Genomic DNA, 56,790 nt, shown 5'->3' with positions numbered 1-56,790 from the left:
CTGCTCCTGCACACAGGAAACACCAGGAGCGCACACAAAGATGATTAAAAATCATTTAGGATTGATTTTACTGAGCCTACCAGTGAGTTTTCTCCTTGCTTGGAGCCGTGCCTGTGCTGCGGGCTCCAGCCAGATGTATGAGCAGAGAACATGGGGAGCTCCCAGCCACCCTCAGCCCTGCGCTCACCTTGTGCTGCCCACTATGTTCGCTAGGAAATAACCCCCAAAGTGAAACTCCTGCAGCTCTCAGAGCCTCTCAGCAGAGAGCAAAAGACCCACCCCAGCCTTGGGCTTGTATGAGCCTGGCCATAAAGACTGTGAGATCTGGGGAACAGCAGATGGGCCAGGGCCAAACCCAGCCCCAAAGCTGGGAAATGCTACAGCTCTGCTGGCACCCAACGGCTTGGCAAAAGGGAGGTGTTTGCATTTCAGCTCCAGCCAAACCCAAAAATAGCTGGGCACTAAGTGGCTGGGGGTTGGGTTTGTCATTGTGCAGAATGGGGTTATTTGTCTTCGCTGCAGCAGCTGTGTCGGAGCACAAGGAGCCCAGCAGGGATGGATGACCCTAAAAGCCCCTTTGCAGCTCCCGTGTCCTCCCTCCCCATGCATTTCAAGTGCACTTAGATGCACAAAGTGCTTCTGGGGCTGTTGTATATGAGTATCCATCCCATGGTAGGCAATGCACAGCCCCAATTAGGAGCAAAGGGGTGGAGGAACATCCCCCCCCACCCCCCCATTGCTCAGTGCAGGGATGGCTCCATTCTGCTCTATGGGCCCCTCGGGACCTCCCAACGCTAGGGGGCGCTCTGCTTCCCGCGACACAACATGAGCGGAAGTGCCGCTCTGCCCGCTGGTTAACCACCCTCACTTCCTCCATCACTTCCGCCGTCTTCTCCTCCGCCGTCTCCGTCCGTACCGAGCAGCCGTCGCCATGAACAAGAAGAAGAAGCCGTTCCTGGGCATGCCGGCTCCCCTGGGCTACGTACCGGGGTTGGGCCGCGGGTGAGTCCACCGTCAGGCCCCCAGTGTCCCCTCGGGCCGCGGCCTGGGCATCCCCGGTCCCAGGCTCGGTCCCAGGCCCAGTCCCAGGGCCCCATCTGTTGTACCGTGTCCAGGTGTGGAGCCCTCAGTACAAAAAAGACATGGAGATTTTGTTAAGGGTCCAGAGGAGGGACAGGAAGATGATCAGGGGGCTGGAGCACCTCCCCTATGAGGACAGGCTGAGGGAGTTGGGTTTGTTCAGCCTGGAGAAGAGAAGGTTGCGGGGTGACCTCATTGCAGCCTTTCAGTACCTGAAGGGAACTTACTGCCAGGAGGGGAGGAAACTCTTGGAAAGGGCTGATAATAGCAGGACACGGGGAAATGGGTTTAAGTTAAAAGAGGGAAGATTTAGGTTGGATGTTAGGGGGAAGTTCTTCACTAGGAGAGTGGTTAGGGCCTGGAACAGGCTGCACAGGGAGGTTGTGGATGCCCCGTCCTTGGAGGTGTTCAAGGCCAGGTTGGACGGGGTCATGGGCAACCTGATGTAGTAAAGGTGTATGTTTGGTGGCCCTGCCAAGCAGGGGGGTTGGAACTACGTGATCCTTGAGGTCCCTTCCAACCCAGGTCATCCTGTGATGTTCTTATGTTCTTATTGCCTGGCTTTAAGCGATGGCTCTTGTTAGCTGCCCCTGGTTTCACTGTGCTAAAGAGCTGTCCCTGCTTTATTAACACAGCGCCACAGGATTCACCACCCGCTCTGATATCGGCCCCGCACGCGATGCCAACGACCCCGTGGATGATCGCCATGCTCCACCGGGGAAAAGGACGGTGGGGGATCAGATGAAGAAGAATCAAACGGCTGATGATGATGATGAGGATCTGAACGACACCAATTACGATGAGGTGATGTGATAACACACCTAGAGATGCTTATCCCTAAGCAGAAGTGAAATCCCTTTGCTCCCAGTTCTCCTGCAGTTCTCTCACTCATCTCTCTGTATGAGCTGGGGATTCAAGGCCAGGATTTCCTCTGCTTCAATTGCAAGTCCATTATACTTAATGCCATATATTTACCCTTTCTTATTCTCCTTTGGACTCCATATAGTTGTTCCATTATCTATATGGAGCACTAGGAATCTATATGGAGCACTGAGAGTCTCAGGAAGAGGTCCATAAATAAAACGTTATTTTATGGGATTTTGTTGTATGGGATGTGCTTTTTTGTTCTCTTTCACAAATGAAATCTAAGCTCTTGTGCTTTGATTCATATTTGATATGTATTTGATACATATTCATGTGGCCTGTGCAGTCTCCTGTGTCCCGCTTTGGTTATTTAAATGTTGTGTTGTTATTATTATTGTTTGCTTTCAGTAGTTCTTAGAGGGGAAATAAAGTTATTGATGGAAGAAAACGTGCAAGGATTTTGCTTATTGCTTAATAGATGCAATATGGAAATAGAAACACTTTTACTTTAGAAATGTTGAGGGACAGTAAACAAGTAGGGATGGTAGAAGAAAGCTGCTTTCATTTAAGGGGTTTGTTAATGTGATGCAGTGTTGTTTTGCATGCTCACCCATGTTCATTCTCCTGGCTGATAGCTGGCTGCTCTCAGTACATAACAGGAGCTTTAAACTGAGGATGCTGCTTTTCCTTTCCCTTTTCTCCAATTCTTAGTTCAATGGATATGCTGGCAGCCTGTTCTCGAGTGGTCCCTATGAAAAAGATGATGAGGAAGCAGATGCTATTTATGCTGCTCTGGATAAAAGGATGGATGAACGGAGGAAAGAAAGAAGGTAGGATGAATTAGAGCACTAGTATGGAACGCTTCCTAGTTCATCTGTGTTTCAAAGCTTTCTTCTGCCTCCTCCATTTTCCATTGTAAATGTTATCTGTGTCTACTAGCTGAAGTGTTGAGAGGTTTCATTTGTTTCAGTGCTGCCTTTTAGACACCAGGGCAATAAATCTTAAGGTTGGCGGGTACTTAGCCCAACTTACTGCGAGAATTGATTTGGTTGAATTGCTTCACTGATATTTATTAAGTTGGTTTTGGAAGATGCTGAGGGGATGGTTTTGATACCTCACGTATTGCACAACACACTGGAAATCATTAGAAAAGTTGTGTGATGTGGGTGTCTTGTAAACCAGTGTTAGTTAATTTAATTAAAATTAATTATACTCCTGGCCTGCAGCTAAGAGTAAATCCTGAAGTTTCCTTGGTTAGGAATGTTTGTTTTTATGCTACACTGTTGTCTTATGTGATGAGAGGCCTCCATCACAGTTTGTAACCTGTGCTTGGTCTAAGATCTAAGCTTATGCTTTACTTCTGATGGAATACATCTTTCTGTGATGCTTAATGGCTCGTTACTCTGAGCATAACTTCAGTTCTCCTTTTTCTAAGGGAACAACGAGAAAAAGAGGAGATAGAAAAATACCGTATGGAACGACCCAAAATCCAGCAACAGTTTTCAGACTTGAAAGTAAGGAAAAATATTGCCTTCAGTGTATCTGTGTGAGTTATGGGAGGTGACTGTTCAGCATTAATTTGCTCGCATTCTGTTCAAGTACTTTGTTATTCTCTAGATTAGAATTACTTTCCTGAGAAAGCAGAAGGATCTTTATTGAGAGCTGCATTCAAAGTTACTCACTGTTGTGTGTGTGTGGGGGGGATTGTGAGATACTTTTTGGGGTGAGTGGGAATATGTTCTGTGGGAATACAGCTCTTCCTCCTGTTGAGCATTTTCCAGTGCTTACACAGCTTAGTGAAATTTATGTAGATAGATGCTCTTGTTTTGTGGATAACTGTGACTTTTGGTCTTTGGAAGAGGAATAATTTGTTGCCCTTGGAATAGGAGTTGAGAGGGATCTACTGACTCTAAATCTTCTGTTTAATAAAATATGCCACTTAAGCTATTGTTTAATGATTAGTAATAAAACATGCTGCTGCAGGCACTGAGGTTAATTTGTGTATCTGCAGCGCTGTGCTTAAGAACAAATTGATTTGGAATCTCAGACTGGACTAAAACCAAGTCATAATTAAGTGCATATAATTCTTTTTTTACATTTAATTAGGAAAACATCTGATATTTGACCTGTAAGTCTTTAATTCATCTTGAATTCTTTAAAGAAAAAATAAATAATAATCCATTAAGGGCGATGAGCAGCTTGAAGAAATAAATTTCTCAAAGCAATAATGATGATAACTCATGTTTGAACAGCGGAAGCTAGCAGAGGTCACAGAAGAGGAGTGGCTGAGTATCCCAGAGGTTGGTGATGCCAGGAACAAGCGCCAGAGGAATCCTCGCTATGAGAAGCTGACTCCTGTTCCCGACAGCTTCTTTGCAAAGCATCTGCAGTCGGGGGAGAATCACACTTCTGTGGACCCACGGCAGACGGTGAGTACGGAAACAAAGCTGATGGTCTGAGCTGTGCTTTGTAAATAGAGACAAGGGTTAGCAAAAGCCCTATTCTTTTTTGACATCTCAGAAGATATTTTTAGGAATTTGTTTCTTTTGTTTCTAGCAATTTGGTGGATTGAATACTCCCTATCCAGGGGGCTTGAATACTCCATACCCAGGAGGAATGACTCCAGGCTTAATGACACCTGGAACAGGTGAATTGGATATGAGGAAGATTGGTCAAGCCAGGAACACCTTGATGGATATGAGGCTCAGCCAGGTGAGCTTGCTAGAAGGTGGAATCTGCTGCAGGTGTAACAGGAGTGGGTGGGGTGCTCCTATTGAAGACCTGGCTTTAGGGTAGTCTTTCTTTCTCTTGTGTGTTAGGTAGGAGAAATAGCTCAGCTATGACCTCTTGGTCTTATGTATGGATTTATTCAGGACAGGATGCTGAAAACATTGTTCTTGTGTTGTTGTCTTCCATTCTATCATTGATTTTTCCTGTTTAAATCTGATTTGCACTAAAAGGATGGGCTTTAACTGCTAAGGCTAGAAGTCCTTTTAGTGACTAAAAACTAAGCTGATTGTTTTCTGTATTTTCAGTGGTATTATATATTTAACTGCTTAGTTGAAAGTAAGTCCATGTGTTCTAGAAGTGGGGAGGAAAAGCTAATAAGTAAGCACTTGTTTTGCTGCCATGACCGTCTGTTACCATATTGGTCATGGTAACAGATAAATGTCTGCAGATTTTTTTGTATAGCAGCAGTGTCTTTTCCAGTCTTGAATGTGTGCAGCAGGGCTGTGAATGATCACTTCAGTGATGCTGACTTGACTTTCCCAGGTGTCGGATTCTGTGAGTGGGCAGACTGTGGTGGACCCAAAAGGATATCTGACAGATTTGAATTCAATGATTCCCACACATGGAGGAGATATCAAGTAAGTTTAAGTAGGATTAGCCGATTAAGCCTCTTAATAATGGCTGTGATCCTGCATATAAATGGGAATCTGTCTGAGTGTGTGGCTTTAGGCTGACATCTAATTTGTAAAGGATGACAGGTGAGTTTTTGGTATGTGCAAATTTTGATGATAAAACTTGAATTAAATTGGTGCTGTTGCTTATTAGCTTCCAGCTGCGAGTCCCTGGCTGTAGTTCCTGAATAATCATACCTAAATACTAAACCATTTCTCTCTGCAATCTTGTTGTGTTAGTGAATATTAGCATGCTGTAGCATGTGACTTGTCACCAGTATGGAAAAGTTTGAGGTCACAGGTACTGTGCATCTGTGTGGGGATGTGGGAAACTAATGAAAGTACTTAGTGACTCAGGAGAATTGTTTGCTAGTGTGCTGAAAACATTCCTGCCTGTCTTTGTTCCTTCGTTAGTGATATCAAAAAAGCTCGTTTGCTCCTGAAATCTGTACGAGAAACCAACCCTCATCATCCACCAGCCTGGATAGCGTCAGCCCGACTGGAAGAAGTCACTGGCAAACTGCAGGTGGCTCGGAATCTCATCATGAAAGGAACTGAGATGTGCCCCAAGGTCAGAATTGCTTTGCTTCCCTGCTAATCCTTGCAGGACAGTAGAAGGTTGTAGTTACAAGCAGCAGCATCTCTCTGTTAAGCTGCTATTAGCTATAGACTGATACTACTTCACTATGTGCAATATTAAAAGAGCCCCTAGTTAGCTAAAAGCTAAGTTCTATGCTCTTGCTCACAGTAATCCTTTTGATGTGAAAGAAGGCTGCTTCTTTTTCCTGACAGAGTGAAGATGTTTGGCTGGAAGCTGCTCGGCTTCAGCCTGGGGATACAGCCAAGGCTGTTGTGGCCCAGGCTGTCCGTCACCTCCCTCAGTCAGTCCGAATCTACATAAGAGCAGCAGAACTGGAGACAGATATCCGTGCAAAGAAGCGTGTCCTGAGGAAAGGTGAGAGCTGCTGCAGGGCTGGGGAACAAAGTATTTGAGTCTCCCTCTGTACTGTGTTGTAAATTGTTCTATTTTAAATGCTTTTTCTTTTTTTGCTTTCTTAGTGGAAATAGTTGTTAATAATGTATGCTTTAATGATGGAAGCGACTGCTGTTGAGCTAGAGTAGGGTGGCTATCATACTTGAAAAGCATCTCCCAGCAGAAAGCAAATTGCAAAACTGTTTTATTTACTGAAAGCAACTTGGTGAAGGTTAGAGAAGTAGATGAAAGCAGTTCAGAAACTATGCTATGAGGGGGAAAAGGGTGTTTTGACCATCATCTCTTATGCGTCAGGCTGTGTGTGTGACTTCTGGATTGTCTGTAGTTTGTTGGAGACCGCAGTGATTTCTGGTGGAAGAGCTTTAGAGGCTCTGGAGTTCTCATATCATTGATCTCTGTGTGCCTTGAGGTTTGTTTCAGTGTAGCAATCTCTGTGTTCTTGACAAATGGCTTTTAGGTGTGGTGCTTATCTTAAAACCTTACATCTTTATTGTATTGAACTTAGAGGTTTTTCTCTTTTGTGGAATAGCCATCTTTTCCTAAACCTGTTCTCTTTTAACAGCAGTTTGTTGTGTTGTCCTGAACCCAGGATGTCCTTACAGCTTCACAGTGTTCTTTGATTACGTTAAATTAATGTGTCTTTACCAGATTGCATTGATTATGTCTTGGGACTTTAATCTAGCCAGGGAAAGGGATCTGTATTTAATATGCTTAATACATCCCTGTGATGCAGTCTACTGTATTAGATTGACTTGGCTTCAAAGGATGTAGGTTGCCTCCTGCTTCTTACTGCTGTGTCTAAGTTGCATATTGGTGTGAAATGTTAGAGCATGGGAAACACTATTTGGTAACTTGTTTTAATTTCACTGGCTAAACAGTGTGTTGTTCTATGGAGCATTGCTCCTGTGACACCCTAATCTGCAAGAATAATAATGGATGTTGAATGGGAGAATGCTTTTACATGAGCAGAAGTGGATTTGTAGGTCCAGCTTTGGAAGGAAGGCATCTTGTGTGAAAGCAATTACTTGTGCATTAAGCTCAGAATCTGTCCTTTCACTTTAAGCATCACATCATGTTCCAGTTTATGGAGCCACCTGCTTAAACTCTGACACAAAGCTGTTGGTGGTGTGGGATACAGTTTATTCTGCTGCTTGCAGTCTCTGCTAGGAAACAACTTCACAGTGCCCCTGTACTACCTAGAGAACATCAGCAGTGCAGCACTTGGAACAGTTTGGATGTACAGCCTTAAGATAAGAGACAGTTTAACCCAGTGTTTGTTCAAAAATAAGGCTTGTGACCAGGTAATGTCACTGAGGGTGTGGTCTCTCATTGTGTATTTTTCTCTTCTGTCTCCTGGCTGTGTGCATTCATACCATCCAGCTGAACCTCTGGAGCTTTTAAAGCCTCTCTCTGACTAGAGAGTGTTCAAAATACATCTCAAGGTGTAAAAATCGAATGCTCTATCTACAGAAACATGCTCTGTCCTGCTGAGCGGTGCTTTCAGCTCTTGCAAGCTGATATTATTCACTTAAAATGCTTCATAAAATCTCCTGCTGCTGTAGACTTGAGGTGGAATGGTTAATGCCCAAAGCCTCAGTGCACACTACTTGTAAATGTTCTGTGTGTTTCTGTAGAGCTTAGATGTGCTCTGAAGTTCGTGCTCAGCAGTGTGCCTCAGCCTTCCCAGGAGTGCTTAAAGGAACAGCAATACATGGAAGCCTGGCTAATTCCAAAGCAGTCTTAGGTGCAACTTGTTCTGCAGTTACACTTTTCCCATTGATAGAGGATGTGTTCAGTGCTGTGTTGCTGTAGCACATTTACATATGGCATGGAAATCCTTGTGTGGCTAAATTCGTTATTAGAGTAATATAGATTTAAACCTTAGATATTTGGAATTATTTTTTTATCAGTGCTTTGTGTATTAAAACATCATCTCAGGTATCTCAGGTATTCATCAGAGTACAGCAACCCCTTTTACTGCGCTGAGATTTGAGGCTTTGCTCAGCTGGGTGTTCTACTGCTGGATGTAATTACAGCTTGCGATTAGAAAAGCCCTTGTCTTGGCCAAACCTGTTTCCAATTAAAATTAAGATTTTATTATTTTCTTTATTTTCGTTTTAAGTTCCCATGGTTGAAACAAGAGTAAATATAATTACATTCCTCTCCCTTTTCTCTCGCAGGGAAATTTATCTGTAATGGGCCGAAGTCTTTAATGTGTTATCTTAAAAAACTGCATTTCTCATTGCTAAACTTCTTTCTCCTGTTTTTGCCTCTCCAGCCCTTGAGCATGTTCCAAATTCAGTGCGTTTGTGGAAGGCAGCTGTGGAGCTGGAAGAACCTGAGGATGCCAGAATCATGCTGAGCCGTGCTGTGGAGTGCTGCCCTACTAGTGTTGAAGTAAGCTTGAGAAAAGTCAAATACAGCCACTCCCTGCATTCTGCTATAGGTTGTTAATAGAGCTTTGAAAACAGAAGGCAGGTGAACGCCATAGTTTTCTGCAAGGCAAAATGATGTGATGAGAAGTGGACTGTGTTTTTGTTTTCTTTTCCCTTGACTTAATTGTCTAGTAGTCATATACTTCGTTTTCCTGGGTAAATTTTTCCTGCTTGTTTCTGAAATGCTGAACCAAAGCATCTTCTATTCAGCTGTTTAAAAAGTGATACGGGCAGTAAATATTAATGCATAAGCCTGCCAAATGAAGGCAATACCTTGAGATGATTAGGATTTAACTCTGAGGACCGTAGTAGACTCTGGTTCTGCTATTTCTACATTGGTGTTGTGCAGCCTGCCTGTACAGCGTGAGGACAGTTGCCAACTGGTAGCAAACACAATAAAGCTGCTCAGTTCTTCAGGCTGACTCTGCCATACGGAGGCGTTGTCGTCTCCTTGTTCTAATCTAAAGTACATATTTTGTTGCTTTGCAGCTGTGGCTTGCTCTGGCAAGGCTGGAGACATATGAGAATGCTCGTAAAGTCCTTAACAAAGCCCGTGAGAATATTCCAACAGATCGTCACATCTGGATTACTGCTGCCAAGCTGGAGGAAGCCAATGGAAACACCCAGATGGTGGAGAAAATCATCGACAGAGCCATCACATCTCTTAGGGCCAACGGTGTGGAAATCAACAGAGAGCAATGGATACAGGTATCAGCCTGGTCTTGGTTAGTGACCCGGATGAACCCTTCAGGTTCTGTTTTGGAGCTTCATGTTTCTTGATGCCGGGTTAGAGCAATTTTGCACTGGGCTTATGAGTGGAGATCCCTGTGGAAAAAAAACTAGGTGAGACTAAAACACCAAGGAGTGCCAAGGGCTGAGATAAGGGATCCACTGGGATGGCAGTTTGCTTGTTGAGCTGTGGAACGTCAGATGTACTTCTTGGAAAATAACCAGCTTTGAGTCGAAGCAGCTGCTGCCTCAAGTGGGAGGGAAGCTTTAAGCCTCCAGTTAAGGATTTATATATGTCTTGCATATGTCTTCTGGCTTAAAAGACACCTGTTTGCCAGAGGGAGGGTGTTGTAGAAAGTCAATACAAATATTGCACATGCAGCAGACAGGAAATATTCTGTTAGTCCTTTATTGGCTCACAGTGCCTCCTGAGGCTGTGTGAAGCAGGCACAGCTAACACATGGAGCCAGGTTTTCTGATGGTGTTTACAGAACGCAGCCTCTGTGCAGGTTCATCACACTGTTACACATCATCCTATTTTGGAACTTTAGTGTTAGAAAAGTAGCAAAAAGTTCTGTGGAGTTTCAGTGATTCGGTCACCTTTGAAAACTGCGAGTTTCCCAAGTTGGTGGGAAATGATAAATAAGTGGTTTGATGTTCAGGTTTCCTCCAGAATATTTACAGATGCTGTGTTTAAACATAAATCCTATAAGCCACTTTACTACTGATATCGCTTACAGTGGGTCCAGGCAGCAGTTGCTGTTGCAGAATCTAACTTACGGTGCTGGTGTCTCAAAATGAGCAGCTTTTGTTCTTGTCCCCAGGATGCTGAGGAGTGTGATAAAGCTGGAAGCGTGGCCACGTGCCAGGCAATCATGCGAGCTGTGATCGGAATTGGTATTGAAGAAGAAGATCGGAAACATACCTGGATGGAAGATGCAGACAGTGTATGTCCAGCTGTGATGCTGTGTTTTGTTTCCAAACTGGGGGAAGGGGAACTGGAGCCAGGAAAGTAAGACTTGTTTTAATCACTGAAAGTGGATGCGATGTGCGCAGCATCTGCCTGCATTTGGCCGGCCCTCTTCTCGGGGTTATGGTATTGGAGAGCTTTTTTCATACTTGAATTTTCATTAAGCAGGAAGTTGGTGACTCTTAATAGATGGTTTGCTGATTTCTTTATTTATGGGCTGTCAACAAAGATTAAGGTCTTGTTCAGCAAATTAAGAGTTGAGTTTCAAGGTGTAAACGTTGAAGAGGTGATGTAGGATTGAGCAGGGAGTGTGTGAAAGTTTTACCACGTTTTCTTTGTATGTGGGGAGTAGTTTAAATATGTGCCACAAACTAAGTTATATTTTGGCATGATACTTGAGCACTGAAAGAGACAACTGGAGTGTTTCTCTGTGCTTCCTTTTAAAAAGCTGATATCAAAGTATGTAATGTCCCAATTCGTGTAGTAAGCTTCTGAGTTCTGTGTTGAATTACACACGTGTTGTCCTGTCTTGCCCTTGATTTCACTGCAAATTTAATCTGACTTCTTCTCTGCTTTTCCTTAGTGTGTTGCTCACAATGCTCTGGAGTGTGCCCGAGCAATTTATGCCTATGCCTTGCAAGTCTTCCCAAGCAAGAAGAGTGTGTGGCTGAGAGCAGCGTACTTTGAAAAGAACCATGGAACAAGGTACGTGCACTGCATCATCCTCAGCTGAAGGTGCTGTTCCTTCTCAGTGCAGTGTGATAGATTGGGAAGGCAGAAGAGCTACAAGGTCAGCAATAAAGTGTGTTGTTCCACAGGCAGAATTAGTTGGTGAAAGCTCAGTGGCATTGTTTGCAGGGTCTGACCTTTGCTGCGATCAGATTATTTTCTTTGTGAGGTCCTAAAGAGTGCTTTAGGAAAAGGGATTAAGTAATAAGTAATGGAAGTAGCTTGAATAACTGAGGTAAGGATGGTCATCTTTGAGAAAGCATTCCTAGAAAAAAATAGGGAATACAGAATGACATCACCAAGAAATGCAGCAAGTGTTTTGTTTAACTTGTGTAGATAAACTACTTCAGTACTGAGTTTGAACAGCTCTGGCATTTTCTCATAATGTCAAATTATGAATGAATATTACACTGTCACAGCTTGAGCCTCTTATTTTGGTGTTTATTCATGAAGCTCCACGCATCAGAACCTTCCTCTACAAAGTTTATAATAAAGCAAGCAGTCTGTATAGTAAACTTCATATGCAGAGGGAGTTAGTCTTGCTAAAGCTAAATGTGGCTGTTGTGTGGAAGTGAATGTGGAGACAGAATTCTGTGTTATGCTTTTGGAACAAGTGTGTCTTTGCCTTTGGTGTTGTTCTCCTGTGTTCCCCAGTGGTGGCTGCTGGCCTTTAAGCCCCTTGTTCTACATTTAAGTGCATTTTCCAGAGGAGGAAGAAAATGTCAATAAGATCAAGCCAGCTTCACCTAATAATTCTGAAAAACTTCCTGTCTTGGATTCTGCTGAGGTTTGTTTAGAAGACTGGCTCTCTCCAAGACAAATGAGCTGTTTATACGCATGGTGTCTCAGCAGCCATCAAACAAAGGTGTCTGAACAATGAGCCGTTTGTGGAGCACTGATTTCAGAACCCTTGTGGAAAAAAGACCCCACCCTTTCCTTGTTATGAAACAACTTATCAAGGTTTACAGCGTTGGACTTTGCAACAATATTTATAGCATTTAGTGATAGTGGAAGTTGAATGTGAGAGCTCGCCTTTGGCAGCGCTTCGGGTGATTGTAACTTGCTCTTTCTTGTCTCAGAGAATCCTTGGAGGCTCTTTTGCAGAGAGCTGTTGCTCACTGTCCCAAAGCAGAAGTGCTGTGGCTCATGGGAGCCAAATCGAAGTGGCTTGCGGGAGATGTGCCAGCAGCCAGAAGCATCTTGGCCCTGGCTTTCCAGGTGGGTATGTTAGGTTTGTGTAGTGGTGGTAAATGTGAATTAAAGAGTATGGTGAAGCTTTTTTCTGTCAGCGCTCACCTGATTTCTGCCACCTTTTGATATGAGGAGATTTCCTCTGTTCTTTGATAGTTTTATTTGTCAAAAATGTTCTCCTGTAACATATTAGCAAGCTGGAAGCAAGAATGCATTACTGCTCTTTTAGTGTTATCACGCGGAGCTGTGAGTTCACAGATCATTACTTTTAGTACCATTGCTTCTACCACACCCAGCCACAGATCTGCATTGCCCTGTGCTTGCTCTGAGCAGTTGACAGGGTAGTGATCTGCCCTAATTAGTGAGGCTGCTGTTTTACCTTTGGTTTGGACCAAATACCCTGATCTAAAACAAAGTGAATGGAACTGTCCACTGGATACTGGAAGATGGGCAGAGTGGTACAGCTCTAACATGGAATGAGACCTCAGGAGCTAAGGAGCAAAAATAAATGGCAGCAGCTCCTCAGCGAGGAGGTGAAAGAGGTTTATCTCCTGAATTTGGCCTTGGTTCTTTCTGTGAATATTCTGAAGATTTCTTGACATGATTGTTACTGAAAAACGACTTGTATTGGAGGAGTGCTGTTCACAGCCCTCAGCTGGGAATCTGAGCTTCAGCTTTTTTGTTCATGGATAATGAAGTGAGGGTCTCACTGTGACAGACTCTCTGATTTTTGCAGTAGTTAAACTGCGAGTTCAGGAGATCAAGCATTAACGCTTTTCAACAGTTGAGAGACGTCCAACTTTTCAACTGAAACACATCTTTGTGTTGCGCATCTGTTTCGTAGAATTTCTATGAACTTCAAAGGTCAAAGAAGTTTGGGAGGAGCTTGAATGGGAAAAGAAGTCCTAATGTGGATTGACAGAGCTCTGACTTCAATTTTAATCTGGATCAAACGAAGGATTAAATCTGCTGTTGATTCACTGTATGCATTTGTCTGTCATTTTGTGTTCTTGCAGGCCAACCCCAACAGCGAGGAGATCTGGCTGGCTGCCGTCAAGCTCGAGTCGGAAAACAATGAATATGAAAGAGCGAGGAGGCTGCTGGCAAAAGCTCGCAGCAGTGCCCCCACTGCAAGGGTAGGGATGTGTGAAGGGTGGAGAGGCCAAGGCTTCTCATAGCAATGGGGGAGCTGAGTCGTAAGCAGGAGCTCCTTCAGTTCTGTGGCCTCAAGTGATTGACCAGATGGCTCCCTGCCATTGCCTTTTGCAGGCACCGTAGCACTTCTCCAGCAAATTGCAACACTCGGTTGCAGCATGATGGGAACAGAGGCTGGGATCAAGTGAAGGGTTTCACATTTTTTCACACAAATGGCAAAAGTCAGGAAATTCCCAGTTTACAGCTGTTTGTATAATGTTCCTGTTGCATAAAAGCGTGTCTTGGAGAAGAGAGAGTGAAAATACTTTTTGCAGAAGACTCAATTATGCTGTGCTAAAGACGGTGCTCATCGGATTTATTTAAAGTTACAGTCCTGTGTTTATCTCTACAGTCACTTCTGCTGTGATAAATGTTGTCAGTATTTAGCTGTGCATACAGAATCGTTTCGATTTGACCAAGTAAGAGGAAAAAAACTGGTTTGCTGTGTGGAGATTTGGACCTTTTAGATTGTCCTCCTCTCCTGTCAGTCATGGAGCCTTCTGCTCCAAACTGAGGCTCATGAATAACTTTCCACTGAATGCAAAGACATGGGAACCCACTGCATTGGCAGAGTTCTTGTTTTTGTTGCTTTTGTTTCTTCCCCAGTGATAAACAGCTTCGTCTCTTTGTCAGGTCTTCATGAAGTCTGTGAAGTTGGAATGGGTGCTGGGAAACATTGCTGCGGCACAGGAGCTTTGTGAGGAAGCCCTGAAACACTATGAGGACTTTCCCAAACTGTGGATGATGAAAGGACAAATTGAGGAACAAAAGGAGCTGGTAGAGAAAGCAAGGGAGGCTTACAATCAAGGGGTAAGATGCATGTTATTGCAAGCTTGCTTTGTGCTTGTGATATGGACAGATGTCTGTCTTCAAATCAGGATGGAGAGGGCTCTGTCCCATATTAACAGTGGAGGTGATTTCTGTCCCTGTCATTGGTTAAAACAGTAAGAGAAAAGTATTAGGGTGTTGAAATAAGCAGTGAGAATTTATCTCTTAGCTGGTGTGTGTGTGCAGAATTCGCTTTCTTGCTTGAGAGAGTTTGCTGTATGCTTGACTACTCACTAGCAGGAATGAAGTCATTACACAATAATTCTCTAAGACCTGCAACGACTAAACAGCAGAACTTCTTAACAGAAGACCCTGCTAATAAGGTTAGGTAAACACTGTAAAAGGAGATTGTCTGCTGAGTACTCATGTGTCTTCTAAATGGTAATTGGCGTCATGTAGGAATGCTCCTGAAACTCATCTGCCCTGAAAGTAATAGGGAAGCAGGTTTCTGCCGGTGTCTGTATCCTAATGACTTTGTGAGCTTCAAGGGCAATGCGTTTCCTGCGTACTCTGCAGGTGTGATTTTGTTATTTATTAGAGCTCTCCATCTCTAGATGGAGCACAGGTCATAGATGTACTGTTAAGGGAGGTGTATTCTTTCTTTTTGCTTGGCATTGAGGAAGTTTAGTCATAGTGGTGTTCTTGCTGTTTTGGTTATAGGAGAAACTAGATTTCTACTGTTTTAGTGCTATATGATTAACTAGGAGAAATCTGAGAGATGTGGTCACTTATCTCACTTCTGAACTCCTCAGAAAGATTCAAGGAAGGGATTCCTTTTCTATGGGGGTTATAATGTTTTCAGATCTGCGTAGTAACCGTACCTTTTGTTATCATATTAAACAGCTGAAAAAGTGTCCCCATTCCATCCCTCTGTGGCTTTTGCTGTCCAGACTGGAAGAGAAGGTGGGACAGTTGACCAGAGCAAGGGCTATCTTGGAAAAGTCTCGCCTAAAGAATCCAAAGAATGCAGATCTCTGGTGAGTTGTGTAGACGTGAACTTAGTTTGAGCTGCAAGATCGATGCATGCATCAGGTATCTCACACCTCAATTATTTGATCACAGAACTTATGAGCACACCTGTCCTAGCACTTCTTCTGAAGAAGGGCTCTGGAGATTCTGGCTGCTGTGTGGCTACTCTGAGGAGCTGGGGACCTGTTGTTTCTTTACAGATAGTTGCAGTGTAGAGAACATGAAAATCAAGGGGTCTTTTGTTTCTATCATAGGTTAAAAATGATATGAGAAATGGACTAGGCCATTGCAAAATGTGTTTTTTAATGGGGAGGAATGGGAAGAAGTCAGTAAGGTGCATGTGTTCATATGGGCATGTTGTAATTTCCAGTGACTTTCATGTGACTCAGAGTTGATTTGTGTTACAGAGTGAATGTGTTACAATAAATATCATCACTGGGTTTCTTTATTACCAGGTTAGAGTCTGTGCGACTGGAGTACAGAGCTGGGCTGAAGAACATTGCAAATACTCTGATGGCCAAGGCCTTGCAAGAATGCCCTAATTCAGGTGAGCTGGGTGTCATTTTGATCTTAAACCTGGTTATGTGTTTGCTCAGTTAGTAAAGGATTATCTTTATCCAAGATGGCCTTTCTGGCCATGTCTCAGAATAATGCATTTTAGAGAAGTGTCAGCCATTCTCCTGCAAAGGGAGCATTGGGGGGGTTTTGTGAATGATCCTGGTTACTTTGTAGTGCTTCACACTGAAGGGAACGTGGGTTGGTGTTGGCATCATCGATTCTGTGGTCCACAGTTTGTCAAGAGGTTTCATGCAAAATAATCATGGACATGGGTGGCTTTTCTCTGAGGCTGGTAGAAGTCTGTGCCAAGGTTTAAATCTGAAGAAAGACTCTCAAGCTTTTGTAATTAGGGAGTTTGGTGGAAAAAGGATGTTTTTTCCCCTGTCTCATTGGGGTATAATTGACCATAGGAGACTTCCTGTTGTTGGTTTGCCCACACTGATTGCACTACTAATGGGTTTTGATTATTTTAGCTCATCATATAAGCTCTATTTGCCTTTCCTTAACGAAGTCGGTTGGTTCTAACCAGCAGTGGAAACATTTGCCTCTTGGGATGGGAGGAGAAAATGCATGTTTCCTTTCTTTTTTTTTCCTTTTTGACAGAATTGTGGGAAGGCTTTAATTCTTTGAACGTGTTGACATCTTTGGAGAGATGTCACTTCAGTAGAAAGTGTGGTAACCTACCACAGGGCAAGTCTTTTTAGTTTGCCTTCAGGCTGGTTTTGAAAGGTATTTAGTTGATGACTGCTTAAGTCACCCCAGTGAAGTAATGGGAGTTAAGTGACTTTTATGGCTTGATCAACTCACTGCAAGCTGCTTGCTTTGTGAGTGGGCCAACAAAGTAATACCAGCTTTGTTTTGTGAAGGACCTAACACTTGTTGTGTTTACCACCTCAGGCTCTTCTGCAGATTCTGCCTGTTGCTATAGAAATAGGCAGTAAGATCTCAGATTCTGTTGAAATAAAATAACTCCCAGCTCTTAAAAGTTTACAAACCAGGAAGAAAAACCTGCAGGATTGAGTCTGTTAGACACCTACAATTGTGTAAACCTGACCCGTGTCCATCAGTTGCTGATCTGATTACCATTGCTTGTGGCTGACATAGATGGCACAAAGGGTAAAATCATGAACTGAAATACATCAGTGTTTGTGTCCTCAGCAGGACTGAAAATAGAGGTCTGTGAGAATGGTTTGACTCTGTATGTAAAGAGCAAATCTAGAGTTCTGCTGCAGTCTGTCACTGCTGTCATCTGAGTCTGTGTTAATTCCCATGTGCAGTTTATGGGAAGTGAGAGTGCTTTGATAGAGTCCTGGCAGACCCAAACTTTCAGGCTTTGCCTTGAAGTGATCAACAGGTATGGTTGACTGGCATTAGAAACTGAAGATTTCATGCTCCTCTGAGCATGTTTCCTTTCTTGCTTTTGGCAGTGAAAGGAACTAGGGATTAAACCCAGCTTTCCTGACCCTACCGTGTCCTTCGTCATATGTGTGGAGAGCCAGCATCAATAATACTGTGGTGTTCTTTGGCACCTTTGAAACTGCTCCCAAGTGGTGTACTTTACACCTTGTGGGACTTCACCTGCCACTGTAGCTTTCCATTCAGACCAGCTTGTTGCTGCTTCTGAGTTCCCCTCTGCTGTGTGTGGTGTCTAATGGGAAAGGCTTAATCTCTGTGCTCGTGCACACTGCTGTTGTGGTGCAGAAACATTCAGAACTGAGGGTCCTTTGCTAAATTTCAGAGTATTGAATGAAGCATCTGTGCTGAAAGAGCAATTTGAGACAAGGTGGAGGTGCAGGGATAACTTCTGGGATGGGCGCAGTAGTGCTGCTCACTTCATAGAGCGCTGGCCTGATGATGGGGAGGATTAATCTCTGATTTGTGAATCTTTCTACTTCACTTGATTAAGGAATCCTGTGGTCAGAGGCAATTTTCCTTGAAGCGCGACCACAACGGAAGACCAAGAGTGTGGATGCCCTGAAGAAGTGTGAGCATGACCCACACGTTCTGTTGGCTGTGGCCAAGTAAGTTCCCGTGCCTGATGTAGTAAAGACACTCATTTTGGTGTATGTAGCTGCATCCCTGATGAGACATTGCACTTGAGCACGACCACGTGATGCTGGCTGCAGCAGCTCTAATGAGCCTCAGAGCAAGTAGCAGCTCTCAAGCTGTCTCCTAGTAACTGCAAATCTGCTGCTCTCCCTTGATTCAGAACAAGGGATGTCAGCCTGCCCTCAGGCTCTCCTGGTGGGTTTGGGAGTGCAGCATGGACAGTAATATGTTCACACTGAGTCCTTTTCTACTGCTGGGTTTGAAAACCATCTTGCTGCCCCTCAGATGGAATTTTAGCATGCTTTCAGATAGGCTTACTTTGGTTTTACAGGATATGTTTCAAGTATTTTTGAAAACATGGACCATTTTTGCTGGTTGATGTTTGCTTTTTAAGTGGCTGATGCTGTACTCTTCATCTTTTCTCTCTATTCATCTCTTCATCTATTTCTCTCTATTGTCAGATACTTCTAATCTTAAGCTACTTTGTGCTGTTTGTTTTCTCCCTGCACAAATTTCTGCTATGTCAGTTTTCTTTCAGCGGTGACCCTTCCTGGAATGCAGACTACAAGTCACACTCTAGTTTGCTTCACTAGAACAGGAAGAGAGTCTACTAGGAATTGTCTGCTTCTCTAGATCAAGTTGTGAGGTTTCCAGTGATGAAGAACTATTATTAGAATTGACTCACACCATATCCTTTCTGATCTGATTGCAGACCGCTCCGCAGCAGTTATGACTGGAACAGGCTTCTCTTCCTTTGTGAATACCAGCAGAGGTTAACGCAGAAAACATGTTGCCCAAAGAGTTGCCCAATTCTTTCACAACTCTTTTTTATAGGCCAAAGAAAACTGCAGGATACACTCCAGTGACTGCAATGCTGGGTGTTCTGACAGATCACAGCTGCCTTGTTCTGCCTTAGCGGCAAGTGAGAGAAATGTTAACTTTTGCTTTGTTGAAACAGCTTCCAGGCACTTTCTGGTGCAACCTCAGGCAGTTGAGCAGCTAATCCCAACACAAACAGCTTCTGCCTCCCATCGTGACTTGCTTGTAGGCAGGGTAATACTGTGGTCAGCCACACATCTGTATAAAGCTTGAATATGGCCACTGCTCGCAGGTGTTTAGCCTCTGCTGTCATTGTTGGTGCCCTTTTAAATCACAGTTTATTTAACGTGGAACAATCAAGAGTATTATAGGGCTTAAAAACAATCACATAAGCTGTATAATTTTATGGCTGGCTAAGCTTTTTATGAGGGATGGCTGTTTGATTTGATAAGGACCTCGCTAGCTCGAATGAACTCTTTAATGCAAAGGAATGAAACCAATAGACTATTTACTCAGCTGGTTAATGACTGGGGAGAAAACTCAGGATTCACAAGTGCCTTTTTTGAAATGGCAGCCATTGGGCTGCGTGCCAGGGTTGAATTTGAGCTTGGAGTGTTACATGTGTGTCTTTCCTTGTGAGGTGGGGATGGCAGGAGAGCTCTGCTCCATTGGAGTGTTCCTAGCGTATGTGATTGCATGAAGTCATTGCTCCATTAACAACGTGTACAATTGGCAACTGCTTGAAGTTATTTAATTGTTAAGGTGCTAAAATCAACGTGAAATAATAAGAAACGAAGAGAAGGAACATAGTTGGATGCATATAATCCTGTTCCTTTCCGAAGCAAAATTGAATGAATGAGTTTGAAACTGATTGAAGGAAGGATTGAAAAGGAAGGACCATGATGATCAATTCATTCCAACCCCCTGCTATGTGCAGAGTTGCCAACCAGCAGCCCAGGCTGCCCAGAGCCACATCCAGCCTGGCCTTGAATGCCTGCAGGGATGGGGCATCCACAGCCTCCTTGGGCAACCTGTGAACAGTGCGTCACCACCCTCTGGAGGAAAAACTTCCTCCTAATATCCAACCTAAACATCCCCTGTCTTAGTTTAAAACCTTTCCCCTGTCCTATCACTATCCACCCTCATGAACAGTCAAGTTAGCAAGGACTGAGCTCACAAAGTGATGACTACTGCCCTTCTTTTGGAGTGTCTGTATCTTCCTTTGACAGAGAGCAGAGTGAAGAGGAAGCAGTGGAAGTGCTCAGTCCTCTCATGTCTCTTCCCTTCCCAGGGGTAACACAGTGAGCAGATGATGTGGAATCTGCCATTTCCTTCTTGGGAGAACAAAGAAATGAAATACCTGCACAGGGTTTGCAGATTGCTGCCTTCCCCCTGGAGAGGATGCTTATTTATTTGCTTTTCCCAACAGGTTATTCTGGAGCGAACGAAAAATAACAAAGGCCCGAGAATGGTTCCACCGAACAGTGAAGATTGATTCTGACCTGGGAGATGCCTGGGCTTTCTTTTACAAGTTTGAGCTCCAGCACGGCACAGAGGTGAGCATGGACCTGGAATCCCTGGTTGGTTGTTGGTTACTCAGCACTGGGACTCGCTGCAGTGCTGGGCAGAGCACGCTGCTGCTGCTGCTGGCTTACAGGCTGAGGCTGTCACACCTGGTCATGAGTGAGCACGCACAGGCATGTGTGGTGATTTCTCAAAGGCATTGTCATTAGCAGAGCTGTCTTCCTGGCTGCTTTGCTATCCACAGTCATGCTAGTTCATGCAAAGACCTATGAAATCAATCTTCCTTCTGTAAGATGCAACCTTTCCCATAGGCTTTTCCTGTAGTTGTGATGCTAGATCTGTGCAACTTGTCCTGTGTCTCCCCGAGTGCTGAGCACAGGCTGCATATGGACACAGCTGGAGGAACACTTGTAATCTCTATGGCAGTTTTTACAGCCTGTTATTAGTGAAATGATGGAGGTGTTATCTTGTGACTTCACAGAGTCCTCTCACTTGACCCGTGGGGCGGTAACACAAAGCAAGTTTCTGCTGCAGTTTCTTTGGGGTAGCCCAAACCTGCTTGAATGCAATTAGGTTTGTTCAGCAAGGCAGGAGGGTTGCTGCTGAGTTGGGATTAAAACTTCCTTCCATACTGCCCTTAGTGGGGGGCAAAGGAAGGCTTTGGGTGAGCGTTTGAATTAGGGAGGCCTACAAAATGTTTGACCCTTTGCTGGATCAAATGGGAGCATTCACAGACCTGATATTTGTCATTTCTCTCCTGTGTAGGAACAACAAGAAGAGGTGAGGAAGCGCTGTGAGAACGCTGAGCCCCGCCATGGAGAGCTTTGGTGCGATGTCTCCAAAGACATTGTGAATTGGCAGAAGAAGATCGGAGAGATCCTCGTGCTTGTGGCAGCCAAACTGAAAAACACCTTCTAGAGTTTGCTGCCTTTGGCTGCACTGGACTCCTCTATAGGACTTGTGTGCTTTCCTGCTTTCAGCTCATTTGCCCTTCCAATGGCACAGAGCTCAGAGGACAGGAGATAAACGGCAGCGTGAAAGATCTTTCCTCCAAGAGAAATGCTGATTCCTCCTCCTTTTTTCCAGCAATAGTGCTCTAGGCTCACACAGTGCAGTAATTAGCTCCTGTAGCACAAGTGCATCTAAATCCCATCCGGATGTTGATGCTGGTAAACACAGGGGAGCTGAGTGGTTCTGCATTGGCACTTTGATTCTGACACCTGAATCCCCTGTCTAAATACAAGCCTTAATTACTGCTTGTGTGGTTTCTAGTCTTCAGCAGTGCTCTGGGTTCCTCTGTAGCATGAAGCACCTGTCCTTGTCCCTTACTCTGTGCACTGCTGGTAGCGTGTGGCCCATTGATGCTGGTTCTTTTTAGCAGATGTGTGTTTCTGGTGACCAACTTCAGGGCAGGAGGCAGAAAGTGAATGATTTGGAAGGAGAGCTTTGATGTTCTTGGGACCCTTTACGAGCTGACTTCAATTTTCTACGCTTGGAATCTGTATTATTTTGACCTAATGAACTTTCTTGTGTCCATTCATTGAGCTTAGATACATGGCAAGTATTTGGGTCTGTGTATGCGTGTCATATAATGTGTTTAGCTGGAAGAAAACCTTATCAGAGGTTTAAAATGTATAAAATACAGCTCGTTTTGTTTCCTTATGTTCTCTTTGGATGTGGTCTTGCCCTTGTGGGTGTTGATAGTGGGAGCCTTCCAGCTTACCAGGCTCTCTCTGCTCTGGGAGTGTATCTGCTTGGGTTGGTTGTGGACATGCTGAGAGACTTAGGACAGACACCAACGAGGCATCCTGACTATATGGGCTTATGGGAAGGTGAAGCAGGAGGAGGCTGGGGGGGGGGCAGCGTGGGGATGTGGACTGTGAAAAGGAGAGGATGGGAGTGTGGGAAAGGAACGAGGCTGGGACAGGGCTCTGGAACAACCCTGGTGTCTGCATGGGGTTGGGATGGGGTGGTGGGATGGCTTTGACTGTGAGTGCCCTAGAACAGAACATGATCTGTGCTTCATCCTCCTCCTGGGCACTGCTCTCCCCTTGCCCATCCTGCTCACTGCAGCTGATGTCCAGGGCTTTTACGTTCTCTTTTGTTTCACAGATAAATGGCATCATCCATCTTCGAGCCCTTTAACGTTCATAGATGTCTTAGTGTTTTGAAGCAGATGATGGCACCTAGGAAATTTAGCTATATATAGAGCTCAATAAACAAGTTATACGAGTCCTGTCTGCGATGGTATGTCCTTGTGTATTCCCACTTTGTGTGGTGGAACATTTTCCTGTTCTGATGGCTCCTGAACCACGCACTGAGCTGAGAAATCACACTGTTCATCCCTTTGCTTTATCTCACCCCAGTGCAGTGTTGTCTGTGTTGGTGACTTTCATCGCCTCCTGCATGGAAGCAATTGAGACCTGGAGTTTCCTGAGCTCAGATTCATGTGTTGGTATTGATATCCCTGCTCAGAATGTGGAGTGGGGAGTTTTGCTCACCGTAACACAGCATGAGGGTGTTGCAGCCATGTCATTCAGTGCTCTCAGGGGGCACAGTGCCCTTCTCAGTGCTAAGTAAGGCTTGTAGCGCTGCCGGCTGTGAGTTTGGAATGATTAAAGCAACCAACACTCGTGGTGCTGTGTGTCCCCAGGCTTTGGTGCTATCACAGCATGGAGGAGCAGCTCCCCCCGCTGCATGGGGCCGGGCCCGTCCCCTCCCACCGCAGCCCCGTGCGTGGAGCCAAGTTCAAACCGCCAGCCCTGGAGGAGCAGGACGAGACGTGGGGCCAAACCTGGGGGCCCCCCAACGCCCGCGGGGCTCCATGGTGAGTGCGGTGCCTCCGGTCCATCGCCCCAATTGCTGCTGTTGGGATTTGGGGCAGGAGGTGTTAGGATGGGATGGGACCCAAAGAGATTGGGATGAGGTTTGGGAATTGTTGGGGGGTACGGGTTGGGACGGGGCTTAGAGCAGCTGGGAATAGGGATCGGTGTGATTGGAGGGGGCTTAGGGATGGGGTTGTGCTGGATTAAGGAGGAGGGGGCTTGGACTGGTTGGGATGAGTCGGGATGGGGCTGGGTCCGGTAATGCTGAGAGAGAGGGTCCGCTCGGGATGGAGCTCGGGGCTGGACTGGCCGGGAGGGCGTGGAGCTGGTGGGGAGGGCTGGTCCGGCCGGGGCTGGGCTGCGGCTTGGACATGGCGGGGCTGGACGTGGGGCTGGTCCCCTTCGGAGATGATGGGACGGGGACCCCCGGGGTTGGAAGGGAATTAAATAATTATATAAAATGCCTTCGTGCAGCCCGAGGGTAGAGCGAGTGCAGCCCGGAGCTGCTGTATCACTGATGGTGATTTCCCTTATCTCTGTGTTATTTGTTGGAGGATTAGAGCTCGGGAAGAGATTAGCTCTGTCCTGCAGCCGTACTCCCTGTGTTTCCCTCCTGCAGGAAGGGAGCGAGCCCGAGATCAGCCCGATGTGCGGGCAGTGCTGGCACCAAAAGGAGGAGGGGTAACCCCAGAGCAGCAGCCAGCCGTGTTTTCCCCATGCAGAAGGAAGGGAAGCAGCACTCTGTGCTGTGTGGGCAGTGGGAAGCACCCATAGAGGCCCCTCGGTTCCTGTCCTGCTGCTCGCTGAGCTCTTGGAACCCCCCATGCCAGGCTGGGCTGCCTGGAAATGCTGTAAATGCGGTGCTTTCTCCTGGAATTTGGTCCCAGTTGTTTAATAAGGCGCTTCAGGGAAGTCATTGCTGGCTTAATGGTTTGAGCAAAATTACGTGGCCTTGTCTTCCTGGCGGCAGAGGTTTCCTGAGAGCAGCTTTGGACTTTGGACCTCATGGAAGCAGCATTCCCCTTTGGGGAGTTACACCCTGGGTTCTGTGCATTGCTGTCTGTAGGTTTGCAGCCTTGCACCACGTTGGGTTTGCACATCACATCACGTTGTGCTCCCTTTGCTCCTGCTGATGGATCCCTCCCTACCGCTTGTGCTTTGGCTGCAGCACAGAGGTTGTGCTTTGAAGGGTGTTGAGCTGCTCTCTGCCTGCCCAGACCTGACACCTGGAGCTGGGTTTAAAGCTGAGGCTGGTGGGGGTTTTCACTGCAGACAGGAGGAGGCAGCAATGCCCGCTGCCAGGATGGGCCCCAAGCACTGTGCCACCCCACAGCGCTGCTGCTATTGCTGCATAGGGGAGCTGGGCCACCAACATTCTTTCATGGCAGATGCTGAGCGTGCAAAGTGCTTCCCATCTCATCCTGCTGCTCACATATCCCCGATCCCGGTCATCTGAGGCTGTGTTGGCTTTCCTTCAATTTATCTTCAAAGAACCTGAGCTCATCCCACACAGTGTCCTGGTGTGAGGTTCCCAGTGAGCTCAGGTGTCAGCATTTGGGTTTCCCCGTTCTGCAGGGAAGGCTGTTGGATGGTGAAGCTGCTCTGGGCTTTATGGAAAGGTAGGGAGCATCTTTCCAAGCAGTCTGGAGCTGTTTGCTTTGAGCTACTGAGGTTTGTTGGTGGGGGAGCTGCAGCCCCACTCTGCCTTAGGGCATAACCCCAGTTCCCATTGGCCTTGGGGAGGGCAGGGGGGGATGACTGTGCTGGGGTGGGTCTGCTTGGCATCCCTGAGCTCTCCCATGGCTGACATTGAGCCCTTCCCTGCACAGCTTCTCCCCAGGGCCCTCTCCTGTGCCGTGCTGCTGCTGCTCCTCGCTGCTGTGCTGGGCAGGGGCTGGAGGTGCAGCATTGCCAGGATCCTGAGGCAATACCGAGCTGTCATCTTCCATGAGATCCAGAACCTGGTGAGCAGGGGGGGATCATAGAATAGTTTGGGTTGGAAGGGACCTTAAGCGTAACATGTATGTGAGTGCTGCAGGGTGGTGGGGGAGAGTGCTGTGCTTCAATGCAGGACTCCTGCCCCTTGTGGAATGCAGCAGTGCTTCATGGTTTATTTCTGCAGAAAAACCTGAGCGGGTCGGCAGAGAGGAGCAGTCGGGCTGGGCCAGTGTGTCAATCTGACAAGGTGAGCTCCAGGGCTGGGGCACATCATGGGCTGAGCCATCCAGCCCCATCCCTGCTTTCCTTTCTCCCTCCCAGGATCAGAGGATCCTTCAGTCCATCTATAACATCAGCATGTCGCTGCGGGACATGGCAGGGGGTGCTTTGCGGGGCCCCGAGGAGGCAGCAGTATGGAAGGTGGTCCGGGACACTGAGTTTGTGCTCAGGGAGAACTGCAGGCGGATCGGCAAGGTGAGAGCATTACCCCTTCCCCATCACCCCATGGATCCCATAGCATCAATCTGGGCATCCCCAGGGCTTTGCAGAGGAAACCCCATCAGGGGAGAATCTCCTACCACAAATTGTTCATTAACCAGTGGGGAAGCCCCAGGGTGCTCCCAGCTCTGCCTGGTGAGGTGCTGGGGTCACATCCCTGCTGCAGTCAGCTTGGGTTAATGCTGGGTGCAGGGAAGCCACCTGTTTGCCCTGCATGGGGACGTGCCTTTAGTTGGGTGCTGCAGGGACGCTTTGCTCTGCTGCACCCCTGAGCTCTCCATAGGGCTCATCCCTGCTGTGCCTGTGGGTGATGTGGGCACCCTGTCCTGCATCCCTCAGCCCTTGTGTGTGTGTGGGGCCAACATCCTCCCCTGGCATAGGGTGACATGGTGGTGGCTGCTGTCCCCATACCTGACTCCCTCACCCCCAGCAGAGCCCCCTGCGCCCCCCACTGCAGCCACATCGCAGGAGGCAGCAGCTGAAGGAGATCTCACGCAAGGCACGGAGGCTGGCCACGTGCTGGGAGAAGCTCAACGTGCTTCATGCAGCCCCTCGGGACTCATAGGGGGCTGCCCCGAACACCTCGTCCTGCATTTGGGTTCATGGCTGCTGGCATCCTGCATCGAACCCTGAAGTGAACTGAATTCCACAGCAGATATGGGCAGGTGCCCAGGTTGAGTTCATCCTCCTGGTTCATATGATACACAGGGACAACATGAGGGGACACAACCCGAAACCTGGGGAAGAAGAAGGGGTGTAGTGCAGAAAACTGAGATGCAGTGATTTCTGTGCTGCTCCTTGCCCTGCATCCCCCCCCCTGCTGCCCTATGGGGACACCAGCTGCTTTCCTGAGTGAGGACAATGCGACCCACTGGGCTGAGGGTTCTGCTGGCACTGAGTGCTGTGTATCCATCTGTGGGCAGAGGGATGTTGTGCATCCCCAGTGTGTGTGGCTCTGGGGCTGGGAGAGCTGCCATGCGCCCCTATGATGAGGACCTTGGGGAGCAATGGGGGAACAGAGGGGCCAGTATGAGCGTGGCTGGGAAGGACCCTTATGGGTTAGCCCTTAGGGCTGCACTGTGCCCCCTCCTTTGGTTGGGAGACCAGAAATAAACCCTCTCCTGGCTCTGCAGCCCCGAGCTTTGTATGGGGTGGGGGCTCATTGCGGCGGGGCTGCTCTGATGTTTCAGCTTCTCCAACGCTTTCCCCCTCCCCAACAGCTCAGTCCCTGCGGGGAACGGGACGCGAGGTGGCAGCAGCGGGCTGTGAGTGGGCACGGCCCCCATGTGCGGCTGTGCTGGAGCGGGGGATGCGAAGGTGGGGGTCCAACCTTCGGGATCGGCGTGCACAGCTTGTGCTGCTGGAGGGAGCGGGGTTGGGGGGGTGGGTTCGTGCGGTGCTGTGTTGTTCTCATTGGGGTGATGGAGGGAGGTGATTTGGTTTTGGCACCTTTGGTTTTGCAGCGATCTCTGCCTTCGGGGGGGGACGGGGGGAACCCGGTGAGGAGGCAGGAATGAGTGTATGGAAAGGAAGGAAAGAGTGAAGGAAGAGACTTAAGGGAGGGAGGGGGGGAAAAAAAGCGAGGTCGAAACGCCGGTGGAATCACAGCAAAACAGCCGGAAAAAGGAAACGGGCCTGAAAAGTCACATAAAAATAGCAGCGAGGCGAGCCCAAGTGTGCAGCACATGGGAGTGAGCGCATTTCCTTCGAGGGCAGCACCACACGCTCCCGGCTGCTCTAAGGGGGGGCTGGGGGGGGCTACTGTGATGTGGCTCCAGCAGCCGCTGCCTCCCTGCAGCCCCCCCTGCCCAACCCCCGGCCCCTGCTCGCTGCCAGGCGCTTGGCGTCCTGTCGGCATCGCTCCAGCCTCCGCCTGGCTCAAGGGCGGCTGGTGTGCGGGGTAAGGATGTGACATACATCGTGCGGATCCCGCATTGGGATGAGTTGTTGCACCGGGATGCGTGCAAGGAGCCGGCTGTGCCTGCGCAGCCCCGCTGTCCCACAGGTGTGTGCAATGCCCTGCTGGTGATCGCCTTCCCAGCTGCGTCCCAGCGCTTTGCAAACAGAGCAATCACCGTTTCCTCCCTTCGCCTCTTTGTTTTGCAATCAGAGCCCCAGGGAGTGGGGTCAGAGCGTGGGGCTGTGGGGACGGCCGATCTGTGCCGGGATCAGCGTGTTGCAGCCCCATCCCTGGGACCCGGCTGGTCCATCGATGCAGAGCTGATACCGGGGGCACGTTTCACCCTTTTGCAGCGCTACGTCCCAGCAAAGAGCTGTTCGGATGGAGCGGTGCCATCCCCATCATAGGAACGGAGCGGCCCCGAAGCTCAGTAACCGAGGACCGCACGCCCTGCCCCGCTGCTCAGCTGCAGTGCTCGTGGGGCGGGGGATATGGGGCCGGAGATGGGGCTGTCAGCCCCATATGGGCACGGAGCGAGCGCTGGGGGCACTGGCACACGCAGCCTGTGTCTGACAAAGAAGAAGAGCGTTTTGTTCTCTCCCATCTCCCTGCAGCATCGTAAAGCTGTTGAAAGCCCAGATTTACGGTGTGATAAACGCTAGGGGCTCTGGTTAATATTTTACTGCTTCATCCTTTGGAGAGAGGCGGTGGTGGAGGAGAGCTGGGCTCGGGGCGGCACACCCAGCAGCGGCTCTGCCCGGCTCCGGCTGTGGGACAGCGAGTCCCAGGGGATGGGGACAGCAGGGAATGGGGCTGCACAGAGCCATGCTGCAGCCCAGGTGGGTGCTGGCACCCCTGGCTATGGGGCAGCAGCTCCAAGAGCTCCATATGGACACTGTGGGTGGGCACTGAGCTGGGGGTGTCGTAGCCCCCAAAGGAGCACCATGCTGGGAACATTGAACACAAACCCTGGGGTCCCGCAGTAGGGAAGGGCAGCCCCCCCCCCCCCCCACCTCCCAAAGCTTCCCAGGCTGTTGCTTGCTGCTTTGGAAGGCATCTGCCGACCAGATTGGGCCCGTGCTGGGACGTGCCACCAAGCTGTGGGCATGGCTCTGGGTGCTCACATTGCTCTATCCCCAGCACGCTGTGCAGCCCCATGGGTGCTGGATGCAGCCTGACTGTGCTGGTGAAGCGATGCCTGCAGTGCTGGGTGCTCTGCAGGAGGTTGCAGCCCTGCTGGGATGGGCTGGGGGTGCTGGGAAACAGCTCAGAACTGAGGGGTGTGTTTGCAAAGAGGCTGAGTGGGTAAAGCATGAGAAATCCAAAAGGGAGCACAGAGAGAGGCCTGTGCTGTGCTGCTGGATGTGATGAGCAAAGGGGCTGTAGCTTTGGGGCTGAGAGTGGGTATGTATGTGTGCATGTGGCTGTGCATGCCTGTTCACGTGTGTGCATGTGATTCTAACACAGCAGTTTCCCAAGGCAGTAGCTGCACTTTCTGGAGCTGCCAGCCCCATGCACCCTCCTCTGTGACCTCGTTGGAGCTGCAGCCATGCAGTGGGATACCAGCAAAGTGGGATGCTGGGCTCAGTCAGAGCAACACCAATTCCAGATCCCGATGGCATCACAGCTCCATGGGGCAGCACAGGCTCCAGAGGCCCTTGATGTGCGATGTGGGCTGGATGGCAGGAAGGGACCCAGCTCTGCTTCGTGCCCCCACCATGCACACCTCCACGAGGCCACGTTGTTGCTGCAGGGGCACTGTGGCTGTGCTCAGCCCCCATCCCCACTGCTCGGCCTGTGGCACCCTCCGCCAGGGCCCATTGTTCTGCCGCGTCGGGCTGCGGGGCAGGATTCCTTTGTCAGAACTGAACAATATTTTATTCTAACAATTAACCAAACCCGCCCGGGCTGCTGAGCCTGGTTGTGATTATTGGAGGGCGAATTCCCCAGCTTCGCTCTCGGTGTTGGCTCTGCCTGGGGCCACACGAGGCAGTGGGGATGCAGCCCCAAGCTGCGGGGCTCAGAGTGGGGTCCCTATGTGCCCAGAGCTCCCATCCCTGCAGCAGGCACTGGAGGGGGGCTTTCCACTGCCTTTACCCCCCTTTGGGAGCCTTCGACGTGGTCTCTGTGGCAGTGATGGAGCAGGAGTGCGGTGACTCATGGAGATGGAGAGAGAGCTGTGAATCACAGCCCTCCCCAGGCAGGATGCGGCCCCGTGCTGCCTGCCGTCAAGGGACCGCAGCCTTTGTCCTCAGTGGGGTGGCAGTGGGGCCAGGCTGCGTGCGATGGGGCTGCTGCTCTTCCTGCAGGGGCCCCCATGCTGCCTTCTGCTCTCCCAACCTTGGTGTTGGGGTGCGGAGAGAGTTCCATGAGTTGAGGGTCCTTCCTGCAATCTGGTTCTGTCTGAGCAGCAATCTGGGCAGTGCTAGCTAAAAAGGGAGGCAGCTCCCTGTGCAATTTATCCAGGGAGCCCTGGTGGAGTTTGGGTTATCCAGGACACTGTAGCTTATGAAATCCCCCTGAAATCCCTTGCTTGCAGTCATCTCATCTACCACACTGCTTCCAGCCCTGCAGCTCTCCGGCAGCGATGCGGTGGGGAAGCACAGGGAAGCATAGGGATGTTGGCCATCCCATGTTGGCAGGTAGGGAACAGACATCCACAGACATAAAGCCTGATCCATGGGAGTGTGGATCCATAGGGTTGTGTGTTTGACTCCTGGCACTGCATGGGGGCAGAGGTTTGCAGCCTTGAGGTGGGTGTGGGCAGAAGGGTGCTGCAAAGGAGCATCCTCAGCAGCCAGAGCTGTGCATTCTGCATGAGCTGCTGGAAATGCCACAGAATGTCCCACATTTGGTGCCTACTCACACTCCTTCATGGCCAAGGGGACTCCCTCGGTGCTGCCGCCCAGTGCTGGGGGGTTCTCTGTCCTCTCCTGGAGCTTAAAGTACAGCGCATCCTCGAAGCACAGTGGTTCAGGTGGTGGGGCCAGGCAGGGCAGGCGCAGTGCAGCACCCACCAGCAACCCAGCAAGCAGCGAGACACCGAGGGCCACCACCAGCCCAGCTGCTTGCCACTGTGCCTGCCAGTGCCTTTCTGCCTCACTGCCATCCCTGGGGGCCACCAAAGCAGCTACAATGCTAGCCACTGCACCGAGGATGCCGGGCAAGCCGTGCAGGTTGTGGATCCCACAGCGGTCCTGCAGTGACAGCTTCTTTGCCAGGAGTGGGGTGAGGAACTGGAAGCCAAGGATGCACAGCAGTGAGGAGAGACTGCCCAGTGCCAGGGCAGCTGCTGGAGTGATATGCATGTCAGCCACTGCACCGATGGCCACGCCGCCCGCCAGGCTGCCATTCTGCAGGTGAGCTGCGCTCAGCTTGCCATCACGCTCCAGCAGGATGGAGATCAGCACAGTGGTGATGGAACTGGCACTCAGTGCCAGGAGGGTGTGCAGGATGGCACGGTGCTGGGCATCCCCTGGTTGGCACAGCACAGCCACAAAGCTGGGCCAGAACACCCAGAGGATGAGTGCTCCCAGCAGGGCCATGAGGTCAGAGCGCGGCGTTGGGGTCTCTTTAGGGTGCACTGTTGGCTTTGTGTTCCCAAACAAGGCTTTGGACACACCAAGGCCAAAGTAGCAGGCGAAGACATGGATGGTGATGGTGCCACCCACATCCAGGACACCCAGCCGGGTGACGATGAGCCACTCGCTGGCCAGGTAGATGGGCACCTCGCAGAGGGCCATGGCCAGCAGCTGGCTGGGACTCGTCCTGCCCAGCATGGCTCCTGCTGAGATGAGCACAGTGACAGCAGCAAACTCAGCACTGAGCATACTGTGGAGCCCCAGCATTGCTTTGCCATGGTGCAGGCGGTCCAGCAGACCCTGCAGCATCAGTGCCCACTGCGCAGAGACATTGAGCAAGAGGAAGTTATGGGTCAATGCGCTGAGCCCATAGCGGGGCAGAAAAGCCAGCAGCAGCCCCAGTCCCACCACCAGCATCACCTGGATGTCCTGGAAGAAGGGGAAGGTGCTGTGGAGCTGCTTGGCTGCATGCTCGGTGTCTTCTGAGTTTGTGGGTGCAGCAGAATGCTGGTCATAGGTGATGAAGAGGGCGAAGAAGAGCAGCAGGGCGGCCTGGAACAACCCCAGTGAGAGGGGCAGGAGGCAGTGGGTGCTGGAGGGTGGTGGCAGTGCCATCCCCAAGGTGGGGACAGGATGGTGGCAGTGGTGCAGCAGCACAAGGGCTGGTGCTGAGCTGAGCTCCGCCGTGTGTTGGGGATTTTATGGCCACGGTTAATTTTTAACAGGAAATAGGAGCTGATGGACCAGGAGGCTTTTCTCCCTGCCGCCCCCCTTCCACTTCTTTCAGTGCAATAAATGACCCCCTCGCTCCTGTTTGGCCACCATAAAAATAGGATGCAAGGCTTTTTGGGTCTTGATGAGATCAAAGGGCAGCTGCGGAGGGGCAGCAGAGCAGCCCATGGGGCCGGTGGTGGTGCTGAGACCGAGGGGAACACAGTGATATACACCCACTTTTGCCCATCTGCAACCCCAGAGCCAGAACCCATCAGCGGTACCGCTGCTGGGAGGGTCCCCCATGTGGGTACACAGCAGGACATGGCTGAGCGCTGCCGGCTCTGCCCGGATGGGGACAGCTCCAGGCTCACCATGGCTTCGGTACCACGCACGCGTTGCCCAACCTTCACGATGCCCCGTAAAGCCCCGAAATCAGGCCGCAAAGATCATTTTCTCACAGGTTTGTGTTGGCTTGAATGGTTGGAAATTCATTAACAATTAGCGCGCGAGAAAAACAAAGCCCAGAGCAGCCAAGCAGCTACCCCGAAGTTTCTGGGTTGCTGTTTAATGTGACATTTTGCCAGTGAATGTCTGGAAAAAAAATATGAGAACCACAAGAACAAAAGGCAGAAGGGTTGGTAAATATTTGTTCCAGAGAGAAGATATTTTTGTGCTGTCCCTGATCTCAACACCCCTGCCGCGGGCGCTGGCTCCGCGCCGCTCTTCGTCATTGTTACTGGAGGATGAGGCAGGCGAGGGCGCAAAATGGGAAACAATTGTTGAATAATCCGCGCGCGGCCGCGTTGCCAAACCCTTCCCTGCCATTTTTTCAACACAGTGATGCTGGAAATCAGGGCAACATCGATAGGATGTGTGTTGGAGGGAGCGCCTTTGGGTACGGTGATGGGGTTGAGTTGTGCTCAGCCACCTCGTACTGCAAAATAAAGGGCAGAGGGATGTGAGGGTTTGTGGGCTGGGACAAGGAGATGCTCCATCCTCAGCAGCAGAGGCTCAGGATCATCCTTCCATCTGTCTGGGGCAGGAGATTGTCATTTTGGGACTGCAAGGATGCATGGGGTTTACCTGATGTATCCAAGGACTGGTGTTCGATGTGGGGCTGGGGTGTGCAATGGGGTGCCCCACAGCAGAGCAGAGTGGCTCTGGGGCTCCTCCTGCTCCCCCCTACTCCCCCACCCTGTGCCATGGGGCAGAGGGGATGCCCTGTCCTTCTCACAGATACAAAAAAAAGGGGAAAAAAAAGAGGTTTCAGCACAGCTGACTCCTCACCCATAGCCCATTGCCACATCACACACCTGATGGGTTTCAATTTGGGGTTTCCAATGGCATGGCAAATTGTTGCAACAAGCAACTGGAGAAAATGCTGTTTGGAAAAGCTGCCTGGAAGGAAAGGAGAGCTTTGAACAGGTATTTAACAAGCAGAGAGCTGGGGGCTGTATGGGGAGCTAATGGCTCCTTATCTTTGTCAGTGGCTGATAGGGAACTGTGGGCTCAGCGGGATGCCCTATGCTCCTTGGGTGGGTGCTCTCTTTCCAGTTGGAAATCTTGCCAGAGCAGTGCTGGAGGCTTTAGGACATTCATATGGGCTCACAGAGGCACAAAGCTGAGGGCAGCCAGTATGGTGCTGCTCGGCACCCTGACACCTTACCCCAACCCACCCCAAGCTTCCAAACCCACACCAGGGCAAAGAGCAGTGATGCCGTCTGTCCTCAGGCCAAGGACCCCGCTGCAGAGCACAGGGGACCCTGCTGGGGTGCGATTAAAAAATAACCTTTATGGCCCCCATAAAGAGAGGGCAAAGTTTCAAGAGGTCACCAGGGAAGGGAAAGTCCCCCTGGCCCCATTGGCACCCCCAGCCCCATGGAGCCATCAATGATTAACCCACAGAGCGGGGTGTGCCTATGGGACACTGCTGTCCCCACAGTGTGGGGGCAATAGGGGAAAAGTCCGGTCCTTTCAGGACCATTTTGCAGGATGAGTTTTGTAGGGATGAGTTTTGTGGGATGGGTTTTATAGGATAAGTATCACTTTGGCACCGGAGCGCAGGGATGGAGGAAGCGTCTGGAGAGGAGCGGAGTGGTGGGGTGGGAGAGCTGCTTTCCACCCCCCACATCCCCCTTTCACTGTGTGGGCAGTTGTTTTATGGCAGGAGGGCCGGGGAACCATTTTAGCATGATCCACGCTGAGACTGCTCGAGGAGTTCCCCACTGAGGGCTGGATACAAAGAAAAGCGGAATTAACGGCGGGTCATATAAGGCAACAGGATCTGACAGATCCGAGCCAATGTATGCTGGCAGCAGCCAGTCCGTGGCACTGTGAGAAAACACTCCTGCAAATTTAACAAATCCCTATGGTCTAGAAAGTCATGTACAAGAAATTACTAATGAAGGGATCTAGTCATATCTGGATTTCCAGACGCTGGTCATAGTCCCACCGCATCTCGCAGGCCATATAAGTACATGGATCTGCATCCAGGGCGCTGAGGACCGGGAGGATTGTTCAGATCTTCTGCGTCACGTTAGGGCTTGGGGACATGGTGTGGGGAGGGGTCCTGTGTGTGGGATGGCTGGGGGAGTGTGAGGCTGCAGTGGTGTCAGGGTGGCATCATGCTGACATTGGGCTGGCATCAGTGTGGAAGGGGGCCAGGATGCCCACCAGGGGATGCTCAGCCAAGGCACCATGCGGTGCCCAAGGGCTGCTGGGGGCTGCCTTGCTTTCCTTCCTAGCTTAGTGTCACCCCAAGGGCACAACAGAAGTTACATTTCCTAAAGAGCTGTTGTTGTGCTGCTGCCTGTGAATGTTCTCCTCCTACCTCTTTGTGCTCTGTAGGTCCTACATAAATACTTGCTATAGGTCTGACCCAAACACACAGTGTATGTCCTGCACAAATGCTCAGTGTAGGTCATACCCAAACACCCACTCTAGGTCCTACTGAATGCTCATTGTAGATCCTGCTTAAATACCCATTGTAGGTCCTACCCAAACACCCACTGTAGGCCCTACCCAAATGCTCACTGTAGATCCTACCCAAACACAAAGTGTGTGTCCTACACTGACATGTAGTATAGGTCCTACAGAAACACACAATGTATGTCCTACCCAAACACGTAGTGTATGTCCTACATGGACACGTACTATAGGTCTTACAGAAACACACAATGTATGTCCTACCCAAACACATAGTGTATGTCCTACACAAATGTAGATTCTACCCAAACACCCAGTGTAGGTCCTACCCAAACACATAGTGTAGGTCCTACCTGAACACATAGTGTAGGTCCTACCCAAGCACCCAGTGTAGGTCCTACCCAAACACATAGTGTATGTCCTACACAAATGTAGATTCTACCTAAACACCCAGTGTAGGTCCTACCCAAATACATAGTGTAGGTCCTACCTCAACACATAGTGTAGGTCCTACCTGAACGCACAGTGTAGGTCCTACCCAAACACATAGTGTAGGTCCTACCCAAGCACCCAGTGTAGGTCCTACCCAAATGCCCGGCTATTTTCCAACCCATCCCTTTTTCTTCCCCCAAAGCTGTCACGGAGATGCCGCAACCTCCACCAGCGACTGGCTGGTTCTGCCCCATGGAGCCGGGCAGGTGGCCAGCCCCCCCCCCCCGAGCCCCTCTCTCTGCCCAGGGACAAAGAGGAACAGACGTCACCGCGCATCACGCGGCCACGGCCCGCTCCATCTTGTTAGCACATTGTGTAACACAACATGTGGAGGCGCCGGGACCGCACACACATGCGCTCCCCAACAGCCCAACGAGGGGGGAACGAAAGAAGAAGAGAAAAAAAAAAAAAAAAGAAAGAAAGAAAAAAAAGAGAGGAAAAAAAAAAAAAAAAGGAAGCAATTTAAGCTTTGAATCTTTCTCTTTAAAATGTTCTCATGGCTTCATTAGAATTTGCAGCCACAGAGGCTTTGAAGAGCCTGGTATAAGGAGTGAAACATCTGGAAAAATTAGGATTAATGAAAACATAATTCCCAAGACTAAAGGAAAGATTAATCCTGCGTTACCACTTGTGTGTTCCACAGCTTTTCCCCAGCTCGTAACGCTGAACTTATTAAATCGCCTTGAGCTGAGTTTTCCTTTTTCTCTCTCCCTCCCCTATTGAGCCCAATGGAAGCGACTGATGCCAAACGTAACCATAACCAACTGCGCCGAGCAGCGCGTGTGCGCCCGCCCGCCCCGCTCCCAGGTGGGCTGGGGGGGGTGTGGGCAGTGGGGTGGGGGGCTGTGTGGGGCGGTGGGTGCTGTGCTCACAGGGCTGCACCTGCTGAGCTCGGCAGGATGGGGCCGATGTGCTGCTGGGATGGGGGATGTGATGATTTGGGGGCTACATTTGGGAAGAAAGCGATGTAAAGAATGGGTTTGGGAATAAGTGCTCGGCTGGTTCCCGAGGTGTTGGGTGGCATTTCTGCAAGCACAAGGTTTGTCATGGCTGCGGGAGGGCAGTGTCATGACACATTGTGCAATACCATGCAGTGCTGTGCAATGCCATGCAGTGCCATGCTCTATAATGCTGTGCTGTTCAGTTCCTTACTCTATAATGCTGTACAATGCCATGCAGTTCTGTGCTGTGCCATGCAATGTCGTGCAATGCCATGCTGTGCCACGCAGTGCTGTGCCATGCGAAGCCATACCATGCAATACCATGCAGTGCTGTGCTATGCTGTGCAGTGCAATGCTGTACAATGCTGCACGCTGCCCGTGCTGGCACCACCCTTCACTGCTGCGTTTTGTTGCTGCTGGGGTGAGGCTGTGAGCTGGGCATTGAGCAATGCTTGCCCTGTGCCAGCTGCTCCGCGGGCGATGCTGCTCTGCGTGGGGTTCCTGCTAGTGCGGCTGCACTGTGGGGGTCCTGCAGTGGGGCTGGGGCACACTGCAATGCCGGAGATACTCAGAGATCAACCGTGCCATGCAGCCCTGGTCCAGCCCCAGCAAAGCCCTGGGTAGGGCTGGCATGGGATATGGGGCTGAGCTTGGTGGTACTGAGGCTTTACCCAGAGAGAGAACAGCTGGAGAAGCTGTTCTTTGGGGAAAAAAAAACCTTTTTTTCTGTAGAACACTGCAGCAGATTCCTATTTATTTGGGGCATTGATAATGCATGGGAAAAATGTATCATGGGAGCAGTGGTGGTGGTGGGTTTGGGGGTCCTGTCAAATGCTTGTCCCTTGTGTGGAGCTCAGCCACATCCCTTTGCTCCATGTTTCTTTGCTCCATCACTGCAAAGCCCGGATGCCCAGATGCTAATGTGCGAAAAACGGATGCAATCAGCGTCGGTGCGCTCCTCTCCCCAAATTAAACACCAGTACATATGTCTATAGAGTGGTGTTTATTTAGCATAATAAAAGAAGGCAGATTTCACTTCATTACGCCTTAATCCATCCCACGTTTGGCTGGGAGGAAGGCCGGGCAGCGTGAGCCCCGCACTGAGGCCAGCTGCTCCGCAGAGCACAGCAGCTTGTGCAGAGCCAGCTCACAGCTGTGTGTCCGGCTGCCCGGGACCATGCTGGGGTCTGCAGGGGTGGGGATGCTCCCAGGGCTGAGCTGGCCCCCAGGGATGGATGAGCAGCACGTGCCTGGGATGCTGCCCATGGAGCAGTGTGTCCCCTCTGTGTGTCCCCACTGGGGTTTGGATGGCAGCATTGGGTGGTGCTGTGTGTGCCATCAGCTCACGGGGAAGGCAGGGCCTGGGCAGGGCTGCAGCCAGCATGGTCAGAGGTGTGTTTGTGCCATGCACAACTGGCCCATGTGTGGGGATTAAAGGCACGTTCACCCCATGCACAAGGATAAAGGACACATCTGCCCCACGCATGGGTGTAAAGAATACATCTGCACCGTGAATGGGAGTAAGGAACATATCTGCCCCTTTCATGGGGATAAGGAGCATATTTACCCCATGCACGGGGATAAAGAATGTATCTGTTCTTTAAATAGGGATAAAGGGCTCATCTACCCTATATGCATGTAGATAAAACATATTTATGATGTATCTGCCTTATGGATAAGGATAAAGGACATATCTTCCCCTTGCATGGGGACAAGGGACATATGTACCCCACGCATAAGGGTAAAGGGCACACCTGTTCCGTGCATGAGGAAGAAGAATCCTTCTTCTTCAATCCGTGCACAGGATGGATACCTGGTCTCTATCTCTCTGTGTAAGCCTTGGCAGAGGACCAGGCTCCTAGGACAGCTGGGAGAACATGGTGCCTTACTGGACAGGACAGCCCATGGGGGGCTCTCCATGCACATAGGGACCTCACTGCAGTGCTCCAAGAGTGACAGCCAGGACTCCCCACTGGGGCTGTGCCGCAGAGGTGACACCGGCGCAGCGTTTCACTCCCTCCTTCCCACGCCTCTCCCTGTTGTTTTTCCAAAGAGGAAATCTGCAACCTTGCTCTTTTTTGTTGTTCAATGTGCTGTTGTTCTGTGCGTGTGCGCAGCGCGGGGCCCAGCTGGAGGTGGTGGTGGCGGTGCTGGCGGGCGCCAGGTGCCCGTCATCATGGGGACAATGGCGGCGGCACCCACAGCGTATTGTGTGTGGGAGGGGGAGATGGATGGAGGTCACATCCTGCCGCTCTTCCCGTGCCCGGCACCAGGAAAAAGCTGTGCTTTGTAAATACAAAAATAAACAACAAACTCTTCCCCCCATTTACCACCTTCCCTCCCCCCCACCCACAACCCCCAACAAACACAACAACAGCGCCGGTGGTATCGGAGCCACCTGCTCGGGGAAGTGATTTTTCATATAGGCAGGAAGCAGGGGGCTAATTAAATCCCAGGTCAAGAACATAAAGGGAGAAAGAAGTTGATGGCAAAAAGTTTATTGTCGCATAGCGCAGCTGGAGAGGTGCGGGGGGTGCCTGGTGATGGGGCAGGGTGGCACAGAGAGATGGATATGAGGGTGGGCTGAGAGGAGGAGGAGGAAGAGGAGGGATGAAGGCAGCAGTGGGAATCCCCCTTTCCTCCTTGTGCTTCATCGGTGGGTTCATCCGTGTATCCCTCACTGAGTGGGAGTTCATGGCAATGGGATCCCCAACATCCCCTTCTGCTGTGTGCAGAAAGCCAGCCTGGCCAGACCTACAAGAGTGTCTAAGCCTTCAGCGAGATCATATGAGGTTTCTGTTTCACAAGAAGGAGGATGGCATTTCCATTGTGCTTGCCGGGGAAGTGTTGCAATGTGCGGCCGCTTCCATTCTTTGTCTTCCTCCACGCAGAGGAGGAGTCTCAGCCTCATCCAGAGTGACCCATCACACCCTGTTCCCCCTTCAGCTGCATAATTCAACTCCATTGGCCTCGGCAGCCCTCTGAGGTGGGCACGTGGCTGTGGTGTCCCCGTGTCCATGTAGGGCTGTCTCCTCCACCCACCCCTGGCCACTGCCCATGCCACCAATGCTCTCCATCTCCATGAGAGCTTTGATTAAGCCCAACTTGCTGCTATGAACCTTGGCCAACCAGGGGACCCCAGTGGCTTTGGGAACACAACGTGAGGGTTATGCTGCATTGGGTGATGCCCAATGACTTCTGTCTTTGCTACAGACCCAATGCTGAGCTGGCATCCCTTAAAGCATCAAACAAAATGTCACCTTTGGGAACTGTTGACCCATTTTCTATTCCTCAGCCACGCTCTATATGTGCTGAATGTAAGTCAGTAACGGAGTATGGTTATGAAAAATAACTTAGGAAAAGTCAAGCAGCAGCTGGAGAGGCTGCAACTGAGTGAATGCATTGGAAGTGCTGCTGTGCTGGCATCGAGTCCATCCTGCAGCCATCCTGGGGCCACCCAACAGCACCCATTGACAGGTCCCCTTCCTGATGCCATCCACGGTGCCATGGGATGAAGACACAGCCCCAGCCCCGGTGCCGGCCGCGGGCCTCGCTCCAGCTGGGCGCTGTTTTGTAAGGACTCCCGAGCCTCTGCGGCACAGAGATAAGCCCAAGAATTCACCGTCCGTTCCAAATATCCTGTCCGCTTCCTCCCGCCGTCCTCGCGGCCGCTCCAGCCCGTTTGTCTCATTTCCTCAGCCGCACGCTGGGGACAGTTTCCTGTTTTCCCCGTGGCCCCGGGGCGGGCGGTGGGAGGAAGGGCAGGACAATGGCACAGGGATGGAGATGGGGACAGGGATGGGGATGGGGACTGGCGATGGGGATGCGCCGGAGCTTTCCTTGGTGGCACGGAGGGCAGTGGGTTCGGCTGCGAGGGGAGAGGCTGGGGAGTGAGGAGCTGAGATTGCGGCTTGGGTCCTTTGCCTTTCCTTCTATATGCATCTCTACCAACATGGATGTGTACGTTAAGAATTTCACTGTAAACCAACCTGAACTCTCCCCAGAGCTTGTTCTTCACACTGCAGTTGGAAACAGCATTGCCGTGAGGGAAAGGAGCCCCCCCGCATCTCAGGTACCCCCCAGCGTGGCCATGCACAGGATGGGGCAGCAGCTGGGTGTCACTGTTCTGCTCTGCAAACCCCCCAGCTGGGACACTCTGCCCTCCCCGCAGGCTTAAAGCCACCGCAAAACACTTCTCGGGGTCCCTTCAGGAAAACCACATGTTCCACCGCAGCCCGAATTCCCCCCAGCAAAGCACTGAAGGGCTGCATCCCTAATGGGGGCTGAGATGCTCCCAGCGCCCACCCGTGGGAACGACGTGGCTTGGGGGAGCTCTGTTCTCTTTCTGCATTGTCTGCAATGGGGGAGTCAGCTGCAGGGCGGCCCCCTCCCCTGGGCACTCGGTTTGGGGCTGCAATGGGGTGGGGAGAAGGATTTTCCTGCATGTGTCCAGCCGGGGCCTGGCTCCGGAGCCAAGTGTGAGTGTTTACCCGCAGCCTTTCTCATCGCCTGCAGCATGGCAGCAGTTATTCAAAGGAGGGCGGAAGCGAGAGCAGCAACTGAAACAACAATGAAAAGGAAACGGAGTTTGAAAAATTCTCCGTTCATAAATCAGCTGAACTGCAGGTGATCCCCGGGCAGGAGCGAGCCAAGGAAAAGACGCTTCTGGGAGCGGTCCATCCCTACAATGCAGGGAGAGGGACAGCAGGACCCCACAGCTGCAGGTGGGATCGCCCTTGGGGCAGCCCCATGTTGCTGTCACCTTCCCCACTGTGTCTCCCCGCCTTCTGGGGGCCCAGTACATCACTCTGAAATGGAAAACTCATCGGGGTTCAAGTGAGCGTGGCACGGAGCTGGGAGATGCCAGGGTTAATCATGGGTTCCTGGTGGCCCCGGCTTCTCGCTGGGATCTCATAAAGGCCTTTTCCTCCTTCAGAATTGGAACTGCTGGTGTGGGATGGGCTCTGCTGTGCGCTGGAACAGTCGGGACACAGCTCAGCCTGAACTGGGTCCATGTCCTCAAAGCTTGGGGTCTCTCTTGTGGTCACCATGGGCTTTGCCTCTGCTTTGCCGACCCCTGTTTCCACCATATTCATTGCTTCTCCAGGCCTGGACATTTCAACTGTTCCCCAAAATCCTTTGTGAGACGGGATCCAACCTTGGGAAGAGCAAAAAGGGGCTGGAGCCTTTGAGATCGGCACACAAGGGTGGGCAGATGGCCCCAGGATGGGCATGCGGGCAGCAGGATGAGTCCTACATTGGAGCTAATGGGATTTTTTCTGTATGGGAAGGAAGGACTCACTCATGTTCCCCACACTGGGATATGCAGACAGGATCGCTTGTCCATGTCTACCACTCTTGTCCCCTTTCCTTGATTCTCCTGTCATCTTGTCTTTCAGCAGAGCTAGAAAACCAGGAGACCACCATAAATAAATCCTGTGTCTTTAAGCAGTTTTGTACAGTACAAGAAAACGCACTCGTTGAATTACAGCTTTTTAATCAAATACATGTAACCATGTCACTTAAAGTGCTCGCGAAAAGCAAGAAAAAAAAAGAAACACAATTGGAAGAGCACGATATTAAAACCAGCTGCTTTTTTACCCCCACCACAGTTAATAGTTTTTGAATGTTCTGAATGAGAGAGAAAACAGAGCCAAGCTCCACTTTCATGTCCATCTTTCTGATCAGACCCCATCGGCGGAGGGGAGCTGGGCTGCCATGGCACAGCAGCCGGGCAATGTGGGGCACATGGGATGGATGCTGAGTGTGTTCAGCCCCACTGTCCTTCTCCCCTCCATCTCCTTTCTGTGACCAAGATATGGGTGCTGCTCCTGCAGCTGAAGTGATGCTGAGCTGAGGATGAGCCAACAGAGATGCAAGCCTGGTCATCAAAAAGCCCAGCAGCTCATGGGGCGGAGATGAGGCAGCTCCCACTGTGCCATACATGCCCAGGGACATCACCATGCTGCATCTTGCTCCACCAATTTTAACCCCAATCCATCTCCCGATGCTCCATTTTTTGCCATTTGGCGTTATGGTGATGCAGCTCATCCCCTGTGGGTACCAGTGTTCCTGCAGAATCACTTCCTCTGAGTGTGTCAGTGCCCCATCCCCCTGCCCCATCTGCTTGGGGCACACATGCCAGGACCACCTCGACGTCCACCCTGGCCCCGCTGGCCGCCGGCCCCCTGCACATCCTGCCAACCACCCCGAGCTGTGCCGTTCCCCCGTAACATGGACCAACGCTCATTAAGCGTGAGGCAGAGACCACCAAATATGTCAAAACACACTTAAAATTTATTGTTTCATACCATACGTTTGAGTCTCTTGAACGCTGGCCAGTGTTTCTCCCTCTCTGCAATGGGGCCTATCTGCTGTCACTGACGCTTCGTATATATGTATAGCCCCTTTTCTTTCTGCCTTCCCCCTCCCCCCCCCCTTCTTTCTTTAAATGAAAAATACAAACAATTGATGGAAAATGTACATTTGTTCCATATGGGACAGTCGGAGCGTGGAGGGGAGCCAGGAGAGTCATTTTTAGGCAGACTCCTCTCTCCAGCGGATGGCTGGACGGCTTCCCAGATCGGCCCCGCGCGGCCTGGCCTGACTCTCCTGATGAGCCTCAGACAGTCTGTGACGCTCCCGAGCCGGCGGGGGGACGTGATCCAACTCCCCACTGGGACACCCCCTGGGGCCAGTGAGCATGAGTAGGGAATGGTTTGCACTGAGACCCCTTCAATGGCCCGGAATGGCTGAATGGAAGGTGATGGGGTGGACTTGATTGGTGTGGGGGTTGGGGTTGCGGGGGGTGGGTTGGATAGTCTAGGTTGAGATGGTAAAGCTTGATTGAGCTGGGATGCACTGAGTTGGTTGTGTTGGCTTAGGTGAGCTTGGTTGAGTTGGTAGAGTTAGATTGTGTTGGGCTGAGTTAGATTAGGCAATGCAGTCAGTTGGTTGGGTTGAGTTAAGTTGGGCTACCTTGGTTGTGTTGGATTAGGTTGGGTAAAATAGGTTGAGATGGTAGAGTAGGATTGAGTTGGTTTGGGTTGTGTTGGATTAGGTAGGGGTAGGTTGAGTTGTTTGCATTGGGGAAATTTAGGAACCTAGAAACCAAGACAACTCTTTCTTCAGCATGGTTGGTAACGGTTGTACTGGGAACGTTTTAACACTTTCCTTGCTTTTCAGCCTTTTCCTTTGGTTAACCTTTAAAGCAAATATTGTAGCCCACAAAAAACTGGAAATCTTTGATTGTGTTGGTTGTGTTGGTTAAGATGGTTGAGTTGGGCTGGTCAAAAGTGGTTTGAGTTGGGCTGGATTGGTTGAGTTGGGTGTGCTCTGTTGAGTTACACTGATTCGGGTTTTGTTAGGTGAACTTTAGTGGTTGGGAAAAGCTTTGTGGGCTGAGAGGTCTCAGCTCACAGCTGATGTGAGCTTTACAGGGGAGATGTAGACTCTCAGTACAGCATGTTTTCAGCAGGCGGGGATGGGGTTTGGGGAAGGACAGCAGCAGCCTCCCATGGCCCTGTGCTGCTGTGGCTCATGGCAGTGTTGAGTGGGGCTGTGGAGGAAGCCGTGGCTTTCCTGTCCTGCGAGAAGTGTTGAGATTTTAAAACGTTTCCTTTCCCAAACTGGGCTGCAAAACAGAAAGTCTGGGGCCGAGAAACCGAGACAACCTTTCATTTGGCTTCGCTGGGGAAGGTGGAGCTGGAGACGATTTAAACCTTTCTTCACACTTCAGCCTTTTCCCTCTGGTTAACCTTTAAAGCACATCATTGCAGTTTTCTAAATCACTTGCCTCCCAGTCTTAAAAAAAAAAAAAAAAAAAAAAAGGAAGCGTTTTTTTTTTTTTCTTTTTAATATATATATATATTCCCAGCACTCTTTTTTTCGAGTCAGGAAATGTTTCAGAGCCATTTCCCACCGCCAGGTTTGGTTTTGAGCCCCATCCTTGCAGGAGGGACAGGCAGCTCCCAGCACCCACAAGGGGGGGACCCCTCTATTCCCGGGGTGCGGTGTGGAGCAGAAGGCTGTGATTCCCCCTGCATGTCCCAGCTGGGATGACTTCATCCAAACTGCTGTTCCCTCTGGTGTGCTCCGGCCAGGACAGCTCTGGCTGCCTGTAGGTTGCTGCCGGCTGCAGCCCCGGAGCTGCACACCGCCGGGACGGTCCGGCTGGCACATGCTGTTTTAATATGTGGGTGATGTCATTGAAAGCTCCATAATGCCATAAAAAAAAGCAGGAGGGCTATAAACCTGACCAGTGAGCCTCCGGCAGAACACACACACACACACTTACACACAGACACAGGCACACACAAGGGTGTGCATGTGGGTATGTACAGATGCATGCACATGGATGCACACACATGGATGCACACACACATATATGCACGTGGATACACACAGATGCACACACATGGATGCACACACACATAAGCATACACACAGACATGGTTGCACACACAGGTGCGTACACACACACACACACACACAGATGCACACACTCAAGGATGCACAAACGTGTGCACATGGATGCACACGTGCAGATTGCATGCAGAGACATGGATGCACACACATGCATGTACACACAGGTATGCGCTCCCACAGTTGTGGATGCACACACAGACTCTCACGCCTGCATATACACACCAATGGACACACGCATGCCACACCACTGCACACACATGGATGCACACACACACATAACCATGAACACACAAATGCAAACACACATATTGGGGGCCCATTGAGGTCCTGGCCCCACAACCATCCCTGGGAAAGGCACAGGATGCGCCTGTCTGATTTGCAATATACCTGTCACATTCTTTCTGCACATTGCTGCTGTAACGACCTGCTAAGAGCCTCTCGCTCCTCCTCCCCGGTCCGAACCCATCAGGCACGGAGCTTTGGAGAGATTAAGTCATAAAATCGGAAGGGGCTGCGTGGTAACAGCCCCAGCCTGAGCCATAACAGCGGTGAAATCATCCCCAAACTATTCCAGCAGAGTCCGTTTCCATTTCCAGGCAGCACCTGACTGCTCCCCCCGAAATAAATCGCCCCAGCACGGCCGAATGGGGCCGCCAAGGAGAGGATGGGAGGAATCCACGTGTGTTCATGGAGCAGGATGCTGCCACGGGAGGACTAGAGGCGATGGGGCCGAGCCCCCCCCCTGGCACTGCATGGCTGCCCCCACTGTGCTCCCAACCCTCAGCCCTGTGCGCTATCAGGCAAATTGCACTTTGTTATTCATACAAAGGGCTGCGTGCAGAAGCTTTGCTGTGAACCACACAGCAAGGTCTGGCTGGGCTCCGGCTGTTTAGGAACAGGTCTGACTTCTGCAAAGCGCTCCTGCACCGCTACGTGATTTTGCAGCGCTGCAGTGGAGGTTGCAGCACATTGCATCTTTGGAGCTGCATGCTGTAGGGAAAGCCAGCAAGGAGCAGGGCTTGCTCTGCAGCCCTGTGCAGCACAGAGGAGACCCCAAGGGTGCAGCCCAGGGTGTTTTTGATCCTTCTGCAAGGAACATGCTTGTTCCTGGTTTCCTTGCTGCTTCCTTGACCTCCTGTCTGCAGGAGCATGGGGAGGGGGCTGACCTCAAAACAAGAGGTGCTGGCCCCAACCTGCCCTGGGTGCTGTTCAGTGATGCTCTGTGCAACCTATGGCTATGTGAGGAATGGGTTTGTGTGCTGGAGCCTCTGTACCTGACCAATGTGCCCATGAGTTGGTGCTGGGGAAGGATGGGGGTGAGGGGATAACAACTGCTCCCCTCACAGCACCCTGTCTGCTCCCCCAGCTGGCACCCAGCCCCACCACAGATGTAGAGTAGGGGAACCCCACTGCATCCTTCACCTCTCAGCAATATTTGCAATGATTTTCCAACACAGGTGATTTGGGGAACGTCTCACCCAAGCCCAGCCTTGGGAACCCCTAAAACACTTTGGATTTCATTTGGAATCCAAGGAACAGCATATGAAAATCACCCGGAGCTCAGAGCTACCCGATGGCAGATGGGTGTGGGATGGGATGGCAGAGCGATGCATCCCAAGGGCAGGAAATGAGCACACGCTCATGGTGGAAGGGGGAGGGGGGAGGGGAGACAGTACCTGGAAGCTGAAGGCTGGAAAATCAGTCAGGGCTTGATGTTTTCCCTTGGCTCCTTCCTCCTGGGCTGCTGCGGGACGGAGCCTATAGAAGGCTGCTTCCTTTCATAGTCATCGGCGGCGGCACAGGATGCTTCTCATTTCGGGTGTTGTTTGTTTGTTTCAGCCCCGGTTCTGGCACACGTCGCCCGCCAGCCCTCCCGTGTAGGTAATGATGTCATTTTTCCATGTATTCCCCCTTTTTGCAGACTGTATATGGAAACACGAGGAGGTTCGTTTCTGGCGTTTAATGGGAACGCATCGCCGGCCCCAAACGGGGTCGTTTTATTAGCACTTTGCTCAACCAAAAAAAAAGTGAGTCAGGATTGAGTCCTGTTAACACTAATGTGAATTTAATTTAGGAGAAGCTCGAAAATTAATGTCATTTGTTAAATATCCATTTCCCCTAAAAGGCAATTCTCTGCCAACAACAACAACAAAAAACTCTTCTTCTATTCATTTTCTTCTCTCTCTCTCTCTCTTCTTTTTTTTTTATAATAGCCTTTTTTGGCTATATCAGCCTGGTTTAAATCACTCATCATTCAAGGAACGGATACCACCAGCATTTTATGCAACACCGCTCTGCAAACGGCCGCGTTGCAAACACTGAGTGCTGCAACTATGTGGGGAGTGATGGGGGATGAATGGGGCTGGGGGTGCTCAACAGGGAGTGAGGGCATGCAGGGGTGGTTGGGCAGGGCTGGGGGGCTCCAAGTTGTGAGGATGCTCTGAGCTGTGAGGGTGCTCCAAGCTATGGGGTGCTCCTAACTATAGGGATATTCCAAGCTATGGATGCTCCAAGCTATGTGGATGCTCCAAACTATGGGTGTTCTAACCTATGGATACTCTAAGCTATGGATGTTCCAAGCTGTTGAGGTGCTCCAATCTATGGTTGCTCAAACCTATGGATACTCCAAACTATGGAGATGCTCCAATCTATGGATGCTGTAAGACATGTGAATGCTCCAACCTATGGGAAAACTCCAAGATATGAGGATATCCAAGCTATAGGGATGCTCCAAGACATGGGAATGCTCCAAGCTATGGGGATACTCCAAGTTATGGGGATATCCAAGCTATAGGGATGCTCCAAGACATGGGAATGCTCCAAGCTATGGGGATAATCCGAACTATAGGAATGCTCCAAGTGATGGGGATGGTGCAAGAAAGGGCATCGAACATCCCGAGTGGAGCAATGTGATTTTTAAGTCCTTCCATAGGAAAAAAGCAGTGAGCACACAGTGACCCCCCCCTCCCCAGCTTCGCAACACAATGACCACACAAAGGCACGTTTTAGGAGGAGGATATCGCATGTTTTATTACTGGAACAGCTGCTGCTCCATGGGCGGCCGTGAGCCCCCAGCACTGGGCAGCCCCGGCCCCATGTGCCAGGTTCATCATCAGCACCGGCAGCAATCTGGAACTGGTTGGGCCGACATGGATTTGCGGAAAAAATGTGTTCACACAACAAGAGCACAAGATGGGAGCAATTAGATGAAGATGTTTTAATAATTAACCAGTATCAAACAGTATCGCTCGCCGTACAGTTCTAGACAATAAAAGTGTTAGCAGTCGTATTTTTCCTTTGTACAAAATTCCAGTCGATTGTTCCACAATATTTACATGGTAACTCCCTTTTACACAAAATATCTCCTTTTTGCCCCCTCCCCCTTCTTTATTTTTTCCTTTTTTTTTTTTACTCAAATCCAGCTTTGCTACATAAATGCTTTAGATCTCATGGATATCCCTTGATTTCTCTTTGAAAAAGTCTAATAGTAAAAAAAAAACAAAACAAAACAAAACCAAAAACCAAACCACCAAAACAACAACGACGACAAAATGAAAAGACATTAAATATCATTTTTTTTTATATATATATATATAAAAATGCTTAGTAAAAATATAGTTTTGTTGCCCAATTAAAATATATTGCTGAGAATACAGTAAAAACTGTCCTAAAGACCACCACGACCAGGCACCACGAGTCTTCAACAGCCCCCTAAAAGGGTTCCCGAGGGCCCCCCAGTGCGTGAGTTCCAAGGGCTGGGTGCTGAGCAATGGGTGATGGTGGTGGTGCTGGGTTGGCTCAGGCAGGATTCACTGCAATTGCCTAAAAAAATGCCCCCGAGAGGATGGAATGACGAGAGCTGCAGCGGGCAGGCAGGCTAGAGCGTGGTTAACCTTTGGCTTTGGGAAGGCGTCTATGTGTTATATAGTGATACGGTATATTGGTGAGTTCAGCATGGTTGGGTTGTGTTTTTTTGGTAATTTTTTTTTCTTTTCTTTTTTTTTTCCTTTTTTTTTTTTTTTTTTTTTTTAAGAAAGAAAGCGATGCATTTAATGAGATACTCTACATATTACGGAGCTTGCAGTTAGAGGAGGATGGCTGCTTGTTGGCTTGTTGCATTGGGTGCACACGCGAGCCTAGCCGGTGATGCATGGGCTGTAATAGACGGCGCTGCTGGCGTCAGACAGGGCAGATATCAAGCTGCTCTCCTCGCAGGAGATGCTCCTAGGAGTCACTTTGGACAGGGAGACATGATAAGGCAGTCCCGAGGCTTCGGGACGAGTCCTGCTCATGTTCAAATATTGGTCAAACTCATTGCGGTCAACGTCCGTCCAAAGATCGGTTTGGTTCAAGTGATCCACGCTCTCCATGTGGTGGGCTTCGGGTGGGGGTGAGAGCTGGCCCAGGTGGGCGGAAAGCCCGCTCTGAGTCCCTGAGCACATCTGGTTGTAGTAGAGGCCGGAGGGGTGGGGAGTCCTCATGGCATCGGCCAAGTGTGCTGGGGGCTGCGCGTAGGGCACGGCCATGTCCCGGCCCAGGCACTTCTCCTGGGGAAACTCCATCTGGGGGTGGTGGTGGTGGTACCCACGGAAGGGCATCATGCCGCAGTCCTCCTGCATGTGCGGGGGGAAAAACGCCGGCTCGGTCTGTTCCAAGACATCCAAGGGAGACATCTCGGGAGTTGGCAAGCCATAGTTTTCAATATCCGACCCCATGGAGTGGAGTTCTCTGAAGTGGTTGAGTGGGGGAGGCTGGGGGTGGCCCGGCTGGCTGCCGCCATGGTGACTCATGCTGAAGTTGTCACTGCAAGGCTGGGAAAGGTTATGCAGGAGGATATTGGGTTCCATCCTCTTGATTTTCTTGGCTTGCTTCTTCCTCCTCGGGCGGTACTTGTAGTTGGGGTGATCCTGGAGGTGCTGGATTCGCAGCCGCTCGGCCTCTTCCACAAAGGGACGCTTGTCGCTGGCGCTCAGCGCTTTCCATGATTGGCCTGCAAGAGGACAGGGAGCTCAGTGACACTGGCCTGGATTCGGGACACCCACAGAGTGTCAGGGTATACTGAGCGGGCTCGGTGCCCAGCATGGGCCCTGGTGCTGGACAGAGAGCTGGGTCCCAAGTGGGGCCGTCTCCATATCCCAGCTGTAGATACAATGCTGCAAAGCCCTAGGAAGAGGGGAGACTGGCCCCAGGGTGCCCAATCCCCTGCATCCCGCACCCACAGCCCGAACTGCCCGTCCCCCAGCTGCACCCACAGCCCCATCTCCTGTGCTCCCCATCCCCGCATCCCGCAGCGCTGTGTCTCTGCATCCTGCTGCCCTGTCCGGCCATATCCTGCTTCCCGTAGTCCCGCATCCTGCAGCTCTGTCAACCCATATCCTGCTTCCCGTGTTCCCACATCCCGCATCCTACAGCCGTGCATCCCGCATCCTGCAGCCCTGTGTTCCCGTATCCTGCATCTCCACAGCTGTGAACTCCCACAGACTACAGCCCTGTACTTCTGCACCCCACAGCCCTGTTTCCCTGCCTCTTGTGTGCATGCAGCTCTCGAACCCCACATCCCACTGTCCCTCATTCTGTAACACTATCTCACAGTCCCCTAGTGCTGCACCCCAGAGCCGTTAACCCCACAGCCCTACCCTACAGCCAGCATGCTTTGGTCCCATGTCCCTGCAGTTTGCATCCCATGGACCTGTAACCTCACAGCCCTGTCCCGCAGTCCTGCATCCCACAGCATCCTGCTCCTGTAACCATCTCCCACAGCCCCATACCTTTGCAGTCTGCATCTCACACCTCTGTACCCTTCCAGCCTGTCCTGCATAGCCCCCTATCCTTGCACCTCATGTTCTTTTATCCTTGCAGCCTGTGTTCCACAACCTTGTGCCCTTTACAACCAACATCCCAGCATCCCGAATCCCCGCAGCCTGTATTCTCAGCACTGTATTCCTGCATGCTGCTGCCCTATAATCCTGCTGTCCACATTGCTGGATCTGTGTCCTTGTATCTGCAGCTCTGTACACTCACAGTCCGCATCCCCAGCCCTAAACACCTGTAGCCCACTTCCCCAGCCCTGTACCCCTGCATCCCCAGCCCCACAGCTGCGTACCCCATATCTCAGTGTCCATTACCCTTGCAGACCACATCCTCACCCCCATACCCTCACAATCCATATTTCTAGCCACACTTTTGTGCATTCTGCTCCCCTATGCCCCTACAGCATGCACCCTTATCCCTGTAACCCTGCATCCTGATCCCCCCTCACACAGCCCCTATTCCCAGCCCTACATCCCTGCATCCCGCAGCCTTATACTCTTCCAATCCTCAGTCTCATGCCTGTACTCCAGCAACCTGCATCCCCAGCCCTATATTTGTGCATCCCACTGCCCTGTAGGGTTGTACCCTACAACCCAGTTTCCCATATGTCTGCAGCCCAAATCCTTAGCTTTGCTCCCCAGTAACTCACATCTCCAACCCTACATCTGAGCATACCTCTCTCCTGTACATCTGTAGCTCACACACCCAGCCCCATATCTCTACATCCCTGTACCCCTACATCCCCATACTTGTACTCTTACATTCCCCTGGCTCTGTATACTTATATGCCCAGTGCATATACCCCTCCAGCCCCACACCCTTACATCCCTCTGCCCCGTACTCTTACATCCCCCAGTGTCCTCGCACTCCCCAGCCCAGTACCTTTACAATCCCGCAGCTCTGTTCCCCAGCCCAATACTCTTACATCCTCCAGACTCATATCCCTACATCCCCATCCCCATACCCTTACATATCCTGTCCCCATACACTTACATACTTAATCTCCATACCCCTATACCCCCCAGCCCCATAACCCTGTAACCTTACATCCCCCAAAACTGTACCCGTACACCCCCCACCCACAGCCCCAAATCCTTCAGTTCCCAGCCCCGTATCAGCACAGCCCCTCACCCTTACATTCCCCATCCCCCCTTCCTCCCAGCCCCTCACCCCACTCACCCAGCATCTTGCTGAGCACGGCGTTATGCAGGTCGGGGTTTTGCTGCGCCAGCCGCTTGCGCTCATCCTTCGCCCAAACCATGAAGGCGTTCATGGGGCGGCGGATGCGGGAATCCTCCCCTGCTTTCCCCTCGGCTCGGCCCGTCGGGGGGCTGTATCCATAGCCCGGCTCGGGGCTGGGGGTGCGGCTGGGGGCCGCTCCGGGGGCCGCCCCGGGGGCCGCGGGGCCGAAGGCGAAGCCGGGCTCGGGGCTGGGCGTGCGGCTGGAGGGGGAGGCGGCTCCCGGGGGCCGAGAGAAGGCGAGCCCGGGCTCAGCGGCCGGCACGGCGCCGGTGACCCATGAACAGTCGCCCCGGGGTTGCGATATCTCCTCTCGGCAGTAGTTTGACTCAGATATATTCATTCCAGCTGGACAGCACTTTGTGTCCGACCCGAGCGGGTGCCGGAGAGAGAACTGAATCCCGCGTGTCCCGCCGCCTCCTGCAGCCGCCGAGCACCTCCGCTCGCTTCTTCGCCCTCGTTCGGGTGGTTTCGGGGGGATTTGGGGTCGCCTTGGGTTGTTTTGGTTTCTTTCCTTTGCTTTTTTTTTTTTTTTTTCCCCGTTTCCCCCCCCAAAAAAAAAAACTTTTTGGGATGATGTTGGGCTGGAAGGGGCAAAATATAGCTGGGGTGGACCAATCAGCGGGCGGAGGGGAGGAGGAGGAGGAGGAGAGATGGGGCGTCCCCAGGAAGAGCCGCCCGGGAGGGCCGGGTGGGAGCGCTGTGGATGTGCGGCCCCATTCCCTTCCTCCCGACGAGGAGCGCGATTCGTTTCTGCTCTCCGTTCTTTCCCTTCTTACTTTTTCACGCTTCCTTTTAGTTTTTTTTTTCCTCTCAATCCCCGTCTTGCTGCTTGAGATTTGCCCGTGCAGAGGGGAAGCTTTTGGATTCTCTGTATGCAGGGCACAAGGGATGCTCAGCACTCCGAGGTTATTTTCCTTACAAGCCATTCTGTGTGTGTGTTTTGGCCACGGTCACCATCCCGGGGTCAGGAGCAGCGGTGGGGTGAAGGTAGGGCCGAGCCCTCTCCCCCAACACCATTCTGGTGGGTTTTACTTGTTCCAGTTGAGAAATCTCTCCTTGTCTTCCCATTCCCATGAAAAGCAGCACATCCCCAACCTGCCTGTCCACGTACTTTTGAGCAATGCTGGGTTCAGTGGTGGGATGATGACAACCCAGACCTGCCCGGATCCATGGCACGCTGTCGTTTGGTGGCAGCATCTCATCCCCATCCCAACTCATGGCTCAAAACCCTCCTGCCACCCAACACAGATTTGCTGCAGCAGCAAACGCGCACCAGGAGACACGCCAAGCATTGGGTGAGGTGGTCCAACAGCTCTTCCTGCCCTTGGCATGAGGCAGCTGGCAGGCAGTGCCCCTTGTCCCTCCCAGACCATGGGGTTCATGCACAGCTCAGCCCTGGGGAATAGCCCCCAAATCCTTCCGGCTCCGGAGATGCCCAGAGCTGAAATCTGAAACCCGGGCACAGGAAGAGTTGGGGCACCGTGTTGTGCAACAGTCCGGCTCCATCCCAGCCTCCCTGCAGCCGTGGGGTGTTGCATGCCATGGTTTGTGTGTGTCTGGAAGTGATTTGAATAAAGCCGATCTGCAGTTAACCCTAAACAAAGCAAAGGCCATGAATATATATATATATAATACAATCTTGACTCATTTATTCCTCCATCGCTAGCAGATTGATGGAGGTTTCAGGATAGATATCCTTCATGTTCCTGCAGCCTCTTCTCAATATTTGGCAAGAGCTCATCAGAACCGGCGTGCAGGAGAGCCCACATGGCTGCAAGGAGCTCCTCTGTGCTTTTCCCATCCCATTGGGGCTGTGCAGCATCACTGTGCCCCAGGAGCAGCCCGCTGCTGCCAAGCCTCGAGTTTTGCTCTTTGCTCCTGCTGCTTGCGGGGTGAATGGCAGGATGCTTACAGAGGTGTCCCATGGCATTCCGTGCTGTCACCTCTGGGTTCTTCTCCCAGGCTTTGGCAGAGCACACAGTGCTGTCCCCAGGAGCCCCCACCCCGCGGCATAGCAGCATTGCCCATAAAGGGTTTGGAATGGGGCAGCACGCAGCAGGGGTCCACGCGGTGCTGTCTTTTGGGACCCTGGAGCAGGAAAACCATGCGATGCCGTCGGGGCAGAGCTGTGTGCTTCATCCCAATGGGCAAACATCAGTGCTCCGTCCCGGGATGAGACCCCAGCACAACCCACATAGGGGACAAAGCACCCTTGCTGGCTCAGCATCCCCATTGTCGGGACACACAGCCCCCCAGCACTTCCTCTCCTTTCTCTGGGGGGTTCCTCACCCGACCTGGCGTCAGACAAACTAGACCCCACCCTGGAGCAAAAGCTCAGAATTCCCTTTATTTTTTTGTTCGTTCTTTAATTTCCTTTACCATTTTTCCCATTTTTTAGGACTGCAGCTCGCAGCCCCCACCCCAGCCCCCCTTTTCCCTTCGCCGTATCCCGCAGCCCCAGCACCACACCTCGCAGAGGAAGCGCGGCGGGGCCGGCAGCCTCCGCTCCCCCCACTCCCACCCCCCGCCCCCCCAACCAGCACAAAGGCATTTTCCCTCCCCGCCCCCACCTCCCGTTGCTGCCTGTTCCTCCACACCGGGCTCCCAGCCACCTAAAAATAGACGTGGTACCACCTGGGCCATCCGTGGGGGTCTCGGTGTTGCGCTGGGGTACGGTGAGCAGATAGGGATGAGTGGTGCTGGATGAGCCCTGTATTATTTCTGCTGCTGGGTGGGCTGTTGGGAGCAGTGGCGTGCCTGTACTGGGCAAGCAAATACAAAGGATTTACCCCCCCAGATTTGCACTGCAGCTGGGGTGCAGGGAGGGCCTCGGATGCAGCAAAGTGCAGAACCAGGAGCAGCAAATTCTCTTCTTGTAGAACACATGGGGAGAGATTCCCATTGGGGCTGTCCCAGGGTCTGGGTACCACGGGCAGACTGCAATTCCTGCTGCTGATGAATTCATTACTATGCAATTAGCAGTGTGGGGCTGGCAATGTGGGGTGCACCTCTGAGTTTAGCTGTGTGCAACGGGTTGTTGCACAGTGAGATATTTGTATTAGCATTGGGCCATCCCTTGGTGCCAGGGCAGCTAAGGCGTGCAGTGCATGGAGCTGTAACACTGTGGGGCTGCAGTGACACCACTGGGCAGGAACCATAAATCAAAGCATCATGGAATCGAGGCATCATATGAATCACAGCATCATAGATCAGAGAATGAGAGCGTGGCAGGATGGGGTGAGCTGGGTTGGACTGGGTTGGGTTGAATAGACCCTGAAGACCATCTATCTCCAGCCCCCTGCCCAGTGGGGCAGAAGGTGCCCATTGCTGGGGACACCTCACAGGCAAAGCTGCTTTGTGTCACCCCCAGCACCCCGTGAGCTGCCCCACACTGGCAATCCCTTGTGCTCCCCCAGGGCCACAGCCGGGCTGGAACAAAGGTTTTCCAAAGAAAGGAGCTTCCTGCAGAGTAAAGGCTGGGCTGCGTGAGAGCCCTGGCGGGACGCTGAAGTCATCTGCTGGGAAATGTTTAAGGTTTCGGTGGAGACTCCCTTTCTTGAGGGCCTGGCTTCCTTGCAGACAAATGCTCACGAGGGTCACAAAGGACCCAGCTGAGCTCCCAACCCTGCAGCACTACTGTACATCCTGACACTGGTGTGGCCACTGGGTGATGTGTCCCCATGCCCATTGCTGGTGCCAAGAAACCCTACACAAGTCCCCAGAGTAAAAGACCAGGCTCCTTCCTACCCCAAGCAATGGGAGGTGGATGGGGAAATGGCAGCATGGTTATCTCCAGGGGGGTCTCCCATGGAGAGAGCCCAGCTGCCATTTTGCCCTGCTGTTTTCTGCTCATTTGCTATATTTCTTCACTTCTGGCTCAGTCTGAACTGGTGAAGAGCATGGATGATGTAGTGGTGATACCCCCTAAGACATGGCAGTCCCCAGGACCAGGTACCCTGTGCTGTCCCTGTTGTCACCCAAGCCATCAGATGGACAAAGTGGTGTTGTGGGGCGCAGAGCCATTGGAGAACCTCTATAGAAGCAGAGCACTCGTGTTGCTTCTGCTTCCCTGCAGCTGATTGTGGTGGATGCTGCAGTGCTTGATTCTCATCACAGAGCGAGCCCCGGCTGTTAGGAAGGAAAGTCTTACACTTCCACCAGCTATTCCAAGCCCCCCATAAACACATTTTTGGTTCAGCATTAATGAATTACCTCAATGTGGAGCTGCTCATGCCAAATACACGAATACAGAGTGCAGAAAAGCCGCCGAGAAGCACATTTGGCTGCCGTTCAGCTGCTTCGATCGGCACCATTAATTTTCTCTGTTACAGTGAGAAAACGTGCTCTGCCCATGGCTCTGTGTCCACCCAGGATCAGGCAGCAGGCTGGCAGTCTGCTTGGCACCACCTGGGCACTCATGGTGGCAGAAAACATCATGTGCTATATAGCTCTATAGGAGCTGCATCCAACAACCTGGATCCTGTCTGTCCAGGATCGTTGCTCTGGACATGTGCTTGAGTGCCAGAGGAAACAAATGGAACAGTGTCATTAGGCATTAGGTTGGGTTTGACCAGGAGAAGTGCAGCCCATCTTTAAAGAAACCCTTTGGAGCTTGGCTCTGTGGGCTCCAGGTCTGCTCACTGCATGCTTGCTCATCTCCCTTTGAGCATCACTGAAGTGAAAGCATCATCTGAGAGCATCACGGATAAATGGGTCCATGCTGCATCACGGGTGCAGTGCCACTTTTAGTGTGGGAGGCATTAAGCAAGGAAACAGTGATCACACCTCCACCTCTCTGTATCCCAGCCCTCAGAAGCTGCTCAGCAAGACTTGCTTGCTGCCTCTCTGCTCCTACAGCCTGGCATCACCCCACCAGCACTGCCGCTGCAGCAGAGCAGGGCACCCGCATCTGGGAAAGCTTTGCTGCTCTCCAGAGCTGCTGCAGCTCCCAGTGTGGCTGAGCTCAGTGCAGGCATTACCTCACCACCCTGCACAGATGGAGCTGGCTTCAGCTCTGCTCTTCATGTCTGCAGCCCCTGGACCGAGCGTATTCCACTTGGGTTCTCCATGCTCTGGTTCAGGTGGGGCAGACACAGCTGAAGCCCCATGCCTTGGTTTCCCCAGGTGTTCTGTGCTCAGGGTGGCACAATCCCCCTGGAAAC

The 56,790-nt window shown here is 51.0% G+C and overlaps 3 protein-coding genes and 1 pseudogene across 7 annotated transcripts; 2 read left to right on the top strand and 2 right to left on the bottom strand.

The window, feature by feature from the left end:
* The first annotated feature begins 878 nt into the window (after window positions 1–878).
* Window positions 879–22,566, top strand: PRPF6 (pre-mRNA processing factor 6). Its single transcript, XM_015882067.3, has 21 exons — window positions 879–1,002; window positions 1,716–1,884; window positions 2,656–2,774; window positions 3,380–3,458; window positions 4,197–4,373; window positions 4,501–4,656; window positions 5,218–5,312; window positions 5,760–5,916; window positions 6,138–6,300; window positions 8,618–8,736; window positions 9,264–9,482; window positions 10,328–10,450; window positions 11,057–11,178; window positions 12,282–12,420; window positions 13,410–13,529; window positions 14,221–14,397; window positions 15,259–15,392; window positions 15,840–15,931; window positions 17,849–17,963; window positions 20,240–20,366; window positions 21,100–22,566. The coding sequence occupies exons 1-21, from the start codon at window positions 932–934 to the stop codon at window positions 21,250–21,252; spliced, it is 2,826 nt and encodes a 941-aa protein (XP_015737553.1). The 5' UTR covers window positions 879–931; the 3' UTR covers window positions 21,253–22,566.
* Window positions 22,567–22,573: 7 nt separating this feature from the next.
* On the top strand, window positions 22,574–35,635 carry C19H20orf204 (chromosome 19 C20orf204 homolog). 3 transcript variants are annotated; one of them, XM_085519729.1, is made up of 5 exons: window positions 22,574–23,161; window positions 24,989–25,123; window positions 25,282–25,344; window positions 25,419–25,571; window positions 35,350–35,635. In XM_085519729.1, exons 1-5 carry the CDS (start codon window positions 22,847–22,849, stop codon window positions 35,512–35,514), a joined length of 831 nt encoding a protein of 276 aa, XP_085375855.1. In that variant the 5' UTR covers window positions 22,574–22,846; the 3' UTR covers window positions 35,515–35,635. The 3 variants fall into 3 exon arrangements, with proteins under 3 accessions (XP_085375855.1, XP_032304454.2, XP_085375856.1); XM_032448563.2 differs by lacking the exon at window positions 35,350–35,635 and adding an exon at window positions 26,029–26,727; XM_085519730.1 differs by lacking the exon at window positions 35,350–35,635 and adding an exon at window positions 26,026–26,309.
* Window positions 29,363–31,741, bottom strand: LOC107323033 (ammonium transporter Rh type B pseudogene; annotated as a pseudogene). Its single transcript, XR_014935794.1, has one exon. The product of XR_014935794.1 is annotated as an ammonium transporter Rh type B pseudogene (transcript).
* An 11,943-nt stretch (window positions 35,636–47,578) lies between the features above and the next one.
* SOX18 (SRY-box transcription factor 18) lies at window positions 47,579–52,193 on the bottom strand. Of its 2 annotated transcripts, none has more exons than XM_015882099.2 (2): window positions 51,566–52,193; window positions 47,579–49,565 (listed from the first exon to the last, which is right to left on the bottom strand). In XM_015882099.2, the coding sequence occupies exons 1-2, from the start codon at window positions 51,966–51,968 to the stop codon at window positions 48,712–48,714; spliced, it is 1,257 nt and encodes a 418-aa protein (XP_015737585.2). In that variant the 5' UTR covers window positions 51,969–52,193; the 3' UTR covers window positions 47,579–48,711. The 2 variants fall into 2 exon arrangements, with proteins under 2 accessions (XP_015737585.2, XP_085375854.1); XM_085519728.1 differs by lacking the exon at window positions 51,566–52,193 and adding an exon at window positions 49,828–50,027.
* Window positions 52,194–56,790: the final 4,597 nt, after the last annotated feature.

This window comes from Coturnix japonica, chromosome 19 (assembly GCF_054131305.1).
Source record: "Coturnix japonica strain WE chromosome 19, WE-NBRP24, whole genome shotgun sequence".
Classification (NCBI taxonomy): domain Eukaryota; kingdom Metazoa; phylum Chordata; class Aves; order Galliformes; family Phasianidae; genus Coturnix; species Coturnix japonica.
The sequence above is the reverse complement of the archived record's forward strand: the minus strand, read 5'-3'. Positions and strand labels throughout refer to the sequence as shown.

What these genes read in the sequence shown, in the direction of transcription:
- PRPF6 (XM_015882067.3), top strand. Translation starts at nt 932, where the DNA reads ATGAACAAGAAGAAGAAGCCGTTCCTGGGCATGCCGGCTCCCCTGGGC. An exon ending in TGGATATGAGGCTCAGCCAG is followed by an intron (nt 4,657 to 5,217) that starts GTGAGCTTGCTA and finishes TGACTTTCCCAG; the next exon opens with GTGTCGGATTCTGTGAGTGG. An exon ending in GAAGCGTGTCCTGAGGAAAG is followed by an intron (nt 6,301 to 8,617) that starts GTGAGAGCTGCT and finishes TTGCCTCTCCAG; the next exon opens with CCCTTGAGCATGTTCCAAAT.
- C19H20orf204 (XM_085519729.1), top strand. Translation starts at nt 22,847, where the DNA reads ATGAGGGTGTTGCAGCCATGTCATTCAGTGCTCTCAGGGGGCACAGTG. An exon ending in AACGCCCGCGGGGCTCCATG is followed by an intron (nt 23,162 to 24,988) that starts GTGAGTGCGGTG and finishes TTCCCTGCACAG; the next exon opens with CTTCTCCCCAGGGCCCTCTC. An exon ending in CAGTGTGTCAATCTGACAAG is followed by an intron (nt 25,345 to 25,418) that starts GTGAGCTCCAGG and finishes TCTCCCTCCCAG; the next exon opens with GATCAGAGGATCCTTCAGTC.
- SOX18 (XM_015882099.2), bottom strand. Translation starts at nt 51,968, where the DNA reads ATGAATATATCTGAGTCAAACTACTGCCGAGAGGAGATATCGCAACCC. An exon ending in CGTGCTCAGCAAGATGCTGG is followed by an intron (nt 49,566 to 51,565) that starts GTGAGTGGGGTG and finishes GTCCTCTTGCAG; the next exon opens with GCCAATCATGGAAAGCGCTG.